This window comes from Arvicola amphibius, chromosome 7 (genome assembly GCF_903992535.2).
Source record: "Arvicola amphibius chromosome 7, mArvAmp1.2, whole genome shotgun sequence".
Taxonomy (NCBI): Eukaryota; Metazoa; Chordata; class Mammalia; order Rodentia; family Cricetidae; genus Arvicola; species Arvicola amphibius.
In genome coordinates, this window is record NC_052053.1 from 30,750,874 (window position 1) to 30,822,962 (window position 72,089).

A 72,089-nucleotide genomic window follows, 5' to 3' on the forward strand; every position below is an offset into this window, starting at 1 on the left:
GCTATATGCTGGACAGTAGAAAAATCAACTATGGCGGTTCAGAATCTAATAGGTTAGCGAAGGTTTTAAAGGTTGACCTGGGTCACAGAGGATATCCATTCACTTCAAAGGAAAAGGCAAAGTAGTTTATCACATTCTTTCACCATCAGACAGGAAGTCTACTGTCTGACAGGCCAGTCTGGGTTCTTAAGGCAGCACAGCCCACACTTGACCATCCTCTATCCAGTCATTAAGTGATTCAGAAGACCAACGACTGTATGCAATGCAGAGGAAGGAAAGGCCCCTCATCAGGTCTGCTCCTGAGAGTATGTTTCACTCCTTCGAATTAAAAGCAGCAATATGGGAACAAAGGCAACTGGCAAGTATATTTATTGAAATTATGCATCCAGTTATTTATCTGTGGTTGGCATGAGCATGCCTAGAGAGTAAGGCAAGCCAGTGAACCACAGTGTAGGTGTTCTGACTCCCATGTAACCCGCGGAGAATTCCCCTTCTTCTCACACACCTGTATGTCACTAAATGGGTGATACTTTATAATCAAGTAATGAGAGAAGAACCAGAGCTGAGTTTGGTTAAGTAAATTGGCTCAGGACACAAGAGAGAAGAGGGACAGGACTAAGGAGAGGTGGCTTTGGATTACAGCAATGAGGGAAATTCCTATCTTAGATCTGCCTTTGGAGGTGTACTTGATCAGTTTGGAAAGAAGAGTAGCCCAAGATGTGCGAGGACCTTTAAACAATGTGCGCCCCCAAGACTACAATCCACTTACCTATCCTTAGAGAAGGGAGGTAGGGGTCGCATGGCAATCCTGCCTTGGAAGCCTCTTGTGCATTATGATGTTTGTTTTTTTTTTTAAATTTATTTATTTATTCTGTATACAATATTCTGTCTGTGTGTATGCTTGCAGGCCAGAAGAGGGCACCAGACCCCATTACAGATGATTGTGAGCCACCATGTGGTTGCTGGGAATTGAACTCAGGACCTTTGGAAGAGCAGGCAAGGCTCTTAACCTCTGAGCCATCTCTCCAGCCCCGCATTATGATGTTTGTGTCATGAATCTAATTAATTAGTGAAGGTTTTAATGGTTTAATCATCTGGGTCATAATAGGACAACAGAGTGCATAGCACTGGTCACCTAAAACATCATAATTGCTTCAGCTAAACTAAACTGTCTCTCAATGTATGAGACTTCTTCACTGCCAACATTCTTTCCTGTAAGTTTCTTACTAAGGTAGTACTGGATCTATAGTACCACATAACATAATGCTGACATCCTTTCTTTCTCCAGGAAATAAATGTGTGTGTGTGTGTGTGTGTGTGTGTGTGTGTGTGTGTGTGTGTGTATGTGTACAAAATGCATGAATGTCTCCCTATGTATGCACTATGACAATAAGACCCCCCTATTGAATTTACTAAATTTGATGGTCAACTGGATTCTGCGAATAATGGGTCATGACAGAGAAACCTCAAAGACAGACTTAAACCACACATGTAAAAACAACTCTGAGGAATATTCCAGTGGATTTGTCTACTGGATTTGCCTAAATCTTCCCCTCTGGTAGCCCACAAGACTTTGCCTAAGCAGAGGCTAAGCTTGTTTGCCAAGCCAAGTCTGCAAGGCTGAGGGAGAGGCACAGTTCAAAGACAGACAGGAAAATGGCTAGGGTTTTGGGGGGAGGTAGAGTGAAGGGATAAAAGGCAATAGCTTAAAGCATCTCTCCCATGGACATAGTTTCATTCAACCAAGAGAAAAGGGAGGTTAAACAGATTAAGATGCAGTTCACAGGTTGGTTTCCAGCCCACTGTGAGGCCAGGTATTTGTGACACATAATTTCCCCTGAATTCTCTCTCTTGAGCTCCTCTGCTTGTGAAGGCACACAAGTGGAAAAGCCATCAATAGGCTGTTGTCAGGTCACTCAGCACGTAAGCAACTGTGGGTTATTCAAATCACTTCTCTTCTCTTCTGTCACATAGGACCAAGTCACCTGGTGCCAGGAAGACTGCTCGGTGATGCTCTGGGAAAGACATCCTTTCTCCACCCTGCAGAACAAGGGTCACATGGCGCTTGGGGTATTAATAATTATTATATCTACTCCAAGTATCTTTTTACACTGCTACACTGTAAAGGCTCAAGAGAGGAAGGAGCCTGTATTTCTGTTCTTCTGCAGACCTCCATAGCCATGTATGTCCCAGGTGCAGCCTGGGAAATTGCAGCAGCTTTTATTTGGTGTTTGTGAACCACCCTGCCAAGCCCTAGCTAATAAGAGATTCATAATTTAGGAAAATTAGAATGATCGTAGAATAAATCACAGATTATGATGATTATAATAAAGGACTTTTTCATACACTGCTGCTGCAAGACCTCTAGAAGATTCTATTTCATCTATCATTTGCTGAACATGACCTGTTTCAAGTACTAAGTTGAGTTCTGGGTATATAAATAAAGAAATCAAAGTATATGCTAGTCAAGGAACTCTAGTTGAGGTCAAAGAAAGTGCTAGAGAAAGAACAGGAGAGGCAGCAGATGTTTGGGACTCAGGCTTGGGGTGAGCATATGTGGTTTATCCTAGGGGGATCTATTCTAGTCACTACAGATAGGGAAAACTACAGACTAATGAAGCAATCTTACTTGTCTAGCTTGCTGAGCCAATGAGCAGCTTGCTGGTGCCTGTCCTACTGAACCAGTCTCCCCCTGCCCTGAAACTTCAGCCCACTTCCACATCCAAAGAGAAGGGAGGGAGGGGATTCATGACAATCCTGCCTTGGAAGTCCCTTGTTCATTCTGATCTTTGCGTTCTCTACCTAGGTGTGAGCAAGCACCCACTGTGACACTGTGAGCCACACTTACGGCCATGATTTCCCTTCCAAGATGGGCTGTATCCACCAACTTTGAGTTAAAATAAGTCTGTCCTTCTTCAGTTGTTTCTTGTCAGGTCTTTGGTCACTATAAAGAGAAAAATAGCCAAGAGGGTAAAGAAGCCAGGTCAAAGTCCTTGGAACTTTGAAAGCTCCATGTCCCGAATACCTACACAGTCCTCATTGTATGCTTTCCCACTCATTCCAATTTGGATTGAAATCATGAGATAAGCAAAATATACAGCTATGCGAACCCCTAATAGATAAAATATCTTCATTTGAGCAATGGTCTTGTTTGTGGACGTTCTGTTTTAAATTGTTACAATTTTGCATTTTCCCTGGTATGAGAATGCCTCTCACACTCTTTAAAATCACAGTACATAGCCACTGTCCCGTTGCCTAGCCCTTTCATATAAGGTCTAATTCCTCCACAATTACAGCCTATAAAGAAATCAAGGAACGCTTTTTGAAATGTAGACAACATGAGGAAATACAGCTCTGATGTCTGTGGTCATTCAGCCAGTGAACTGAATTTTGTTAATCGTTTAGAGGATATGCATCGCTTATAAAGCTTTTATAAGGTATTATAATTTGACAAAAATGCCCTGCAACTGAAGAAACGGTTCAATTGAGAAAAATACACTCCATCAGGATCAAATATCATAAAGGAAAAATGTACATCAAAATCTTCTGATGTGGAAATGCGGTTTCTGTTCCCTAATCCGGCTCTAGCTTTGTAATTAACAATTAGAAGTGCCTTAATAATAACAAACAAGTCCTTAAGACCTTAGCATGTTTGCTGAAAAATGATGCTTTGATTTAGAAATTGCTTCAGACAGTCCACCAAGATGTATGCCTTGAAAAACAGCCGCATGTCCAGACTCTAACCTTTAAAAGATGAGAGGAATTATCTGAACCTGTAGCGGCCCCAGCTGCTGTGTTCCAACGTATAAATATTCCTGTCTTTGACTGGCATTTAGCAGTATAAAAGAAGAATGATGTCCTCCATTACAGCAAGGAAAGGATCATCAATCCAGTTTACATGAAGATTTTCTAGGCTCTTGCGTCAATCACTTCATAAAATTATTGATTAAAAGAAGTCAAAAAGAATAGCATAAATAATGGAAACACATGGAAAACCTGCACACACTCTGTGCTTTTGGGCTTAGGATGCAGGTCTCAATTCAAATTTAACCTTCAAACACAAATGTCATCGAATGTATTATCATTTTACTGAGCATCCAAGGGCCATCAATTGCCTCTGTCGACTTAATACACATTTAGAAAGATAGACACCAATATAGGAAGTATAAAGCCCTAGATTCAGATGCTTGTGGTTTTATTTGAATTTTAGATTTATATGAACATTAAAATGAGAATGTACTATATAAACAGAGCTTAAACAATTAGCACCAAGTAAGTGACTATACAAAGCAGATATATCAGTGATAGGAATTATCCTCCCCAGAAGCCTTTTGGATACCCTTATATGTCAGCAGTTCTCTCTGTATACTGAGAGTAATTATGTCTTATTTCTAACACCATAAATAAGCTTTGCTTGTCTGCACCTCCCTATAAATCAAATCCTATAGACTGTATATGTGGTTCTATTGCTTAACTGTGTTAACACCAACAACAATTATCTGAATCCATTCACAATGGCTAAAATGTAAAATTAAGTATCTTTGAATCAATTTTGCTAAACAAGAGGCAAATGTCTACAATGAAGACTATAGCACAGTGATGAGAGCAGTCAAAGTGACTACAAAAATGGAAAGACAACCCGTGTTCATTGAGTAGAAAAACCAATAAAATATTTTAACACCTAAAGTGATCTCAAGATTCAATGCAACCCCTATCATACTGTTAAAAGCATTTGCCACAGAGTTAGAAAAACAAATCCTGAAACTCATTCATATTCACACACATACACACACACACACACACAGGCCAAGACATATTGAACAAAAGGACAAACTAAGAGGTAGTATACCAATTAACTTCAAAATATACACAAAGCTATGAACATCAGACTCCACAGTATTGGCTTAACAACAGAGACAGACACCAGAGAAACAGAATGGAGAATATTGAAGTCAACTCAAACACAGTGAATATGTTTTCAACAATAGCACTAAGGGTACACAGGGGAAGAAATAGTTCTTTCAATAAATAATTCTAGATTGCATATCTTCACTCATAAGAAAGAAGCTGCACCCTATCTCGTCAGCTACAAAAATCAACTAAAAATGGGATTGAGACTTAAATGTAAAAACAAGAAACCATAAAACTATTTAAAGAAATTGTAAGGAACGAACTTTGGACATTGGTAAGGGCAAGAAGGTTTTGATAAGACCTCAAGGGCACAGAAGACAAAAGCAGTAGAAGGTCAAATGGAATTTAATCAAGCTTTTAAACAGAGGTTCTTAATTTTAATAAACTGAAAACAACAAAAGCCTCATCCTTGGCAGTTTATTCCTTTTTTTAAGCCCAGCACCATAAAGAAAGCAGTGGAATTAATTTTTCCAACTGTCATTAGCTTCTGCCTTTCTCTGTCACATCTGTGGTGTATGCAGGACTAATTTTCTTTATCTTGTGACGTAATGCTCCTCTTTTATTCTGTTCACATCAACATCCAAGTGATACTGAAAACGTACATTTCTTCGCGGCTTTGCAAGGCAGAATGACTTTCATCCCAAGTCATGTCTGAATGTGTGAGTCCGCCCTCCTCCTCTTTCCACTGGCTCTGTAGGTCCTCATCTAGTCTTGCGTTAACAAGTGCTTTTGTCTATAATGACAGCCTTGTAAAAGACTAGTCACCTACTTTCCAGTGTTTTTCACTCGACCTTCTTCAAGTATATTTTTGCTGTTCCTCCTCCTTTGCTTACCAGGGAAAGTTCGAAGGAGTATAGCAATTTGTGTAAAACAATTCTGCTTATGTTTTGATTTAGGTGTCATTGATATACAGATCTGGGAGACGAGTATCATATTAGAACTATGTCACATCATTTATTTAAGTCACTTTTAATTTACCTTTGGTGATATTTTAATTTATCTATAGTATTCTTGAAGCTACTAGATTTAATGCAATTATATACAAGTTTTATTATATAAATTTAATTCTGTTTACCAAATTTAATTTAGACTTAATCCCAGCTCAAAATGCAACCACCATGACATTTTTTGAAGCTTAATTTCTGTTTGATTTTGATGAGTTGACTTGCACCGGGCAACATATTCAATGTCATATAAATTCTAATGCCTTGGCTATAGTATCCTGCTGGTGTTTGCCTTCACAACCATGCTATGCAGTGTCACTTAGTGAAAACTACAATTTCTAAGTCCAAAGTCTTGTAATTTTTCCTTTACTTTTTCCTTTCCGTATTTCCCACATTCTGTTAATTGAAAACATCACTGGAATATTCCTACTTTTCACGGTTCTCTATGGAATCATCACCATCCACCAGAATGGCCACAATATACTGTTACTGGCCTCTCTGCTCCCACATGGCCTCTCTCAACCACTGTGCAGCTATGCTTCAGCAGTGAGGTGGCAAAGCTAAATGAAACCGTGCCATTCATTTCTTCAGAGGGGTTGGCTTAGTGCATCCCCCTCAGCAGAAACTGAAGATGTCAGATGTCACAGAGGTCTTGCTTGATGGGCATCTTCATTACTTCTCTTACCCTCTTCTCTGGCTGTTTGGTCCTCTGCTCCAGTCCCTCTGCCTGATTCCTCTTCTGCACCTATCACAAATACTCAAGGCTGGGACATTTATAGAGAAAAGAGGTGAATTTGGCTTTTAGTTCTGGTTCATGAGCATAGTGCTGACATCAGCCCAGCTCTGATGAGGGCCTCTTTGGTCACATCACAAGATGAAGAGCTTGACATGAAATGGCTACATGCAAAAAAAAAAAAAAATGTGTGGGACGGGCCTCATTTTAACAGTTCACTCCCAGAACTAATTCAGTCCTTGAGGCCAACATTAATTCTTTCCCAGGAATGCTCAGGCCAGCGTTAATCCCTTCCCAGAAATGCTCAGGCTAGCATTAGTTTCTTCCTAGGAATACTCAGACCAGCATTAATTCCTTCCCAGAAATGCTCAGGCCAGCATTAATTCCTTCCCAGGAATGCTCAGGCCAGCATTAATTCCTTCCCAGGAATACTCAGGTCAGAACAATTCCTTCCCATGAATGTTCCACTCACCTGTCTTCCACTGGGATGTACCTCTTGCAGAGGACACCTGTAGTGACTTTCTCTGTTCCTCCAGCCAGCTCCCAAATAATGACATGGAGACTTACTAGTAATTATGAAAGCTCGGTCGATATCTTAGACTTATTTCTACTTATCTCTTACCACTGAAGTCAACCATTCCTATTAATTTATGTGCTGATCCAAGGCTCCTTTACCTCATCTATGAACTGTCTGCCCTGCTTTCCTGCTTTTTTCATCTCTCCTTGTGTCCCTACCCCTCTTCTAAGAGTTCTCTCTGCCCCCAAAGTCCTGCATAGCTATTGGCCTTTTAGCTTTTTATTAAACTAATCACAGTGACATATCTTCACACGGTGTAAAGGAATATTCCACAACAGACATCACCTCAACACTGCCACCCTGAGGACTAGAAAGCAACACAGGAACCGTGCTCAAACCCCAACACAACCTCACTGCAGTGCTCCTGATTCTTAGACAAGTACAAAACCCTTGGCCACAGGACACTTGTTTTATTTTTCTGCTGGAAGCATTACCCTATTCCTTTCTAACATTTTTTCCAGAGAGGTGTTCCCTGATATACTTAGGGGTTCAAGTTCTTTGTGTCAAGAACACTGCCCATCTCCTGCTTTGCTTGGTTTCTGCATTTGTCAGTGGCTAAGCAGAGTTCATAGCTGATTTGTTTCTTAGTGACCCCTCTCCATCAGACTTAAGCATCCCTGATGAGTATGTCGGTAACAACTCTTGCCTCTCTGCTCTGCTGTGCCTTAGTGTCCAATACAATGGTAGGAATACACACGAAGCATTCTAACTGTGCAAATATTTACTTAGCTGATAGGGTATATAGTTTTAAAGCATCCTTCTAATCCAAGTCTGAGCTCCAGCAGGATTTATCAAAGAAAATTTCTGAAAGTAAGCAAAGTTAGAGAAAATTTAGTGAACTAATTAAAATAGTTATTAAACATTAAATTTATATTAAGACTATAACTGTATAACCTAATATATTTGGAAGGAAAGAATAAGGTAGAGTTTCCAACTTGGAGCAAAGAAGCTGGTTACATTTGCCCCTCCTCTGTGCTTTATCCCTAAGTCTTGCCTCTTCTCCAAACACATGAAGAACTTGGAAAGGTGCATGGCTTGCAAGAGCTCCATGAATGCACACTAAATTGCCTCCACATTTTCCTTTATCTTTCTTCACTCTTCAATTTATCTTGTTAAAAGACTATACTTTTAGTCGAGCATGGTGGCAAGCACCTATAAATCCCAGAATTTTCAGAGGTTGAAGCAAGGAGGTTGTGAGTTGCAAGATTAACCTAGACTTCAGAGCAAAACTCTGTATTATGGGTCAGTGTGAATAAATTAAGTATTTTGTTTTTCAGAAGCGTTCTAAATATTACCTGTTAAGTTGAAAACAGGTAAATTATAAAGATCAGATCAGATCCCAAGTGTTCTGTGTGAAATTGGTCTTATTATTAACCAGGGAAGAAGTCCTATCTAGTATTTACTACACAGTACATAAACATACTCACTAGGAAATGAGGGTGGTCATGGCAGCAGTAAGTTTTTCTTCATTCCTCTTTCTCTTCTTTCTTTCTTTCTTTCTTTCTTTCTTTCTTTCTTTCCTTTTCTTTTCTTTCTTCCTTCCAGCCTGAGAGATAATATTTGTAGAAAGACAGAGTTTGTAGAAGTCAGAGAGACAGCTCACAGTTAGAGCACTTGTTGCTCTTGCAAGAAGACCTGGCTTTGATTCCCAGCATTTCCTTGGTTGCTCTCAACCACCCACAGCTTCAGTTCTGGGATTCCAAAGCCCTCTTCTGACTACCACAGATACATGCATGGCAAGCTCTCATAGCATAAAATAAAGAAATCTAACAACCTCTTGAAAAGACTTTGCAATCCAAACCCACACTGGTGTGTAGCAGCTGCTTGACCTGTGCAGAGAGCGTCACCCCACAGTCGTGGAGGATTCTGATGCCAGCAAAGGTTGAACTGTATTGCTTACTCTTGTTATCCTCCCCTTATTCTTAGGCTCTGATGAGAGCTATAAAAATGGGTTAGCACCACTTCTTTTTTGGAGACTTTAATTAGTTGAATATTTTGTTTCTTTCCATGTGTAAAGAATTTTTTATATAAATTAAGTCCTTGAGTCCATAGGGATAAATGAGTCTCATGAGAGCTAAGTGAGATTTGGGGAGGCAAATGGCAATGAATGTAAGAGCTGTGATTTCTTCTCACATGCCTGATGTGCAGTCAACGTCCTAGGAAGTGGCTGAATTAAACCATGTGAGGTGAGAAATTCTCATTCGCTCATTGACGACTGTAACATTTGGGTTGGACCTTAAAATAATAAAAATGAATGAATGAGCAAGTGAAACACAGCTCTCCATGGTGCCCTGATGCAGCCATTTTTTACCCTGTGATCTTGTTGCATTGGAGGAAATGGCATAATCATATATTTTTAAATTAGTGTCCTATTTTAAATTTTAAAAATGCGTTATCTTATTACCAGGTATATTTGGGGTTCACAAAACCTAAGGAAGAAGCCTTAATATGTTTACTGTATTTTAAATATGTTTATCTTGTCGTTTCTATAGGGTAAATTGCAAATTATCAGGGTGACAAATGAATATGATCAAGTGATGTGTGGAAAATCCCTCCTGCGAGGATTAATCATCTCAATTATGCATCAGAGACAGAGGGCTGAGTTCATCCCCTCCGCTTTTCTCTGGAACCTTATGCAAGAGAATATCCATGGGAGGGGCATTACCACAAAATGGAGTGGCTATGACGTCATCTGCTATGAGACAGGAATTTGAGGAAACTGTGTTGACTGAAATTACCGTGATTTCATGAAAACCTTTAGAGAATTAAAGACTTGCAAAAGAGCAACTTGAACCTATATTTGGGAACTGGGGGAACTTGTGCAGCAGATTTGCTTCTTGGATGAGTAAATTAAGCCATTGTAAGGCAAATCACAACCTACACAATTTATCTATATTGTAGGAAAATAGCCTCCTTTCCAGCCTAATTCATCAGGGGCATTTCCAAAACTGCTGTTTTGGAAAAAGTCATTACCATTGGCAATGTTATGGTTTCAGGACTTCGACTAGGTAGTATTTCATAAGACTAGGTGAATATATGGCAAAACTAAATTTCTGCTTTGTTTCTAAAAGATTGCCAAATCAACAGTGATGAACTTAAATAAGCAGGATATCAGAATTGGAGTAATTGTTAGGACAAGTTGAGACCCTTAGAATATATGATCTGTCATAGACCAGATTGTAGGATATTATACTGCTCAGTAAATTTAAGAAACCAAAGCTCTGAATAGAATAGATGTCTGTATGTATGGGGCTAGGAAATGGCTGCTGATCAAAAGGAACCCATGCCTGACAATGCTTGGGTGGCCAATAACCTGAGACTAAATAGACCAGGAACCAAGGGGGACAAAAGCAAATATCACTGTTCTACTAAAGTAGACCTAACAAGATCCTACTAGACTCATAGATCAGTGCCTTGCTCAGCCATCATCAGAGAAGCTTCCTCCTGCAGCAGATGGGAACAAATACAGAGACCCTCAACTGTGCAATGTGCAGGGAGTGAGAGACCTTGGCCTACTCAATTCTAAATGGGATGTCTCCTTCAAATCCCTCCCTGCAGCGCTCTGGGAACTTTGTAGAAGAGGCAGAAAGATTGTAATAGCCAGAGAGGTTGGAAGACACCAAGGAAACAAGGACTTCTAGACACAACGGGGCTAATACACATATGAAATCACAGAGGCTGTGGCAGCATACACAGGACCTACACAGGGCTAGTCAGATAGGCTACCAGGACTGAGCAGGAAAGTGGACATAAGCTCTTACTCCTCACCCAGAGGGTATCTTCAACTGACAACAGCTCCCCCCAAAAAATGTGTTTTCTTCGACAGAACCTTAGTTGTATGAGGAAGGCCATTTGTTCGTCCCCTGCTTAGCCCCGAAATAATCACACAGAAACTGTATTAATTAAATCACGGATTGGTCCATTAGTGATAGCTTCTTATTGGCTAACTCTTACATATGAATTTAACCCATTTCTGTTATTCTGTGTATCGCCAAGTGGCTGTGGCTTACCTGCTAAAGTCCTGGTGTCTGTCTTTGGCAGGGCTCCATGGCTTCTCCCTGTCTCCTCCTTTCTTCCTCCCAGCATTCAGCTTAGTTTTCCCCACCCAGCCAAGTTCTGCCTTGTTATTGATCCAAAGCAGTTGTTTTATTCATTAATGGTAATCACAGCATACAGAGGGAAATCCGACATCACTTAGTGGCAAGCCCCATGCTCAGAAGTATATGGCTAACACAAAACGAACTCAATGGTATTCTTGGAGGTTTTTTGCTTTATAATGCTTATCCTAGGCTTTTGTTTTTGTTTTGTTTTGTTTTGCTTTTCAATTTTACAGGCATTCTGCTTACACGTTATCATTTCTGATTTTGTGTTTTTATGAGGTCTCTGTGTGGGGGAGTGTGTGCATCTCTTCGTCTGTCCTGTGTTCTTGTGGTTTTTGTTTGTTTGTGTTTTGGTTTTTTCTGCTTTATTCTTTTGTGGTTGTTGCTACCCGTTTGTATTTTAATGAAAGAAAGAATGAATGACTGTGGATTTCAGTGGGTGGGCAGGTGGGAGAATCTGGGAGGAACTAGGGAGGGAAACCTGTGAACACATTGTTAGATAAAAGGGTAAGCAAACAAAACAAAACAAACCTCCTATCTCACCAATGGCCTTTGTCAATGGCACAGTCCCTGTTTGCACCCTTCCATTGATGGCAATCACCAATTTAAAAATTGAGGCAGCTGCTGAAGGGGTTCAGAAGAGTCCCCAGAATAATAATAAGCATGTTTTAAGGGTCCCCAGGAGGAGGCAGCAGGGACAGTAGTAGTTCAAGAGGTTGAACAATACAAGCACATGAAACCTAGGGGTGGCAGGCTCCCTCCAGACCTTCAGAGGTGAGCTGGGGCCTCACCATAATCAAAATAGAACATCAGGAAAGTGATTTTGCCTTCCTCCCAGAATCAATAAGGAAATTGTATTTTCAAACGGTCTGTGGTGTAGAGTACAGGTTAGAAGGAGGAAAGGGGACCCCAAAATCCCCTCAGATATGAATAAGCCACAAGGAAGAGTCAGGATTATGACCCCCAATATAGATGCAATATAGGGCATAAGAAGACAATAGGCTTGAGAAATAAGAATGAAGGTCAGCGTCCTCTGAGACCGTATCCCAGACTCACGGTCCTGTTGACCAGAGCCACTGGCTGATACGTGATGCTCGTGCAAGCCCAGCACCACTCTTCAGAGCTATTAACTGTAAGTAGGATTCGCTGGTTCCGGTCACACTCTCTCTTCCACACTACACACAGCTGACTTCACAGGAGGCGGGGAAGGAAGAACTAGCCGTATGTCCCAACACGTGCACTCTACCCCCTGGAGCTGGCACGTGAGGGACAGTGGGAGGGTTGAGACTGCCAGCAGGCCACAGGTGCAAAGGAAAGGCTCACCCACTCCCCGTGGGCCCTGGGTTTAAAAGCTTTAAACACCTGCCAAATCTGCCGCCTTAACTAGCCTCGTCTAGCTGAGCAGACATCTCTCTCTCCCATCTGCTGGAAGGATTGCTGCAATCAATAAATAAACAGACTCAATCAAAACTTCCCCATAAGCAAGCCTGGGAAATGCACCATGTCCTTAGAAAGAACGCATTTGCCTTTTTATTTGCTGTACCAATGATGGACGTAAAGCCAGGTGTAATTATCCTGCGCATAAATGATCATTTTAGAAGCAACACAAAGATGTTTTCAAATTACATAAATACCAGAGCTGTGTTTTGCACTTGATGTCCTAGACTTTTGGGGAATTAACGGGGCTGGCAAATTGCAACCTGTGATCTCAGGGCAATCAGTGTCTCATCTGTTGCTATTATTGACACGCAGCCACATCCGTTTGTCTGGGTATGGTCTGCATTTGTCCTCAGGCTGTGACCTGGCAGATAGTTACCGCAATGTAATTGAATCACAAAGCCTAAACTATGCATTGCCTCTCACTTCGGAGAAAAAGCACACCATCCGCTTACATTTTCATAAGACTCGTTTTCAGAGAGAAGTAGGCTTCTCCAGCAACTAAGAACCAGGTTCTTGACAACTATGTATGGTTACTGATCCTATAAAAACCACTGGATCCATAGTTCATTGGGAACTGATAAGAGACGGAAGTCGGATTGATGATTCTATTTAAACTGTAAAGCTGTATTTGATATGTAGTCAAATAAAACGAAGCAGATATAAGAACGAGATACCTGCATGCCTGTGTTAGCTGTAGCATTACTCATGACAGCTAGGATACAAAGTCAGCCTAGGGTTACTTATCTATAAACAAAGAGATAAAAAAAAATGTGACCCAAGTGCCCAGTGGGGTATTAGGGAGCTACAGAGAAAGAAATGCTGCTATTAAAACAAAATAGAGAAAAACTAGAGGATATTGTTAGAAGTCAAATCCATCAGAAACAAAAAGACTTGTGTCCCCACATCCACTCTCACCTGTGGGACCCAGAAGCCAGTAGGAAAGGAACATGGTGATGGGTGGGTGCTGGGATGCCACACAGGTGAGGTGGGGGTGTAAGGACGGTTACCGCAACTGGTAAATGCCACCACACACATATATAGAAATGCCTGAATGGACCCATTAGAGCCCATCATTAATGTGCTTTTTTAAAATAGGGCAATGCTCTTAAATTACGTTGTTTGGGGTTTTAAAATGTATTTCTTTACACTTTATTAAAATGCTATTAAATTCACCACTCTTTAAAATAGCATCACTAAAAATTGCTTTTGAGAAATTCAGAAAAGTTTTCTTTTGACATTTTATCAGTGTATATTAATTGTACAAATGCTTCCCTGTGAGCTTTTCATGATGCAAACATAATGTATTTTGATCGTATTCATCAACTTTCTGCTCTCTGGCTTGCTCCCCTTCCTACCGTTTCTCTCCATTTTCCCAAGTAGATCCCTCTCCGTTTGTATCCTTTAATATTTTCCGTGTATATGTTTATAAATATCATTACCAGATTTATGCAAATAGGCCTTTCCTTACCGTGTTTGACACGCATCTGTTGTCTCTCACGTTCTTCAATGGTTCACTAGTCCCTTGCTGTGCCTTGTCACTCCTGCCCCCTTCTGCTGATCCTCATCCTCTGTCCAAAATAAATAATCCTGCTGCGACTTTCATACTATTGAAAATATTCATTCTCAATATGTGAGAAAACCTGGGTTATTAGTTGTCTTTCTGAGTCCAGATTATCCTATTTAGCATGATACCACCCCAAATCATCCACTCTCTCCAATACCATCCATTTTTCCATAAAAGACATAATTGCTTTTTTTTTTAAGAGTGAATGAAACCCCATGGTGCAATGTGTACTACATTTGCTTTAGCCGTTCATCTGCCAGTGGTACCTGGGCTTGGTCCAGGGCATGGCTGTTGTGGTCAGTCCTGGAATTACAGGGGTCTCTACTGGTCTCCTATAATTCGTTGATATATTACACTCAGAAGCAGCGTTTCTTGCTCATGTGGTAGCTCTATATGCATGTCTTTAAAGGAACTGCTGCACTGATTTCCAGAGGGGGCTGGGCTAATTGACATCCCTACCAATAGTGTAAAAGCCCTTCTTAAAACTAAGAATTAAGCAATTCTTAATTCAGACTTTCCAGCTCCACCCAGCTGCCTTTAGTTTCTGTACCTTTACAGCCCTCTCATAGAAACGTTCAATAATAACAAGCCCAACTGCAATACAATATTTCAAGGGATTTTATAATATCTATTTAACATAAAAAAATTCAGCTGCAATCGGCCTCGCCTTAGGCAGATTGTAATTCTACTCCCATGCAGCTGCTCTTGTACAAAAACAACCATATTGGAGAGGCTCCCGTCTTAGAGAATGACCCTCAGTCGCCTGATGAGCGCTGGCCCTTTCCCCAGTGAACAACTTTAGCCTGGTTAAATTAAACCTGGACCACCTGTTGGGGCACAGGACGTTGATGCAAGTTTGATTTACCTTCTATTACCCCTCTGAATAGCTTGAAAAGAGTGTTAAAGACAGGACCTTTTGGGACTAGAAGAACCATTGTGACTTAGTGATTTAACAATGATCATAGAGTATTTTATAGATCCAGTGAGACGATGCAATATCCTAAAATCCCGCGGACGTTGAAAAGTCTGAAAAGATTAAAACAGAACACAAAAGGGCATACATGCAGCATATAGATGGTGAGAGTGGACATGGCCTCACGAACTTGATAACAATTTGCTGTTGCCACGTAAGCTGAACAAGTGTATGCCTCATGCCCCAGTGATGGACACAACGTCCAAGTGCACCGTGTGGCTCTAATCTGAAGCTGCTCTCGCACATCAACTGTCGGGATCACCTAGTCAGAGCGATCACAAAGGGAAGAACAAAAGAATATTTCACATATATTTTTTCTTCAAGAACAAATGGGAAAAAATATACCCAACCACAATGCAACAAGAATGGAAATCTAGTCTGTGGGTATAAGAGTAAGATTTGGAACGCAGTAAGGAATTATGCTGGTTCTAACAAAGTGGCAGCAATAGATACTTTCTAGAGTCCATGACCTAACCAGCCTAAGGAAGGTGGCTAGGTTAATGGTATGGAGTCCAGTTCAACAGCTGTTGGTTATCACCAATGGAATTGTCACTTATTGCACCATTACAGATACCTCGCCATGCTGCTCCTTGTCATTGCTCATAGGCGTTGCAGTTGGTTACGATGGTTTAAGTGTTCCTGTCCCTTGGCAGCTTGCATATTACCGTGCCCCACCACCATGAAGGCTAGACTGCAGGAAAGAGACATTGAGGTCACATCCGGCTCAAATCATAAGCCTTATGTTCTAAGTATGTGTGTGTCTTCAATAATAGGTCCTCACTCTCAAGCCTTGAATAGCAGCCAAGGGCTACATCAATAGTCTATATTGTTTTGAAAGTTACATGAACTACCCTGAGCAATCAACCAAAAGGAGATCTCTCAGGGATGCTATTGGGGTTTTGAATAGTCTATGGCTCTTCTGGGGAAGAAGAACCATCATCAACTAAAGTAGATTAGCTTCCTTTAAGATGTCTCTGTGTAGCCGGGTGGAGGTGGTGCACGCCTTTAATCCCAGCACTCGGGAGGCAGAAGCAGGCGGATCTCTGAGTTCGAGGCCAACCTGGTCTACAAGAGCTAGTTCCAGGACAGGCTCTAGAAACTACAGGGAAACCCTGTCTCGAAAAAACAAAACAAAACAAAAAGATGTCTCTGCGTGTGTGTGTGTCATGTGTGTGTACATGTACATATAAATTATAACTTCATGTAAGTATAAAACAATATGATCCCTTGAGCCATTATCAAACAACCTTGGCATTACTGTCCCTTGTCCCTCTCTGTCTGTATTGACCTCCCTCATTCCTCCCCAGTTGAAGTCCCCTCCCCATTTTTCCATTTGCTCTCCTATAACCAGTAAGTAAGGATAGAATAAAATGGAATAAATTCCACGAGAAAATACATAGTTTAACTGTGAGTTTCATGTATCAACCTAGCTTTGCAGTAACCCAGTTATTACTGTGAAAGGGTGTTCTTAGATGTGATTAATATTCAAGTCAGTGGTCAGAGTAAAGGAGACCTCTCCACACAATGTAGGTTATTGGTTAATGGTCTAGACGTTCCTTCATAGGCTAAAGATTTCCTCTGAGAGAAGAAATTCTGTTCCAGTGTGCCTTTTGAGTGGAGTTACTTGTGGAATCTCATTGGTCTCAGACTGCTCCACACAGCAAACTTCAGACAATCCAGGTCCTACACCGTACGGCAGTTCCTTAAAAAAAAAGTAGTATCTACATCTTTCTTCTATCTTTACTTCTCTCTCTATCATCTGTCATCTTCCTATCAATCTATCTATCATCTAGTTATCTATCCATCTAGCCACCCATTCCTCCATTTAGTATCTATTGTCTATTATCACTCTACCTATCATCTATATATCCAGCTATCTGCATGTCTATGCACAAATCTGCTAACTACCCGACTGCCTAACTAACTACTTTGCTGCCTATCTAGATGATTTTATTATAGGTCAAGTACAGCGCTGAGCACAGCTGAGATTTGTTACTAGGGAGAGCTGAATGAAACAGAGTAGAATTGAATTGCTATTCCAGTAACGTATGATCTGTAGGGTTATTTTTTTATATCAATGACTTTAGATCTTTGAGATCTCCATTGAATGGAGATTAAGAAAAATATTTTCTAAGACTAGATTATATAATGTATGTATGAACGCGGCTAATATACTAAAACTGAGTTACTCTTTCTATTGGATGCTCTGGGATTTTTATTTATTCTTCTCTTCTTTAAAACTGAGATACTAGCAGAGTGGTGGTGGTGCACACCTTTAATCCCAGCACTCTGGAAGGAGAGGCAGGTGAATCTCTGAGTTCAAGGCCAACCTGGTCTACAATGCAAATTTCAGGACAGTCAAGGCTATACAGAGAAACCCTGTCTTGAAGAACAAATCAATCACTCAACCAATCAATAATACTAAGGTACTATTTTTTCTGTAAGTAAAGAAAATTGAGAGCTGGGCCGTGGTGGCACATGCCTTTAATCTTAGCACTTGAGAGGCAGAGGCAAGTGGTTCTCTTGTGAGTTTGAGGCCAGCCTGGTCTATAAGAGCTAGTTCCAGAACAGGCTCCAAAGGTACAGAGAAACCCTGCCTTGAAAACTAAAATTGAAAAAAGCTCAAACAATCCTATATAACAATGGTAGGAAGAGGCATTTTCATATGTACTGTGGATGTGTGGATTCCTATAGGTCTTAATAAATCAGAAGACTAAAACCATATCAAAATCAAAAGCAACAGTGTAGAAAGGTACCTTAAAAGATATATACTATCCTAATTTTTGTAGTGCAGAAACCTAAAAATATCTTTATACATCTGTTAGTAGTAGAAATATGGGAATACACACATACCATGAAACATTGTGCAAATGTAAATAAACACAAATGAGTACAATTATTCTACAAGTACATGTTCAGATGCAGTTTTACTACATGTAAATGTGTACCAAAATATTCTTTTGCATATGATTGAATAAACAGCAAGACAATGTCAAAATAAAGATATGAAGCATAAAATGAATCAGGTGAGGGCATCACAAGGGAGTTGAGAATCTCGGGTTTTCATTTATATATGCTTTTTGTTGACTTTTACAATAACCTCGTGTTACCATGGTGAAGTGAGACAACCGCAATTAAGAAAATGAACTCCGAGTCCCATTGGGTCTGTGTGGCCTTCAAGTGTATGGCAGCTCTCTAATTATGTACATAGTCTTGCTTATAATAGTTTTCTTAATTATTGATCTTAAGTCTTCAAGCTGTATCAGATCTCTTCCACTTAGAGCTATCAGCTTTTTTCAAGCACTCAATCTTGAATATAAACATGTGTTTAGGTTTCGGTCAAGTCTCTGTTCTCTCTATACCTAGCAGCTAACATCAGAAAGAGCTCACACCACAAAAGCAGTTTGCATCTTTGTTCACTTTCCTTAGAATATCTATTTTATAGACATTGGTGTTCACCCAGAAAATATATATCAATCTGAAAAACAGAACAAAACACAGGAATAATAACTACGTTTTAATCCTGACATTATATGAAAGGTGTGTGTGTGTGTGTGTGTGTGTGTGTGTGTGTGTGTGTGTGTGTGTGTCTGTGTCTGTGTGTCTATCTGTCTGGAGGGGAAGGTACTCATCAAGTGCCAATGCAGAGGTCACAGAACAACCTACAAGAGCCAGCTGTCAGCTGTCTCTTTCTACTACATGGGTTCTAGGACTTGAATTCTAGGTTGTCAGGGTTGACAGCAAGAATCTTTATCTGCTGAACCATCAATTTTTCCAGCCCCCAATTCTTTTCTCTCTGAGTCAGTCCCATTACGCAGCAACATTTCTCAAAAATTTCCATGTCTAAGTAATGAAATAAATAATAAATCAGCCATGTATTTAGCATGCCCTCACTTGCTACCCTCACTCAGATGTGTGCCATAAATCATCAGAAAAGTTTCCCACATTCAACTTGCTATTTCCTTCCAAAGTCATGCTCTAAAAGTTTTGCATCTGCTATACATTTAAAAGGTAAGCATCAGAGCCCGGTGTGGTCATGTATGCCTTTAATCTCAGCACTTGGAAGGAATAGGTAGGCCCATCTTTGAGTTGGAGGCTAACCTGATCTACAGAGTGAGTTCCAGGACACAATCAGGGCTACAAAGAGAAACCCTGTCTTTAAAAACAAACAAACAGACAAAAAATAAACTTTTAAACAAATAAATAAGCTTCAAAACAGATAGATAGATAAATAAATAAATAAATAAATAAATAAATAAATAAGGGCATTAGGGGCCAGAGAGATGGCTCATCATTTAAGAGCATGGGTTTAATTCTCAACACCCACATGATGCCTTACAACCACCTATAATTTCAGTTCCAGGGGGTTCACTACCCTCTTTTGGCCTATATGGACACCAGTCCTGCAAGGGTGCACAGATAATACACATAGTCAAAACACCCAAATGCATAAAAAAGAAAACAAAATGGCAACATTGCAAACAGCCATTTTTCCATTGGCTAATCTACAATGTGCTTTGGAACTACAGCTTATACTGTAATTCATTGCATAAAACACTTCAAAAGTCTTTAAAACACTATGTGCTTCATATCTAAATTTAGTGACATAAAAAGATAATTGAATTTGGTTATTATTGTACATGTTTAGACATTCTGTTTTTGGTTGATGATATTTAATAGAATCAAGATAAAATTATCCTTAATTAGTAATGATTAAATATTTTTCTAGAAAAAGTATTTTTCCTTTTAAAGCAAAAACCACTAATGATTTTCACATAATTAAGAATAATTTTCACAGCCAGGCAGTGGTGGCACACGCCTTTAATTCCAGCACATGTGAGACAGAGGTAGATGAATCTCTGAGTTCGAGACCAACCCGATCTACAAAGTGAGTTCCAGGACAAACAGGGCTACACAGAGAAACCTTGTCTCAAAAAACAGAAAAGCAAACAAACAAACACAAAAGAATTATTTTCACAATATAATTTCTGTTAACAAATTTAAATTTTCCTTAAACTATTGCCATTCTTTGATGTTTAATTAATCTTTATGTCTTTTGAAAAGTTCATGATATGTCTCGATCCCAGACATGCTTACTCCCTCCTTCTAACTCACCCAGGCCTCCAACACCACCTCCTCTCAATTTCATTTCCCCTTTCTGTTTTGTAATAACCTGCTCAGCCCAGTTAGTAGTATTGTATATACAGAGGCTTGGGGTCATCTACTGGGCCATGGGGAAAAGCTATTAGTTACCCTCAAAAACAAAACGACTGACTGAGCAGCCAACAATGGCAAACAGTCTTCACCTACTAGTGGGGCCTAAGGAGCCCCTCTAGCCACCTGCTGGGATTTTAATTGACCAGATCTTCTGTTGGACTATCGTAGGTGACCACAGCAGCTATGAGTTCATAGCAACTAGACTGTCACTTGCCAACTTTAGCGCAGATTTTGTATGCTATGTATCAGTATTAGAAAAGGGTTGTTTTGGTATTAGTAGTACAAAATATTAAAAAGTATGTTAATTGTGCAATAAGTGTATGCACTATAATTTTCTTTATCTTTTAAATATTCCATATGTACGCATGTTAATATAGAATGTGAATTTCCTTTCTTATATATGAAAATCAACTCAAAAGTCTCAATACAAGACATAAAACACCTATAGGATATGTGTAAATCTCTGGGACCATAGGTTATAAAGAGCATTTTTAATTTTGGTGCCAAAAGCACAAGCAATAATGAATGACTATTATTTCTTCATCAAAGTAAACCAGTCTTGTTTCAAAAGAAACTATCATGAATGTGAAATAACGGACACATAGAAAGGAATACTTACAAATTATAGATCAACTAAATGACTGCTTCCTAGCATATATCAAGAAGTCTTAGTCTCAGTAGTAAAAGTTAAAAATTACCAATGTTTTCAAACAAACAAAATGCATACAATAGACAGGAATCACAAGAAACGATGTTCAAATGACCAGTCATTAGAGTAATGCAAATAGAAACTGGTTTGAACAGCCACATTTTAACTGATGTCTGTAAACAAAAACTTGAGGCTCCTTTCCTTTATCTTTTTTTTTTCTTTTTGGCCAATATAAGAAGAAATTGGACCCCTTCTACACAGCGATGGTAGAACTGTATAATACTGATGGTATTTTGGAAAATGACCTATGTCTTCAAGGCGTTAAACAGAGAACTAATGGTTCTACTCAAATGAATATAACTCAGGCTGGAGAGCTGGCTGAGTGCTAAGGAGCACTTGCTGCTCATCAGAGGACTTGCTTGGTTTCAAGCATCCACTCGGCAGCTAACAAATGTAACTCTAGGTCCAGGAGGATTTGTTGCCCTTTTCCGACTTCCTTAGGTACTTGGCATGCACATACATACATGCAGACAAAACATCATCCACACAAAAAATACATAAAAGCCAGGAAATGGTGGCTCATACCTTTAATCTTAGCACTCAGGAGGCAGAGGCAGGTATATCTCTATGAGTTCGAGGCCAGCCTGGTCTACAAAGTGAGTTCCAGTACAGCTAAGACTGTTTTACAGAGAAACCATGTCTCAAAAAACAAACAAACAAAAATACAAAACACACGTAAAAACAAAAAATAAATTAATCTTTTATAAAGTGCATAGTATAAAGTCAAAAGTAATAAAAGTTTCGGAGTCCCCACAAAATCTTTGTACACTAATATCATACAAGCATTATTTAAATACACCAACAAGTAGAAATAAATAAAGCTTATTAGTTTATAAAGGAATAAACAAAGAGTGGTGTATACCATGAAATATTATCAGCGATTCCTATGAAGTACCAATTTATGTTACCAAACAGACAAAACTTGGTTGCATTCTGCTGAGTATATAATTTGCAGGGATCTCTTGCAGGGAAGGGGCTCCCTCTTGTCCCTGAGCTTCCTGGTGTCTTGTGGAGACGCTGCCTGGCAAGTCTGTTGAAGGCTTTGTCCAGTGTCTTAATGAATATGGCGATTATACTGTGAAGATGCATCTTTTCCAAGGTACCTGATTGGTGTAATAAAGAGATAAGTGACCAGAAAGAGGTAGTGGGGCTTCCGTGGACAGAGAACATTCTGGATGGATAAAGGAGATGGGGACCAGATGCTGAATGAGTTGGACGCACAGACTGAGATAGAGATAAAAGCCACTTGGTGAGTATAGATTAATAAAAATTAGGGGTTAATTTCAGTTCTAAGAGCTAGTTGAAAACAAGCCTAAGCTAAAAGCCAAGCTTTCATAATTAATAATAAGTCTCCGTTTCATTATTTGGGAGCTGGCTGGCAGGCAGAGAGAGACTCATTTCACAACTCCTCAGTCACTTTTTCCCCTAGTCATGGATGTCACAGGGGCTACCCTAGTTTATTGTATACCCTATGTTTACTGCATGTTTGTTCTTCCCATGACATTAATCAGATGTGTTTCTTCCATTTACCCAGCTTTCCTGTGTGCAGGGGAAGGATGTGTCTGATTGTTCTAGCATCTGTTGCTAGGGTCTCTTCTCTAGGATGTTCTTAGGGCAGATGCAGTGTGTGTCTATTCTCGCATCTGTGGTTCTTCTCTAGGATGCTCTTAGAGCAGACGCACACCGCGTTTATCACACCATCGCTCTGTCTCAGTGATGTTCCGCTGACTTTAACATTCCTTCAGAATCTTTCCATTGAGTCCTGGTGTCCTGATGCTTTTGTCCTGTGGTGCCAATCAAGGTGCTCTCCTTCTTGTGCTCTGGGTTCTCCAGTGACACATTTGTCCCCTGAAAACATTTACCTAGATCATCTCTTCACGTTTCTGTCTAACCAGCTTTCATGTGTTAATTGTGCAGATGCTGTCCAGGACCCAGCAGGCCTTATTAATAAATGTTATAAATAATTAAATGCCCCATAGGACATTAAGACCTAAGTCAGAAATTGATTTTCTGAATTTACGGAGCTCAAATTGGCCTCGGAAGATCGCAGGTGTTTTTCAGGACTCTTGTGATCTGGAATATCTGTCCATCTCTTCCCAGGACAGTAAGCAATCTGCAAGTGTTTCGTGGAAAGCCACGGGGGGGCACCCATTCAGAGTGCCCGTGTGAGTTAACTGTCTGCGGCTGTGATAAAACGCCACGACCGAAGCGCCTTAGAGCAAACATGAGGTCATTTCGGCCAGGCTTCCAGATGGAGGCACAACAGCGATCAACAAGCATGGTGGCAGGAGGAGGAAGGTAGGACCTCAATTCCCAACTGCAAGCAGGAACCAGAGAGTCAACTGGTTTTTAAGTCCCAAACTTAAAACTTAAAACTGCTTTTAAGTCCCAAAGCCTCCTTCCAATGCTATACTTCCCCCTAACAAGGCCTAATCCTCCCTAAACAGTACCACAATCTGGAGCCCGAGCATTTAAATACCAAAGTCTGTGGGAGACCAGCACAGTGCCAAACACATTCAATGAACATTTATTATTTTCTAGTTGTGCAACATCCAGTCCCTTTTCTTATGGAACCAGAACCGGAGTTCCTCTGGAGGAATTGTCTCTCTCATTGTGTACAGCATCATCTTATTATCAAACTTCTGCTCCAGGGCCTGGCCAGCCCCACATAAGGCACGGAAACCTAATGGAAGCAGAGGAGACTCCATCTGAGTGTAGGAAATTGGGAACAGGGCAGGGTGGAAAATAGAGCTGACTCACCCACCAACAACCTTTGCAAAGAGAACTAGAACAATCCCTCTGTGCCCTGATATCACACCTTCTTTACATTGATTTTTCCTGTAACCAAGTGACTCCTGCAGCAACAGTGTTCATTTACACAACAGAAATATTATTCAATTTCCAGTTTTCCATTAAATTAGCTGATTACATCAAAGATAATCAATAAAGCAATGAGCTCTCTCTTTCTGAAAACAAATAATAAGGCTTCTAGCTAAGACTTATAGATATACAAAATAATATCCTGTTAGAATTTAAATACACTGTAATATATGTGTATATTTTATTTTCATGTACAGTAAATCTTATTGACTTTCTATAGATGATAGTCATGTAAAATTGTCTTAAGTGAAACTGAATTTAAGTAAAATATTAAGTCGAGAAACTGAACATCTGTGGGCCGATATGGGAAAAATCAGGCACATATTGTGAGAACATTGCTTAGGAAGCCCAGCTCCAGGGAGGAATCTGGGCTGGCGCCAGATCAGTGGTTGGCGCAGCCTCTGCTCCTCGCACTCCCACGCCAGATTCTCCTCTTTTCTTACTGCCTTTCCAAAAGAAGCTCAACTTTTTTCCCATTAAACTCATTCCCTTCTTCTTGGATTTCTCTCTGGTTGTCTGCTTTGGAGTTGTTAGCCTGTCTGTGCTTAAGGTCTAAGGCTATGAAAAAGTCACGGCACATTCTGCCCTGGAAGGCTCAGAGCAGGAGGGACTCCAAAGCCACCAGAAAGCAAGGCCCTCCATGACTGTCCCTTTTTAATGTGTGAATTAGTCAGAGAAAAGTCTGTTTGTGTGCACAAGACCATAGTGCCGTGCTGGATGACACCCACCAACGGGACACAGTCAGTTTGCCACCCTGTGGTATGAAACCCTCAGCTCACTTCAGTGAAAGCCCTGGGCTTGGAACCTAAGAAAGCTCTGGAAATGGAAGTGGTGGCAGACTCCATTGGGTCATGGAGAGCTCTTTGGAAGGTGGTATTTTTTTTGTTTGTTTGTTTTACACTGTTTTGTGTATTTGTTCTCCAACTGTTTCATACACACACGTGGTATGGTTCTGCCGTTCCTGCTCTCGTCACCTTCTCTCTCGCACTGAAGTCCTTCTTTCCCAAGAACCTGAGGTGATCCCCTCTGCAGATCTGTCATACATAACTTCTCTGCAGGCTGTCTACTCGCGCCGCTCTCCCATGTTTTCGTTGGCTCTTGGCCTCTTGCAGTCCTTCTGTTTTCCATTTGTGGTGATGAAATCAATAATTAGACTATGATGTGAATCCAAACAGCGTTGCCTTTTTTTATTAAGAGAATAAAATCGGCGCTTGGTTCTCATTCATATTCCGCAGCAGGCTCTAGCTGCCTTTCAGTAGTGAAATCTCATCAAGCATTTTCAGTATCGACAACGCTGCCAATCTTCTTTCCAGAGTCGAGCGTTTCGTGTGGGCTGCATTGGCACTGCACCTATCCTGATTTGGATTCTGCTTAATCACTTTGGCTTCCACAACACGGGGAGGCAAAGAAACCCAACAGCCAGCCTGCAATAAATTTGCCATGGGACCACATGCTGCTGCAGAAACAGCCATGTAAATTTGCTGACGAAAGACAAATTCGCAGCAGACAGATTGCAGCAGGCTGGCCCCAGACACTATTTGGGCCTTGGGAAGAGGGAAACTAGGAGGCACCAAAAAGAGGGTACCAAAGAGAGAGGTGTGTGTGTTTTCCACGTCCTGGCATCAACAGGGGAGCAAAGGGAGAAGCATGATGGGGCACTAGCTTTGGAATAGCAAATCATGAAGCTTGACTTGGAGACTGTGGTCAACTATGAAATTGCTGTGTGCTTTCAGGGAAGGCATGCCAGCCTTGGGATCAGCTCTTTGGGGTTATTATTACTTCTGATGCAAACTCAGAACAATTGTGAAGGTCAAATACAACATTTAGCAGATCCCTCAAGAAGTACGAGATGTCCGGATGAGTCATCGCGCTCGTGGCTTTAGTAAAATAAACAGCTTGCCCCGCCAGCCTGAGACTGCATTCAAGAACTGTAAGTGTGGACGTGCATTTGAGACACAGGGACATCTCAGACTTTTGTGCATCTCTCTTCAAAGATGCTGTCCTCATGACCATTATTGAAGACTTTCAAGGCAGAGGGGAGAAAGGTACTCTTGAGAAAGACTGAAGAGGAATCCACTGATTTTCACATGCAGACGGCTATTTTTGTATTTTTGTGTCTATAAAATGACCCCCAGCACCTTCTCTGCCTACTCTCGTTTCCCAGAGAGCGCTCCTAAGCTTCTAAAATTGGTGTGGTGTGGTGTGTGTGTGTGTGTGTGTGTGTGTGTGTGTGTGTGTGTGTGTGCGTGTGTGTGTGTGTAAACGGGTGTACTCACCTGTGTGAGTTAGCATGTGTGGAGACCAAAAATTGACTTGATGTATCTGTTGCTATTGCCCTTCACTGATTCTTTGTAAAGAGAATCTCTCACTAAACTATTTGCTCATCATTTTAGTTGGACAGGCTGGACAGACACTCCCAGGATTTACTAGTCCCTGCCCTGTACCAGCAGGAGGGATACAGGCTTGCAGCTGCAAACCTGGTTGTTTTGGGTTCTAGAGATAAAGGTATTTACATGTTCTTCAAACATTGATGATATCAGGAGGATGAAGATGGAATCAATAGAAATATTTGTAAAATAGAGGAATGGTTGATAATAAAACAGAAGAAATGAGTGACCTTGAAACAGGTTATATGCTGACCCCAATGTCCTTGCACACTTAATCCACTGGAAAGGTAGGGACAGAATTCAACAATGAAAGCAAAAACATAACAGAGTCATGTATGTAGAATAATTTGGCTAAAGAGGCTATGAAATGGGAGGTTTCTCTGTCCTGCCCTGTCATGCAGCTGCTTCCAAATAACCACCCAGAGACGTAATATTAATTACAAACTGTTTGGCCTATTGCTCAGACTTATTACTAACTAGCTCCTACTTTAAAATTAACCCATTTCTATTAATCTATGCAGTACCATGTAGCTTATGGCTTTACGTGTGGTCTAGTACAGCTTGCTCACTGGCATCTCCCAGACTTCTCCTTCCCTCCCTGTATTTTCATGTTGGCTTTCCCACCTAAAATTATTCTGCCTTGCTATAAGCCAAAGCAGCTTCTTTATTAACCAATGGGAATAAAATATTCACAGCATATAGAAGGGTTACCCACAGAGAGGTTAAAATTATTACAACACCCTAGCAATATTTTGTTACTTAAATGTTAAGTTGATGTTAAATTATTACTATGTGTTCTCTCTCTCTGTTTCTCCTAGTCTCTGTTACTCCATATGTTTCTTTCTCAGTTATTAGGTAATAATTATTGTTTAGGCAATAGTTATTTGCCATCATTAATGTAGTAAAAATTGTATTTATTATCCATTGATTTTTTTCACTGCAGTGACATTCCAGAACATCAACATTAACAAATAGACAAAGGTAGATTTCAACCACCTTGCCCTTCATTGCCCATTTATTCACCGTCTTTCACAATCGCGTCAAAGGTCAGCAATTCTACCTTTCTTACTCTACATTTTATACTCTAACACTTTAACAAAATTAGACTTGAAACATAAATCTAATCTGGTAATCATCATCTTAGAATTAGATCCCTGGTCCTCCTTTTATAGCTAATGCATTTAGTAATGATTTGGGGGGGGGGGGGGTCTCACTTCGTATTTGGAGATAGAGTTTCGGCGGAGAATGCAAGGCAGTGCAGGAAGGGCCTCTGTACTTCTGCTCAGCTAATCTCATTTCTGCCTGTGCTGCAGTAGCAAAGCCAGAGTTCTGACAAGGGTACAATGTGTGCACAAAGGATGGGGCTTGATCAGGCCAGCACTCAATCAGGGTGATGCCAGGCCCCAAGATTTGCCTTGTGCTGCCCCTTCATAGTTCCCCACAGCCTCCCCCACCATCCCTAGCTGACACTAGCCATCAATATGTTTTCCTTTTTATTTTCTTATTTGGCAGTGCTACACAATAGCATCAGATACCATGGTCCTTCTGAACCTTCTGATATTGTTTTGAAGGGAGAATTGATTATTTCTAGTGTAGGGCTATTATAAATAGAGCTGCCATGAACATCATCTGGAGATGTTTGTGTGGACACACATTTTATTACTCAAGTATAAACATCCAGCACACTTGCTTCCTGAAAAACTGTTTTTCCAGAGGTACAGAGGTAAATGTACGTGTGTTTTGTTTTGTTTGAAGAAATTTGGTTTTCAGTCCTGTCATTGCTCCTTTACATTTTCTTTATCTTTATACAATCACCAGGGAATTCACCATCCTTTTCTTTTTGTATTTTTAATTTGATGATTTCATAATTATACACTTATTTATAATATATATTAATTATGCCTTCTTTTATTTTTACTACATGGTTTTTGAAGAAATTGATGAAGCTTGGCATTTTCACCAGTGTTGTGGGATATTTTACCATTTTGGCTTTTGGGGGGACCCACCACCCAGCTCCCAAATAAATCACTCACAGAGGATTATACTTAGTTATGAATGCCTGGTCTTAGCTTGTTTCTTGCCAGCTTTTATTAACTTAAATAATCCCAACTTTCTTTTGCCTCTGGACTCTTATCTTTCTCAGTCTCTGTATACCTTTCTTTACCTCTTTCTCTGTGGCTTGCTATGAAGTTGGGTGGTTGGCCCCTGATGTCCTCCTCACCTTGCTCCTTGTTCACCTTCGCGAGTCTCCTTCTCTTTATCCTCTCGGCCTGCCAGCCCCACCTATCCTTGCTCCTGCCTCGCTATTGGCCATTCTGCTCTTTATTGGACCATCAGGTGTTTTAGACAGGTACAATAACACAGCTTCACAGGGTTAAACAAATGCAGCATAAACAAAAGTCACACACCTGAAAATAATATTCCTCAATCCACCTGTTTTGAAAGTTTCTCAGCCATTCTCATTTAAAATACTTTTTTTCTGTCTCTCCTTTCTCTGTTTTCTCCTTGGTTTCATTTATATGCTTTCACCTTCTTGCGTCCCCTCTTACATTACTTCTTTATATTCCATTCCTTTATTCTGCACTTCTCTATCCTGAATAATTTTTCCCTGGCCTGTCTCCTGTCTCGTCAGTTTCATCTGATCTGCTGCTGAACTTACCCAATATGTTCTCAGTTTGGGTTATTATGGATTTGTTTTTAATTTAGAATTTCAAGAGAGTTATTTCTTGAAGCTTTTATTGTTATCTTCTGAATCCTCCAGACCTGTTCTTTTCTCATTGGGCAAACAAACAAACACACAAGGAATGTAGTTGTTCTAAACCTCTGTGCCTGATGGCACTGGTGTCTGTACCTGAAGCCCTACTCTACTGTCTGCTGCTTCCATCTATTCCCATCCATGAGATCTTGGCTCTTGAGAATACAGATGTTTCATTATGTGTCAGGCGTTAGCTATAGTATTGTTTATAGAAATGCAGTGAGGATCAGGATGGGGTTCTCTCCCAAGAAGTACTTGAGTTCATTCCTGCCACTTGCAATCTGAGACCTCAGACATGTAAATTAAAAGAGTAGCGTGGCTTACAGTTTCTGTGAGACTTTGCTTACCTGTTTCTTCTCCTAGGCTATAACCCTTCCAGACTTCTAAACCCTTACAAAACAAGGTCCATAAGTATTTGTCCCTTAACATAAGCTGCTCCCTTAAGAATCTTTTCAATTCTTCACCTTCTTAAACTGCCAGATGGACTATTCAACCTATTATCTGTCATCAGAACCAGAAATAAAAATGACATTTGTTTAGAATCTTGTACTCTTCCACTTTTCATTCCACTTTCTTAGGGGTTTACTGTCTACATAAGGCTTCTAAGGCCTTTCTCTCCCTCCAGCAACTACGGTTCAAACTCTCTTTTTCCTTTATTCTACTGGAGAATAATTAAAGATGGTGTAGGAGGTCCTTCTGTCTATGTGTTGCTTTTATTAATGAATAAAGAAACTGTCTTGACCTGTTGATAGGGAAGAACCTTAGGTAGGCAGAGAAGACGGAACTAAATTCAAGGAGGAAGAAATCAGAGTCAGATAGCCTTCATGGAGCCGCCAGAGTCAGGCATGCTGAATCTTTGTTGATAAGCCACTGCCACATGGCGATATACAGATTAATAGAAATGGGTTAAATTAATATGTAAGAGTTAGCCAATAAGAAGTTAGAGCTAATGAGCCAAGTAGTGATTTAATTAATGTAGTTTCTGTGTGGTTATTTTGGTTCTGGACAGCCTGGACGAACAAGCGGGCCTCCTTCTTGCCTTCTCTTTCCAGCTTCTTGTTCCTTCATCTGGCCTTTCTTCTCATTCCTCTCCCATGAAGGAATGGGAAGGATGGGTCAGTATGATATGAGTCTAGGGGAAGGACCCTGTAGGCTGACACCTTCGTGCAGAGATGGCTGGAAGGATGTCCAGATACTAAAGTTACTAGGTTCTACTTTCAGATACAAGGGTGTATACCGTCCTGTCAACAGCAATGTTCCCAGCTTTATGGAGGTAGAGATGATATAAGATGCTGTATGATCTCATCTTAAAGCTGTCTTCTCTCTCAACATGATGCCAGTAACAACAGTAATAGTTTAATCTTTTTTTGTTTGTCTTGTCTTGTGTTTTGTAGCCCAGGCTAGCTCAGTGACCCTCCTGCTTCAGAATCCTGCCTATTGAGATTGCACACATGCAATTCAAACCCAAGTGTAGGTCATGTTTACTTTCTTATTCTTTTTTTTTTTCACTTTTGTGGGGTTTGTTTTCCTTTTTAAAAAGAACAAAGTCTTGCTATGAAGTTCAGGATATCTTTCAAGTCATTATGTAGCCCAATCTGGACTTGAATTTGTGGCAATTCCCCTGCCTCAGCCTCTTGAGTAATAGGATTGCAGATGTGTCACTAAACTCATCTCAAGTCTGTCACTTAAATATCATACTAGAGTAGGGCTTCAGATGTGGCTGAAGTGGTAGAGTATTTACGTCATATGTACAAGACTCTACATTCAAATCCCAGCTCAGGAAGTAATGCTCATAAAATAATAACACACTATAGAGCTACAGAACCATCAGCCCATCCCTGATATCATCTAAGCCAGGAAAAGGTTTCCCCAAGCTACTTGGAACAAAAGGCATGGGCAATGTGAGCCATCATGTGAACTTGGTCCCTGAACCAACAAGCCATTTATTAGACATAATCACAGATTAAGCTCCTTTATCTGAAATTGCTTCCATGAGCTTTCAGCTTGTGTTTTCTCTGAGAATATCTGCTCATTTGCAAGGGTTTCTGGGTCCCAGCAACTCTCCAGCAGAAGGCTTGGCAACTGTCCATACTGTGGTCATCAGCTCTTTCTGCAGCTGGGATTTCTTAAAGGAAGTATCACTTGCCTTTTATTGTGCCCAAAACAAAACAAGCAAAACTTCCCTGGGAATCGGATCTCCACTCTTTTCCCTCCTCTTCCTTCACATGATCAAGGAGGTGAAAGCTATCCATGTGCACCTGGACAGGAACAGCCCTCCCTTGGATCTGACACCATGCACCCCACCACCACCACCACCAAGATGGCAACAGATCCTGGGAGCCTGCCTGACTAAAGTGTTTAAAAAATCTTACGCATCTCAAGTTAAGAGTCAAGACAATGTCCCCTAAAATTTGGAACACTTGACTTTATATCTGTGAGTGTGTGTGTGTGTGTGTGTGTGTGTGTGTGTGTGTGTATGAGAGAGACAGAGACAGAGACAGAGGCAGAAAGACAGAGGGGGAGAGAGAGAGAGAGAGAGAGAGAGAGAGAGAGAGAGAGAGAGAGAGAGAGAGAGAGAGAGAGAGTGAGTGTGTTATTGAAGAATGAGGGGTCCAGATAATGAATTTGTCCAAAGACCATAAGGTCATGGGTTAAACAAACATGAACGAAAATGGAAGTATCCAGCTTTGTCTTAACTACAGCCAACAAAACAAAGAAAAACCAAACAACAGATGATATGGCTCAGTGGTGCAGAGCTTGTGCAGCATTCATGGGGCCCTGATTCCAATCCCCCACACCACAAAACACAAACCATCAATAGCAACACACAGAAAACCCAAACACAATTTTTCATAGCTTGTCAGAAACTCATGGCAAGACTCCAGAGGCAAAAAAAAATCCTGTACAAAAACATCAGTATCATCTTACAGTGCAGAAGTCTCATCTGGCTCATCCAACTGGAACAAAGTGCTAGAGGAAGTCACCCTGAACATTGGGAAAATGCTTTGGTATTATAAAAGTGGGCCATGAAAACACACTATCAACTGAAGTTCAACCTAACCATCCAAGACTTGCCATCTCCTAATGATCTTCAAATGAAATAGCCAAACAGACTTCACTGAGCCTCCAGAATTTTAAATGAGGACACAAGGATGTTGTGGGGTGTTGAAGCTGCATCACTGTGATTGGTGTAATAACAAGCTGAACGGCCAATAGGTAGTAGGGAGGTACAGGCGGGATTTCAAGAAAGAGAAATGAAGAGGAGGAGGAATCTAGGTGCAGCCAGACACCAGACATTCAGACCTGGAGAGGAAATAGGAAGTGCAAGATGGAAGAGAGATAACATCACGTGACAAAATGTACATTAATATAAATGGTTTAATTTAAGTTATAAGAGCTAGTTGAGCTAAAGCTAAGCCAAAGGCCAAGCATAACTAATAAGTCTTTATGTCATTATTTGAGAACTGACTGGCAGGACAGAAAAAAGACTTCTCAAGCAAGGCAGTCTTGGAGATGGGAACACCTGTAAGAGTTCTGTTTGGCCATATAACACCAAACAGAACTTCTTTCAGGAAGAAGAAGCCTGAAAGGTGGGCTGTGGACTTTTCATCTCTTAAAAATAAGAACCTTTCTTTGATATCTGATGTGATCATAGAAGATTTTCGCATTGACTCATCCCTACACACAGCTGCCTTCATTCGTCAGAACAGAGGAGGCTTCTGCTGACGCATGCAGGAAATGCTAGCAAGGATTCTGCCCATGCATCCATTTCTGATGAGCCCCCACTTTTCAAACCCCTCATTAGACAAAGGGGCATTTCTCACAGAAAAAAGCAAACAAAGGGTTATCTGTGAAATAGTCTCTTATGTGGCTCCATACTGGGACAAGTGCTAAGGACGGGGAAGCTCAAGAATTATTGGAAACCAGATTCATTTTTGCTTGCTTCCAACACAGTTGCAAATACTAAAACAGAGAGCAAATAGGACACTGAGGCTGTTACCAGAAAATTTTCTCAGGGACTTCTGACATCACAGATGCCACCTTCCCTACAGACCTTTACTCCAAAAGTAAAATTTATAGAATGCCTTGAAGCAGGCAATGGATGCTAAAGATCAGCAGGAATACAAGGAACAAAGTCAACACTTATTAAAGTTCTTTCCCAAATTCAGACATTGTCAACTCATCCACCTTTCCTTTTAATTAGTCCATCAGACATCAAGACTTTGTAAGCACTGGCTCAAAGGGGAACACTCAAGAGTAGGAACTGTTGACAGAGGTTTCTGTCCCACCCTGTCCCACAGCTCTTCGGTCCCAAAGAAACACACAGAGGTCTACATTAGTTATAAACTGGGTGGCCTAGTAGCCTAAGCTTTTTATTAATTAATTTTTACATTTTTAATTAGCCCATAATTCTTGTCTGTATAAGCTTTGTGGCTTGGTACCTTTTATTAATGAGGCATTCCCATCTTGCTTCCTTTTTGTCTGGATTCCTTTGTATTTGGGTGATGACTGCAGACTGACTCTTTCCTCTTCCCAGAATTCTCCTGTTCTTGTCACCCTGCCTCTACTTCCTGCCTGGTCACCCCACTTATACTTCCTGCCTGGCTACTGGCCAATCAGAGTTTTATTAAAACAATACGAAACCATTTATTAAAACAATACAAAACTGGGGCACAATAAAGTAGGCATTTTTGGTATTCTTGTCTCAAGGATATCCCTGTAGCCCCATCTGTCTGTCTGTCTCTCTGTGTGTATGTTTTTAAATTGTCAGCTTAGTTCTCATATCATGTAGTGACTAGAGCATGGAACAGAACTTGTGTAGTTTTACAGAATCGTCCACCAACTTAGTATCCCAATAGATCTCTTGCTGAACTTTCATTCCCAGCCTTCTAGCCTGCTCTTTAGCTGATATCTGTGGTTTCTTCTCAAAGCTTCGACAGCATCTCCAAGAAGTTCCTTCTGCATTACTTTGTGTTGTGGTACATGTTTGGCAACCTAAGCCTTTGCAAAGTCACCTGAGCACCTTCTTTTTCATTGTTTGGGGTTTTGTTTCTTTTTTTTTCCAAACAGGCTCCTGCTGTGGGACAATGGTCTTGCACTTTGTAAATATTTGTCACTTGTGTTTTAACGAAATGCTGATTGACCAGTAGCCAGGCAGGAAGTATGCTGGGGCATCAAGAACAGGAGAATTCTTAGAAGATGAGTCACTCTGCAGTTGTCACTCAGACACAGAAAAAGCAAGATGAGAATGACTCACTGATAAAAGGTACCAAGCAATGTGACTAACACAGACAATAATTATGGGTTAATATAGGTTGTAAGAGTTAATAAGAAGCCTGAGCTAATAGGCCAACCAGTTTATAATTAATGTAGAACTCTGTGTGCTTCTTTGGGATGGAATGACTACAGACTAAAATCTGAGTTGTACAATGAATCAGTCTAAGAGGCTAACTCAAGCAATCTGAAAAAAATATTCACAGCATGGTTCCCAAACCAATTGTGTACACCGACAGGATGGATGTATAGATAAGGGGCATTGTTCTAGCTATTTAGTTTTCTTAGACATACTATCTAGATTACATCTGCTGTCTTAATGTAATTCTGTTTTTAAGTGTTCACTGTATTTCACTGTATCTTTACAATAGTCCACTTTGTATGGTAAGTTAAGCATAAGTTGATACTTTCCTGGAGTGTCATTGGGAACTGTATACTTTGGGGTGTCAGTAAATAAGCTGAATGTGGGAAGATGGAGGTCTAAACTCAGATTAGAGAATTTGTCCCTTTTAGTTTCTTAGAAACATGCTGCTGCTTTATACTTTCCAGTCTTGTAGAATAACTGAGAGAGTCCGTGGGTTTTTAATGCTAGTTTTCAGGTATCATTTACTTTGAATTACATTTTCAGACTCTATTAAGCCCTTCTCTTTCTTCAGAGAGCATCACTCTTCTCGAACCCTGAACAAAAGCCTGCCTGCTTGGGGAATTTGACAAGAAGTAGCTATCACCCATCACCATCTACAGGGAGTGGCATTTACTTAGGACAAACTGGGGGCTCTGGGGGACTCTTCCAAAGCGGTACCTCAGCTAAGAGCCGCAACCCATCTCTGCTGCTGCTAATGGTTTCGCAACACATTTTGTGCTCACTGCTTCACAGAATTTATCCCAGATACCATGGGTTCCAATCAGATGATCAGGTGCTCACAAACCATCATATCTAAATACCTGCAGTGATCACACAGATGGATAGAGAGGAGTCAAGACCCAGAAGAAACAAAGAGTTTGAAAGCATTCGTGTGTGGGTTTTCCCCCTGGCATTTCTTACCTGCAAGGACTCGCTGCCTTCCTCTAGATTCTTGGCACTGCCAGCCACTAAATATGGTTTCCTCCAATGCCTCTAATTCCATATGCACTATCTTCTTTCCACAAAGGTAGGAAAATAGGTCCATGAAAGATGTGCTTTCAGATGTTTTAAGTTATTTTCTCTTTCTCCCTCCCTTCACAGTTATAGAGCCCATTCTAGTAGCTTGGCTGGGAGCAGAATGCACAGCTGAGCTTGACTTTTAAGGTGGCAACTCAAAAAGCAGAGATAGTAGCTTTTCCTGGATTCCTGTCCATCCTCGCCCTAGGATCCAGAAATGGTTTCCCAGCCTCCACTCTCATTAACATGTGCCCTTTTGTTTCCGAATACCAGTGGGAATTATTTTTAGTGCAGGAAAGAGTTTGAGCTCCATATGCACGTGTGCTCACCTAGGACACACATCTACAGCTCGCTCTTTAATATTTCTGTAAAGTCAGCCCAGTCAGAAGGGAGATCATCAAGGAAATAAGTAACAGATACCAGTGAGGATATGGAAAAAGAGGGGGATCTTACTCACCGTCAGTGAGGGCATAAACTCATGCAGCTACCGCAGAAATGATTGTAACTTTTTTTCAAAAGACTAGACCTACCATATGACCTAACTATATCACTTTTGGATGCATGCCCAAAAGATGCTATATCCAAACATAAAGATTCTCGCTGCTCGTCCATGTTTATTATTGGTGTATCTGCAATAGCAAGGTCCTGGAATCAAACTGGGTGTCCATTGGCTGATTGAAAGATGATGCAAATGTCGTGTGTATACACAGTAGACTTGCATTCCATCCTAAAGAAAAATGAAATATTGAAAGGTGTAAGAATGCAGATGGAACTGGAAAATACATTAAATGGGGCCAACCAGGCCAACAAAAGATGATGCCATATGTTCTTTCATATGTTTCTTATTTTAACACATGTGTGTTTATGGGAGAGTGAGTTTGTATAGATCATAAAACTGGAAAGAGGCCCAGGATAGAGAAAAGGGTTTTATTTTGGCTGGGGAAGTTAGATGGGGAGAAAAGTAGAACATATGAGACAAATTGAAAGAGGAATACTGGGGGTTTGGAGGCTACAAGCGTGTCAAGAGGACAGGCAGATGTGTTAGAGCAACCAAAATTAAATATATATGAAAAGTCTCCTAAGGAAATCTGTTACTTTATATTCAGATTTGTGATAAATTAAATAATTAAATAAATGAGGTTCCATCCAAAGAAATAATCCTTTTCTAGGAGATACCATATCACAACTATCTCAAGGAGCCATGCCTTTGAGGAAAAAGTAAATTGTATTAGGTGTCAGTGGTTAGGTCATGTAGTTATAGGCAGCTATAGGGACTGCAATAAGCACACTCTGAGCAGATTTTGCTTCTTTTTATCTTTCTTCCCAAGTATAATTAAAAAAAAAACATGCTATCTTTTGGTAAAAAGCATAATGATTTGTGATCTTTGTTACGGTGATTATAGAGCTTTCTAAGTGCCCACATGTCTGCCTGACCCCATCATTCTTCACAGCACTTTATTTCAGCCATTAAACAATGACTCTAGAGTTCCAGCCTGTTTTTGCCTGGTTTCAGCAGATCTGCACTATCTTCCGAGAACCAGTCTTCATCTGTTCATCAGGTTCCGAGAATCCTGATGGGGTACGCAGCTGTGTGACCGCATGAGGTGAGGACACTCAAGCTCCCCTCGTCAGCCTTGTCATAACCAGAGATTCCCCATCAGAGGTTTTCCACCGGGTGCATTCTTAGCAGCACCACACCATAGGGAGTGTGAGGATTCAATATGCAACATCATATTCTCTAAATTGAGTCGTGTCAACAAAATTTCCAGCATTGTAAAATTGTGGAGCATAAAAACTAAACAAGAAAATAGTGGCCCACTTTACCTATTCTCTCTCAATGTGGAAAACTCAATTTGTGGCAAGATCTCTTTTATGATGGTAGGGGGTTGGTAGTAGAAGGCGGGCATGAGCATAAAAGCCACATTTGCTGTAGCTATTCAGAAAACATCTTTGTTTATCATTGTCATGTTGCCAAGGCAACAGCAGCTACTTATAGCATCACGTTGAGCAGGCTATAGCAGGCTGGATCGCACTGTTGCTTAAATGCTGCAATGATTCTTGCCTCTTCTCTGGCTTGTTTATTCCTCATGGGAAAGGTGAAAGATCATTGGTAGCTAATGGCTGAAATAAAAGACAGAAATGAGATTGTAGCTTATATTTAGCTACATTTTCATAGTCTATTCCTTCCATTTATTCCAATTTAATAGAGCTTTGAGATTAACACTTTCACTCTTTATACATCTATACCCCAACCTCTTCTTCTGTATTCTCTTTTCCCCAAATTCCTTGACCAAAGGTTTCTAGATATAGTAGGATGTGACTATATATTGTATATATAATGTATTCATGATACATAGATATTAGATAGAAAGACAGATAGATAAATTTGCTTGTGTGTGTTTGTGTGTGCCACATACACACTTGGTTCCTGTGAAGACCAGAAGTTGGCACTAGATACCCTGGAACTGAAGTTATGCATGGTTCTGAGCTATCATGTGGGTACTGAAAACTAAATCCAGGTCCTCTGCAAGAGCAGTAAATACTCTCTGTTTTACTTTTTGTTTTTGTTTGTTTTGTTTTTGTTTGTTTGTTTGCTCTTTGAAACAGGGTTTCTCTGTGTAACAGCCCTGGCTGTCCTGGAACTAGCTCTTGTAGACCAGGCTGGCCTCAAACTCACAGAAATCCGCCAGCCACTGCCTCCCAAGTGCTGGGATTAAGAGCACGTGTCACCACCACCTGGCTGCAGTAAGTATTCTTAACTGCTGACTCATCTCTTCAGCCCCTCAAAAATATTTTTTAAAGACATGTCTGTTCAGAAATTACAGTTTTTTGGCACTTTTCTCTAAATGATATAACTAATAGTATAGCATTTATACTATCTAGAAACACAGTCTGGGGACAATTTCAAGTGTGTAGGAGGCTGGAGATTATGGGTAAACTCTGCACCATTTTTATAAAAGGGCCTTGAGTATATATGGGTCTAGAGTCTGCAGTAAGGGGGCCTTGAACTCATAAACTGAAGATAGTGAGAGAGACGAGTATACACACAACTATCCCTGGTCAGCATATTCTTAAGCTTCTCAGAATATTCTACTTCCTCCCCGGGAAACACAGAGAGGACTTTGGTGAGCTGTCAGGAGGGAATGCTGACATGTAGAACTCTCCAACAGGGTGTGCCAGGGCATGGGGACTGAAGAAGCAGCCATGGGGAAGTCCCGTCGAGCTCAAGTACAGGTTTCTACACAGATTCCATCAATTTGCTTCCCATAGCCAGCCTTTAGCACTTTTAGATTGCTTTGAAATGTCTGACACATTTTCATCAAGGAAAATGCTTATATCCCTACTTGGCTCTCGGAGGGGAAGCTAGCTTATGTACTAGAGGAACTCTCTCTAGCACGTTTGCAAACAAGCTGACACACTAAATAATCACATCCCACTCCAGAGGCTTGGAAAGGAAGCAGAGTGTGCTATCTTCTGCCCAAGAACACACACGCACGCACGCACACACATACACACACACACACACACACACGCACACACACCTCATAGCTTGCCATGTGTTCAGCTTCTCTGTATAAGCACCTGGTAGAGGACCCACAAAAAGAAACTGTTCACAAAACTTCAGATGCAGAAGAGGAATAGGTGTTGAGATCTTTGAATGCCAGAATGACTATCATCACTGATGGTATATATTTTTCCATAAGTAAGAGGGTGCATTGCAAATTCCTCACACAGAAAATGATGGGCAATCAAGATGATGGATATACTCATTACCCAGCCCTAATTGAGCCACATATGTTTATGTGTGTATCAAAACATAACGCTGAACTTCATAAATGTATGTAATTAGGATTTACCAATCAAAATAACACTTTTGATTAAAAAGGCCAGGTTTTCCAGTACTCTAAAAGCTAGTTCAGCTTATTGATAAAGAAAGATGCATTTTTGAGATTATAATTACATTTCTCCCCTCCCTTTTCCTTCCTCAAACTCTCCCATCTAACTCTCCCTGCTCTCCTTCAAATCCATGCCCTCTCTTCTGCATTGTTACTGCATGTATATCTGTATATACATAGGTAGTCCTAATATAACCTGTTCAGTTTGTATATTGAGACTTGCATGTATGTTTCTAGGGATGTCCATTTGGCACTGATGACTGACTTTTGTGCTATTCCCTGGGGAAGACCACCTCTCTTGCTCCTAGCCTTCCTCAGTTGCCTGAGGTTCTTTGTGTAGGGCTGAGGCCTTGCTGGGTTTTCACCGTCCATTTTGGCGTGTCTATGGATGGTGTTTTCTCTCAGATCACATTTGGGCAGTCATGAGGGTGAGACTTTATGGATGGAACATGTCTGGTGTTACTAGAAGACACAATCTCACAGCAAATTCTCAAATCTTCTGAATCTAATAATCTTCAAACTCCATCTTCTGCAACACTTCCTGGGTTTCGGTGCAGGAGGGTCTTGGTAGATGTATCCTTTGGGGCTGAGCTCTAGAACTCTGTGTTTTGATTGGTGGGGTCTTCTGTAGTGGTCTCTGTCTGTTGCAAAGTTTTATTGATGAGGAGGTAAGCCCCACATTTCTGTGGGGACAAGGACAAATATTTGTAGATTGTTGTTAGGATTAGGCTTGCTTAGTAAATCAATGGTTGCAGATTTCACTATCTCTGAGTCTTTAGCTAGGTTTCCAATACCAGGCATTTTTAATTCTTGTTGAGAGTCATAAGTTTAATTAGAAAGCTGCTAGTTACCTCCAAAGTATGTGTGCCACTACTCTTAGGGTTATTGGGCCAAGTTGGTCATTGATGTCATTCTTAGGCACCCCAGCTGGGTAAGACTGTGGATTGCCTCCCTTATTTAAATGACCAAATGGAAAATATATGTTACTTTGATATCTGTGTGCTTCTTGAGAAATGGGGAAAAGTGATGGACAGCCCTAGGTGAAAAGTAAAGTTGATATAATAGTCCTTTAGCAGACAAAATGTTACTTCTGGAAGTCACATTATGTTTAATAAAGAATCACACAGCAGGCAGTAATGTCTTTAGGCAGATGGCCAATGCAGTGTCGGGAACAGCAGCTGTTGATGTAAGGTGCCTCTCCCTCCCATCCCCTATACTGGGGTAGAGTCTGCCCAAAGTATACAGCCAATACTCTCCTTATTGCTTTCTCTTGCTGGCCTGGGCATTCTGGGGACACCAATTGCTCTCCTCCTGTCCACGTACCCCTCACTAGAGAACTTGGTCTTTCTCCCTCCATATGTTCATACAAAGAAACACTCATGGGTGCCCACAGCAAGAAAGATGTGGCTGACCACATGCAATTATGCCAAAACTTTGATGTTACTTCCAGTGCTATCTGTCATTTCAGCCAAGCAGTCTACAATATATCTTTCACATTGTAGCTGAATAGACAGACTTCAACCCAGAGTCCACACATTTCTTTCATTGCTCTAATAAAGTCATTGATAGCTATTTTCTATTTCTTTATTCACCCTCTAACTCAAGAACATACGTTTTATTTATTTGTTGAATTCCTCTCCAATTTCCTTCAATCTATTATTATTCCTTATTCCTTTGTGGGGATTTTTGCCGTGATATTGACTATGAAAGTCACTTTCTCTTCTCCTTTTTTTCTGTTTTAAGGGTTAATATAAGAAGGGATTTAGGAATTCTTATTCTTAAATAACACATTATGATCATTACTCCTGTTGTTTGATTTTGATAGTCAATGTATCACTAAATCTGTCCGGTGCAAGATTCTTCAACCTGATTTCTATGTCCTTTTGAAGCATCCTGCCATTCTTTGGCCATTATGCTAATTATATTTCTATTGCTAGAATGAAATGCCTAGCACAGTTAACTTAGAAAAGGTTCACTTGAGCTCACTGTTTTGGGGGTTGTAGTCTATGATTGGATGGATCAGTGTCTCTGAGCCTTGGGTAAGGACAGCACAGCCTGGAAAGAGTGGGTGCTGGAGAAAACCACTCACTTTATAAGACATAATACAAACAGTACAGAGGAGGACACATGCGCAGTGGCCCACAGACCCACTCATAAGTCTTGTTTCCCTAAAGTTTCCACCACCTTCTTAAAGAACTGACTAGGGTACTGTGATGGTTCGAATGAGAAAAATTTCTCATAGTCTCAGACAATACTTCACTCTTGGTTGGTGGCACTGCATGGGTGAGTTTAGAAGAAAAGGCCTTGCGGAAGTCAATATGTCATGGGGACAAGCTTTGAAAGTCCAAGACTCACAAGACATCTAGTTCACTATTGTGTACTTAGGGTTCAAGCTGTGAGTTTTGAGCTTACTATGTCAACTGCATGCAGCTATTCCCCACCATGATGGGCTCTCTACCTCCCGGGACCAGAAAGCCAATAAGCCCTTCCTTTTGTAGTCGCATTGGTTGTTGGATTTTTTTTTTCATAGCAATAGAAAAGCAAGTAACATAGGTGCTATGCCTTTAACACACTGACATTTACAGCACCGCTGCCCAAACAAGAGCAGACACGTCCTCACGTGCTATGATAGCAGAATGGTCCTGGCTCATCTCGTTCTGTCCTGATCAACTTTTAGAACCAGGGATCCTCTGCAAATCCCCAGTTCTGGCTCCTTTAGTTGAGACTCTGACATTAGATCAAGATCATTTGGGTTCTAGATATGCTCTGTGCTCTACAGCCAGATTTACTTACACATGCACACACATTGTGCACATATATAGATCGCTGTACACAGAGATATGTTCATGTGTTTGGGAATAATAAATTTATTTCCTTCAGTTGTATTCAAGTTTGAGCTAATTAATGTTTTTTCTCCATTTCTTTTTCATCTTTTCTTCCTCTGTCTGTGCTCTTTTTATCTTTGTCTAGAGACAGAAAACATGTTCCCCTCTCCTTTGGTGCAGGAAAACTGGGGTATTGGGAGTGTTGCTGAAGAGTAGAAGTGTCCTGTGCGGAGATACAGACCCACCAGCTTTCCTCGGGTTTCTGTGTCCCCTCCCCCATCACCGATACGGGATATTGTTACTGGCAGCTGTCCTTCACAGCATCCAAATTCTGGTAGTTACTTCTGGAAACAAGGAATAAGTGTCCCTGACAATTAAAGTTAGACTTAAGAATAAAAGTAGGCCACGATTTAAAGAAATTATGCTAGATACTTAAATGTGTTTTAGGCTACTTAAATATTTATAGATCACAACAGTACTTCAGAAGAAAAATATCTGAGATTTATGATTTGATATAAAATGCTTGCTGCCTCAACTTCCTAGTTATAAAACTAATTAAGGAGAGCATGTATTCCTTTCTTCTCCATGTGTCCTGACTAATGGGATGATCAGAAAACACAGACGTCTATAACAAATGCAGAACACACAATTCAGCCTTCCCAATAAAGATGCTGGGTTTATATGACTGTCTCCCTGTGTTCATCTAAGTTAATTTTCTGGCTTTGTGGCTTCAGAAAAGTCAGGAACGCTTAGAGTTTTATCATCTGCAGGATCTTTCAAAATTATACAGGCCTGGTTTTTACATTCTGTGCCCACTTCTGAAGGAATTCTTTTGTGGCTATTTTAAAGGGGAAATACTATTTAGACTTTTCCATCACTTTGAATGAAATGGTCTAGCTGCCTATGAAAACCTTATAAGTCAAGTAACTCCCAAATATTCCAACCAAACTCTCCCTTAGTGCGATGCCTGACTTTGTACTATGTGCCAGAAAACAAGCCTGCACATTTGATGGATCTGACTGGTGTGGAGAGGACAGATGTAAGACATCTGTAGACAGAGGAAGGGAGGCCACTCAGGAGACCATTCTGCCAGCAGTCTAACCAGCAGGGAATTGTGGCACTGGCTGGCATTTCCGGCGGGTCATTTTTCTTGGGTTTAGATAAACTCTATTAAACTTTTAGAAAACGCTGTGGATCGTTAATGAGAAAAATAGAACTTGGTGATGACATCAAGATTGAATTTATTTTCATCCTGAAAGAAATGGAAGAATAAAATTGCATTTTCTATTGAAATGAAAATGGCTATGAGAATAGGTTTGAAGTGGGGGGTGGGAAGGAGAGGGTTGTGTTGGGCATGATAACTCTGAGATGAGAACGGGGCTTCCAAATGGAGTGTGTAAGTCTCCAAAGCAAATGACTTCCATGGGACTCAGTGGGGGAATCAAAGCTGGAGACATCAACAGCTCATAAACAGAGCTTCATATAATCAGAATAGGACCCACAGGTATATTGTTATATATCATTTATTAAAGGCTTATTGTGTGCCAACAACTGTTCTGAGCGCCTGCTCTCATTGCCTCATTTAGCTCCCACCATGGTCCAACCCAACCTGTGAAATACCATCATTATCATTACTGGCAGGTGTGGGAACCGTGAGCAAAAAGGCATCATTTAGTCTTCCCCAAGTTGCACGGAGAGTACATTCCAAAGCAGATTTTTGAACCCCAGAAGTCTGGCCCACAGCCGTGTTACCAACTATTCCGCTGCTCTCATGGATGTATTAAGCCCCGGCTCAAAAGAAATGTATGATTTGGTTGAACAAATAAATGTAGCAGCCATGAAACACACGGTTAGTTAAGTAGTAACATGTCATGGTATTGATTGCGTGACAACAGAGCTTAGAATATGTATGAATTTCCAGGATAATAGGACGATAATAGGACATAACAATAATTAGCTGCCTCGTTGTGATTAAATTACACACTGACGATCTGAAAGAATCTACCAGAGTGTGTAGATTTCCAATTCATAGTCATAGATTAGCTTAGTCATGGGCATTATCAAGTTCATAATGGCTAATCATTCGGATATTGTTCACACCTTGCCCTCCCGCCTGACACTTTCCTAAAACCTCAGTATCATTTAAGTATTTAAGTTTTTCTTAATCAACCTTCATGAGCCTCAGTAAAGAGTGTACTAGATAGCTCAGTTCATTAACCCCTTGTCTCCCAAATAGAGACTGCAATCTACGTTCAGTTAATTCTACATAATGAGCAAGATCTTAGAAACCTCGTGGAAATTGCAAGCCACTCGACAGATATTTATTGAATACCAGATTGAGAATGCTACGGGGCTTTGCCCTGTGGAAATCTGAAAGTGTTTGCCTTGATTTTGTAAGCTTTATGCCAATCATGCTTATCGACGTCCCTCCTTTGAGTTCAAAGCCAAGTTCCCTGAATTCCCAGAGAGGATATACTCCTGCTTTTCCTAAGTCAGGTGATCAGTTAGCTACACAGAACTGCCTTTGCTGATCTTAGACCTAGAAACTGAAGCTGTAAGAAAGACATTCTTGCAAATTATTATCCAGTGCAAGGGTTGTTCGCCCCAAAGAGCACGGATAATGGTGCTAATGAGCAACTGTCCTGCAATGCAGCACTGATCCCAGCCATGGGCTAAGAACTGAAAATGCAAACAATTTTTCCTTCTTCAAATGGAGTAGAAAAAGTAAAGGATTAATAGTATTTCATGACATTTGCCAATGATATGAAATTGATAATTCTGTGAGCAAATAGTTTTATTGGAGCATATCCATCACATGACTTTTTTTGCTTGTCTAAAATTCCTTGATTATTTAGGCTATAGATTGCAGGTCCTGCAATAAAAATCTCTCTAATGTAGGGTTTATATTTTCTTTTCTAAAAAAAAAACTAGACCTCATTCATAACATATTTTGGAATATAGAGCTGCCATTTGTTCTATGCTTTTGTCTTGAAAATTATATTCCTTTCCACATTTCAAAGCTTAATCAAGTAAAGAAAAATATGTCATTGAAGCAAAACAACAAATGTCATTTTAAAACACTAAGTTTAATAACGGTGCGTGGAGAGAGCCAAACTGTAGTTCCATATTTCTAAACGGCCAACCTCATTTCCTTTAAGGGACTGCATTCCTCGACATTCACATGTTAACAGACAGCTCTGTACATGTGTGACAGTGTTGGAAATTCTCTGTTGAAAAAGTCAGGGAATGGCTTGTCCACTGATATTATTATTTCTAAGAAAAGTTGGAGCTAACAAAAGCGAGCTTTTATGGCTTATACTACTCACAGTATTTAAAGCTCAACTCTCAGTTGTCATCCCTACAACAACCTTGCTCAGCTGGAAAACTTAAAATGTTGGTCCTCGGGTTGAAGGTTAGGAAGCAGAAGGCTGGGTTTCATTGCTGCTTAATGAAAAAGAAGTTCTGTGCTCAGAGTCAAGATCCCAGTCTTCTTCACCTCAACTCCCCAGAACCACATCTAAAAATGGGAGTAAGAACGTTGACCAACTCTTTTCCCAGAGATGTACAGATCAGGGAGGATATCTATAATCATACTCAGTAAGCTCTAAAAGTCACCTTGATGAACTAGGGGAAAGACCAGTGAAATACTTCAATCAGTCAATGCTTGAGTAGCCGGCAGAGTTCAAGTCCACAATGGGATGAACTTAGACATTCTTGACCACATCTTTCCCATTTGCTGAGGTCAGTGCTGGTTAAAATGAAAGCCATTTGCTGTAGAAAGTCATGATTTGAATGTCCAATACTTTAAGATTATTATAAATTTTCCACCAGAAGACTTGTAATAGGAAGCAACATGACTCTAACATTTTTTCTTTTGCAAGCAGTAAAACTATATACCTGGTGTAGCAAAATCCCAGCAATTTAAGATTATACCACAGCTGTCGAATCATGAGTGCCAATATGCCAGCACTCCAGATGTCAGTCAATCTGTCTGCTTTTTAAAATAAACTGCAAATTTACTCTACTGAATAATATAATTGATAAAAACAGGCATATCTATGGGTTTCCATGAACTGTTTGTGTGGTGGTGGTGTTCCTCATTACATGCCTGAATGCACTCATTAAGCACAGAGAAAATGATAAGCCTCAAAATGCATGGCGACCATGTCATTGAAACAGCAGGAAGCAAGCGTCCACCACCCCAGTACCTTCCGCTCCTCCTTGGAAAGAGAGTGTTCCCAGCTATGTGTCTGCATTTCATATGCGAGAGGTACCTGCATCTTTGCTCATCAGTAAGAAATGAGACCTGCATACCCTTGACTTCAAAGATAGCCTGACATGACAATTCTTGAATGGAAGAGTTCTGTTTTTCAAATTATTGACACTGTTTGCCTGTGTTGTTTAAAAGCCAAAACTCATTTCCCAGCTCATTTTCCCTCAGGCTATGTATACCCTTGCCTTAACTAGCCCCATGTTCCTGGGGAACTAACTTCTGAGCCTTTTTCATCCTTTCCTTGGTGTCTGATGGCAAAGCCTGCACTTGCCCAGTCTGACAAAGTCTACACAAGCTTCGTGCAGCTTCATCTCTGCTGGAGACTGCTTCTGAGCCCAGTGCAACTGATAGTAAAAGTTCAAACAACAATTCCATTTTGTTTTCCAGAGTTCTCAGAATTTAAACAAAGACACATCTCCTAATTCATTAGCCAAATAAGAGCCCTGGAATAATCTGGACTCTGGGGATAAAGTGAGAACAGAATAGACATGGTTTCTAGTCCTGTGGTGCTCACACTGGTAGAGCGGGGAGGGACAAACAACAAACAGAGCTTCTGCACAGTGAGCATGTTAACAATGCATGGTCTAATATGATTCTAGGAAATCTGAAGGAGAAAATAGGAGGTAGTGAGAGAGAGGCATGGAGTCAGAAATAGCATCTTACAGAGTGCACTCTGGTTTCCATCATTAACCCTCTCTAACGATGATTCTGGTTCTTCTCTTCTTCCACCAACAAAGAAGGGTTTTATTTCCTTAGATCTTACAAATCGAGCATGGCCATATGATTTATGTTAGCCGATGAACTAGGAGAAGGGAGGCGTCGCTAGCAAGGTGAGGGATTAGGAATCAGGGTGCAGCTCTCAGAGGACTTTCTCGTTGTCTTGCAAAGCTTTGAGTCCAGTGATTTCTGGTCCAGCAGGCAAGGGGCTTGGAAATCTCCACTCTTGTCTATACAAGATAAAGATGAAAAAAAAATACATAAAAACTAATCACTATGAAAATCAGTATCTTCTTAGATTGCTCAGGGAATTACCATGGTGAGGTAAACAACTCCTTCCAAATTTGGAGGGATGGAAAGTGATACAAGGTATTGCTACGTGCTGGAGCAGAAATCAGTCTGTAGAGTCGAGATGGCTCTTCCACAGACAAGGTTGTGTTCTCCCAGGACAGCAGCAGGCTGCTTGTCTGACAACAATCGCCCTGACTTCCGGGAAGTTCCTGGGCTCTCCGGATGTCTCTTGGTTCGTCCCTACTCTGGTCCACTCAAAACAACCTTCTTTTTGATTATCTCAGATCAGGTTTTGGTGTGGGCACCTCAGCTGCAGCTGCAAAATCCATTTCTCCAAGTAAGGTAACAATCTCAAGAAGAAAACACCGAATTTACACGATGTGTTGAAAACAAGGGGGCTGTTCTAAATAACCAGATGGCATATGTACCTGTAGGGGAAGCTGTCTTAGGAGCTTGCCTCCCCCCAAGAAGTCACCTGGTAATTCAGGGCATCATTGGAAGACGGTAAAGCTTTGTTTTAAGGCGTTACTGTGGCTACTGGAAGCAGATACCTGAGAGGGGACACATGCATAGGGTAAGGAACCAGTAGGAAGCAATTGTATTTGTTCAGGGGAAAAATAACACTTTAACTGGAAATGAGGAAAAAGAGGTCATAACTTGGTTAAAGCAAAAAAAATTATGTTGGTTATCTTTAGTGTCTAGCCATCAGATAACTGCTGCTTCAGTAATATATGCTCTAATTTTAATAACCATGTTGACTAAGTAATTATGTTTCTGTGTTTATTCCTACTTCAAAAAGAAAGTTAAAAGTTACTCAGTCATTATTGTTTCGCTGAGATGTGTTCTGTGTCAACAATTAGCTAAAAGCTACAGGACAAAGGGCCAAAATGGAAGTCACATGGCCCATGTGGCCTGTATATTTCAGCAAGCAGCTAAGGTCAAAGCCACACTGACAGTCATGAAATTGGGTCTCCTTTCTCACATACAGAGATCAAGGAGCTTTTGATAATATTTTAATCGAAAACATAGAAGACAGATTTGGCTAATGCTAAGCTCAAACAAATTGTTTTTAATGAGGTAGGGTATTACCAGCTACTCAGCAGAAAAATTCCCTCCTCTGACCTCCTTTTCCCAGGAAAATACCATGGAAAAGGAAAGTCCTGGGATTCTGATGCCCTCAGATGTAAGCATGTCTGCATCTAAAGATGCTCAAAAAATTCTGGTTGTGCTAAAGTCAGAAGCTGTTGATGTAACACAAAATGACTACCTTTTATGTGTTTTATATCTATTTTTTCTCAATTATATATAGTATGGAAATTCTTTCAAAGATATTTTGTTGTGCCGTTTTCACTTTTTTTTTAACCTGCCATTTTTAAAACTTTATTTATGCCTTGTAGACACTTTGGCTACAGCTAAGAACAGCTGGAAAGGCTTCCTGGACTTAAGTAAGCCCTAGAACTTAGAATACTTGTGATAGAAGCTGCCTTCCTAAGACACAGAAAGTGGATTCCAGTAACGACAGGCACAAATCCAGCTTCCAGACGGCAGGGTTTCCACTGAGCAAATGCTGTCAGTAGAAACTCGCCTCTTGTTTCTGACAGCTAACTACTGTGCTGTAAAAAGGCCCTGGAGGAGAATCAGCTATAGCTGCTTTCCCAAACTGGTAGAGTCTCTAATTGCATTCCAAATACCTACCTTACCACCCATAGGTAAGAGTATCTCTCAGTCCTCAACAAAGATGCTTCTTTCTGCAACACATGGAGATTATTACAAAAGTCTACTACAGGTCCAAACCAGAGAACTATGACTATGGGGAGCCCAACCCTCAACAGAGACATCTATGTCACGACTCCAACACCGAGGTCCAATAATGGAAGACAGGGTGGAAAGATGGTAGGCTCATCAGCTGTGAGACAGTGTCTCCTGTACATAACAGGGAAGCTGCACCTATGAAATCTTCAAAGTACGGTCACTTTAAACAAGACTGGCCAACAACAGCAGTTAATGTGTCAATGTGGACGGGAGAAATCCACAAGGCCCTACACCAGGATGACGAGTTCCATGTCACTAGTAACTGCTGAGAAAGAGAAATAAGCCTCCAGTGATGAGCCCTATGGTGGTTTGAAGAGCAATGGCCTCCACAGGCTCATAGATTTGAATGCTTGGTCATTAGTGAGTAGCACTACTTGACAGGGGTTAGGAGGTGTGAACTTGCTCGAGTAGGTGTGGCCTTGTTGGAAAAAGTGTGTCACTGGGGATGAACTCTTGGTTTCAAATGCTCAAGATAGGCCTAGTCTCTCTCTCTCTCTCTCTCTCTCTCTCTCTCTCTCTCTCTCTCTCTCTCTCTCTCTCTCTCTCTCTCTCTCTCTCCCTGCTTCCTGCTGAACTGGATATAGAACTCTAAGCTACTTCTCCAGCACCATGTCTGCCTGCATGCTACCATGCTTCCTGCCATGACAATAATGTACTAAACCTCTGAATATGTAAGCTAGCCCCAATGAAATGTTTTCCTTTGTAAGAGTTGCCATGTTCATGGTGTCTCTTCACAGCAATAGAGCTTTGACTAAATTAAGCTTCCTGATAGTTTATCCAGTCCCAAGGGGTGAGCCTTAAACACATATACATATAAGCAACACCCAATAAATTCAACCAATGTAACAAATATGTGTGTGTGTGTGTGTGTGTGTGTGTGTGTGTACAGCAAGAAAGAAGAGTTGATAAATTTGAGAAGGAATGAAGGATGAAGGGGACACAAGAGGAAAATATGGAAAATATGGAAAATATGTAAATTCACTACTCACATGAAGTCTCAAAAAATGGCCAATGACTGCCTAGAAAGCCCAGGAGGCCTCAACTCTAGACAAAGAACTACCAGAAGCTAAGAAATGCTAACAACAGCAGAAATTGCCTTCCCCTGGGAAAAGCACATCAATTAATTATCAATACTAAATGACCAGCCCTAAAAACATATGTACGAATAACATTATACAGGCTGAAAAGACTGTATTTATGTACTTAGAAACTTATCTCTTTGTGTGTGTGTGTATATATATAGTTAATATACATACTAACTTGAAAGAGAAAGGAGGGGTTTGAAGGCTGAAGGAGGAAAGATAAAATGATATAACTACATTATAATTTCATTTTAAAAAATAATCCTAATAGAAGAAATTTAAAATACCTGCAGGAAATCAGAGCAGAAACCTACTCATTTGCATCAAGATAAATCTCAGAAATGCTGAGAGAAGTAATAATGATAATACCTATTTCATCATTAGTTCTGAAGAGTGTTGAAACCACCAGTTCTAAACAATAATTGAAATAAAAAATTATATAAATGGGAAATCAAACCTTCTCTTTCAGAGTCTCAGCTAGAGTTGCTATTGTTGTTATAAAACTTCATGACTGATAAGCAAGGGAGCAGACTGTATTTATGGATTTAGGAATAACACATTAAAAGAAAAACGACCATGAGTTAGAGAGAGAACCAATGGGGGCGCATATGAGAGGGTTTGGAGGGAGGAAAGAGAAGGGAGAAATTATGTAACTATAATCGCAAATTTTTTCTTAAATATTAAACAACACATAAAAACAAACAAAAAAAAACCCACCATGACCAAAAGTAACTTGGCGGGGAAAGGGTTTGATTCACCTTGTAGCTTGTAGTCTCTCATCCAGGGAAGTCGGGGCAGGAACCTTGAAGCAGAAACTGATGCCAGGGCCTTGGAGGAACACTGCTTACTGGCTTGCTCCTCGTGACTCACTCAGCTTGCTGTTGTACAAAGCCTGGCACCACTGCATGTAGTAAGGGGAGGCGGGGGCGACAATGCCCACGGTGAGCGAGGTAGTGGCCCTCTCACATCAGTCAATCAAAATGTGCCACAGGGTCCCACAGGCCAATCTAGTGGATTGTTTTCTCAGTTAAGGTCCCCCTTCCAAACGGATTCCAGTTTGTGTTCAGTTGATAGAAGACTGCCCAGCACACAAGATTCCTGCAACAGTTCTGACTTCTTCCCCCCTCCCCCCACCCCGCATGTGAAGAAATGGCAGCTGCAGTTAAAGGCGGAGACTAAGAGAGCGCAGGCTCCTGGGTGGGTAGCATCCGCACTTGACCTTCATTCACAATGTTTCCTTGTGTTCCACTGCTTTCTCAGGAAATTACCAAGGGAGCGTTTTCTCAGGCTGGACTGGCATTTGAGAAACCCGTGTTTTCGTCTCTCAATGTTAATCCCCATTGTCACACATGGGCTTTGGGTTTTGATGGAGGCATTTGTTATCAGTTTCTTCTTGCTTGACTGTTTCTTCTTGTCTGAGATAGAGACACGCCCCAGCCCCCAGCTCCACCACCTCCCCCCCCCATCCCCAACCAAGTCTGCAACTCCCAATAGAGCCCAGATTGGCCATGGACTTGGGCTTCTCTAGGCCCGGCCACCATACCAGGCTGGTTATCCATTTTTCTGTGCTCTCTCCTTTTTGCTGTTTCAGAAACGGCTCTGGTTACCACCCAACCTGAACTAAAATTTTAACTCTCAAGTCCTGAAAATTACAGGGCTCCGATTTTAGCTTGTCCCCTGACTGACGGATTGATGGCAAAGGAAGTTAAAAATCTGGGTACTTAAACATCAAAATCATATTTACTTAATAAGTATTTATACACTATGCTTTTCAGACAGTATGAAGATCCAGAATCTGTTGAAGAAAAATCTTTTGAAATAACTCATTTTCTACCACTGCCTTAATAACCCTTGTCATCTGCAATTCCCCAAGGTCAACGTGGGCTGGGCCCACGGAGGGATGAGTCTGCGCTCCATCCACTCACCCTCCACAGAATTTTGGTAAAAGGCTGAACAGCACAGTGTCCTACGCGGAGCTTAGTTTGCCCGTTTCCTGCTAAACTTTCTCAGATGCAAGTGTCTTGGGCTATATCATTCCAGCAAAGACGTAAAAAGGGCACCAGATTCCTAAGTTGTTATTATATCTATTCTCTGACTAAAAGAGAAATTGCCAAGTTAGTTCCAAAGCATTCTCCATTAGTAAAAGGGGAGCCTGGCTTCTGACCTGTACTCTCCTGAGGACCCCGCCTCTCCAGCGGGCTGCTCCTGCTGGTGATGCGTTGCCTAGAGACGAAGTGGTCACGTATGTGGTATTTGTACAAGAGGCAGAGGGCTCTTAATGCAATGGCGGGCTATCATTTTCCACTTGCTAGGGAAATGGGCTCCCTTTTCACAACGCCCCTTTTCAACCATACACAAGATTGTGAAATGTCTGGACATCTCAGAGAAAGGCTCTATCACGTCTCTCTCTCTCTTCTCTAGCAATTACACAGTCTCAGAAGAAACTTGCAGCTGGATCGGCATCTCAGCTCACCCTGTTTCCTCCTGGGCTCGCGAATGAAGTGTCCCGGTCCCTGTAAGCTGGTAAGGTTCGGCTCTGCCCGGGCTACCCTCTAAGCTCACACACCAGGCTGTGTCCTCAAGGCACCTGGTGATTTCTTTATCCTAGAAGCATAAGTCCTTCCCATTAGAGATGAATGCAAGCAAGACAGGCGCAACACCTTTAAGAAAAGGCAAATCAGCCAGATCCTACGCAACTGACAAGCCAGCTTCCACGTCGGTGAATACCTCATCAAGATTAAGTCAGCTGCAGATGAAAAGCCTTCAGAAAAAAAAATACTAAATAAAACCATGAAACATGGGCAGAGATTTCTCCTCTCACCATTCCCAAACAGAGTAACCCGTATTTACAGAAGACCTGCATTATAAGGCTCGAGATATGGCTCTGCCATAGATTCACTTGTACTTCCAGGAAACAAGAGTCTCCTCAGACACCAAAGAGAGACTGTAACTGTCTGACAGCCCTAGGGTTTCCCTGTGGCTCTTTATCTACTACTTGGTTATTTATTCGAGGACAACTGCTGTTTATTTATGCAAATTCTCTTCCTTTATAATATTTAGTGGTTGCATGGGTTACCACAAATCTCGTAGCAGAGTAAGGAAGAAGCAAACCTACACAGCTACCTCTCTTAATTTACAAATATTTGTACATTAGATCAATCTCTCTCAGCAGTAGCAATGAAGTATATTCTTGATGTGTAAATGATAAAAATGAGACACGGTAAAGGAATACACTAACCCCTCAGGGCATGTGAACTGAAACCCTGTTCTAGCAAACATCATAAGGTGTCTGTTCTTTTGATAAGAAACATGTATATTACGTATTTAATGTTGGTTGGGGCAAGTTGTATTATCAACAAAGATATGGCATGGCCTTCCTGGGAGTTGAGGAGACTGACAACAATTTTGTTTCATTCCCAAGCTTTTCATTTAACTTTACTAAGTTAGACTTCCAGAATATTCTGTATGGGTTGCTCCATGACAGTCCCCTAGGCAGCTCCACACTTAATAGAGACAGAGCCAATGGCTGTATCACAAGCGACGACAAGATGCTCTGTCACAGCAAAACAAAACTGTGGCACTTTCAACATTCTCCAGTCACAGTTCTTGGTTCAGTTTCCCGGATCCAAACACGGCGTGTTGACAATTCCTCAAACCTTGTTCAAGCAGCAGACAGTCATATCGAACAGCAAATATTTTGTTTTCTGTGTTTGATGTTCTAGTTAAATGAAGTGTGACATATTATCTGGGTGACAGGAAGTCTGTGAAGTACAAGGTGATTTCTTTTTTATGGCAGGGTGAATGAAATGGTATTCATGGGTTTTTTTTTTTTTCTTAATGTGGAACCAGTCCTTACTTGCTTACTCAGTGTGGGGAGCTTGTTTGTTTTAAACATACCTTGGATTATCCATGGAAAGCATTGGCCTTTGGTGCAGTGTCAGAATGGGATCTATACAGAGGGGTGATATTAAAAAGAGCCCCATTGTCATTCTTTGGGGAAATGACACCAAGCATTTGCATTGGCCCGTATTTACAGTATTTCTCGTATAATATAGAGGCCCTTCCCTGTTGTGGAATATTATTTTAACTGGGCAAAGATGTGTTACATTTGTTTATGCTGCAGAAAATTACTTTGACAGTGTAAAGATGTGTTACTTTTGTTTATGCTGAATTTGTTTAATGATGTAAGCACATGTGTTTAATTACATAAGATATGCTGCATCTGTTTCATCTTGCCTGTCTAAGGCACCTGATCTGTCTAATAAAAAGCTGAACAGCCGAAAGATAGGCAGGAGAAAAGATAGGCAGGGCTGGCAAGCAGAGAGAATAAGCAGAAGGTGAAATCTATGCTCGAAAGAGAAGAAAGAATGAGAGAAGAAGGAAAGAATGAGGAACACGCCTGGGGCAAGAAGCCAGGCAGATGCCAGCCAGCAGGACGTAGAAAAGCAGCGAATGTGAGATGTACAGAAGAAAGGTAATGCACCTGAGGCAAAAGGTAGACAAAAGAAATAGGTTAATTGAAATTAAAAGTGCTAGCCAGAAATGAGCCGAACATTCAAAACTAGTAATAAGTCACTGTGTCTTGATTTGCTAGCTGATAGATGGCCCAAAAGAAAACGCCTGGCCCAAAAGAAAACGCCCTCTCCGGTGGGCGTTTACCTTGGAATGACCAATGAAATACAGCCAGAGGCTTGAAACGGACATCATGTCTCTGACGTCACCTTGTCCTCTGCTATTACTGCAAGAAAGTTTAAAATCAGTCTCTCCTGTTGGCCCCAGGAGGAGGCTTCGATGCAAGAAGAAAACAGACTTAAGTTCACAGATTTGTGAGTGAGCTGTGAGTCCCAGAGACTTGGGGCTCCGGCAAACACCCAGGTGACATTTCAGACATTTAGAGGAATGTAGCTACAGTCACAAGAGATGCCTAGCCTGTCCCCGCTGGCTCAAAAATGCGTACAAATGTGACCTTGTAATACCCGTGACACAGTGGAACTGCGGCTAGATGGGTTATCCCTGCACAGAGGGCTTTGTTCTTCCCAGGGCCTGTGTTACATATCCTGGGCCACACTCAAAGCTCTCCCAGTAAAATAAGAAACATTATTCAGTAGTAGTCGTAATGCCAGCACCACAAGGAGAGATACAGAAAAAAAAATAAGAAGTTTACAGTTTTGCTGATAAAGACATTCTCATACCCACGGAAGAGACCATCTGATCAGTATGTCTGGATCAGGGACTTGTATCTGAATTATTGGGGAGTTACCTCAACATTGGTATAAAACTGGTGTTATCCAGGAGCCACTACATATAAAACCTAAGAGTTAGAAATGCCATCCTCCTGGCTGGGAGCCAGTGGTAAGGAGGAAAGAAATTAGAAGCTGCCTTTGTGCAGATGTGCATCGGAGTATGGAGGTGAGATGTTGGTGGGGAAGGGAGGTGTCAGGACAGACTAGGGGAGACAGGGTTTGAATGTGATAGGAATATAGGGTGCAGTGTGAAAGGAACAGAGATGGGGATTGCACCGAAAAGGTATTATAAGGTCTAGCATGGAGGTTAGCGTTCGTGTGCAAAAGTAGAAGACAGTTACTGATTCATGCATTTGTTCTCTCATTCAACAATCCTTCAGCGTTTATTATGAGTCAAACTCTAGCCAGGATTCCTTATAAGCACAATAATCGTAGCAATACTATGAGATACACTTTGATGTCATTGCTTCATAACACAAACCAACAAAGTGACATTGTACCTAACAAAGTGGCATTGCTTTAACTGTCAAGAATAATTTCCTGTTGCAAACAAGACCAACTTTTCTGTCTACTCCTTTGAACTCAGATAACATTAGCAGCAGTATTGTTACTTTGCTTACAAGTCTTTGGTAGCATTACAAGGGCTAGGTACCATTTTGCATGTTAGCTATGATTGGAGGTTTGCTCTATTTGGTTGAATAAGTTTGGGGCTTGATCATTTGCTTTTTTGTTTGTAGACTGAACCCAGGGGAAATGCTGTACCACTGAGCTACGCCTCCAATCACAGAGAAGCCAACTTGATTATAATAAAGGGGATCCCTGTTCCTGAGAAAGATGATGTGTTTCATTCTCTTGGCAAAAGTGTAAATGGAAAGTGGTTTTCATTCAGTGAAAAGACCCTGGAATTTGTCTGGATGTGAAGCAGGCGTACAGATAGTAGCTGTGCACTGTGTTTCTAAAGCTTCACACTGAATTTGATGAAATCCTTTCCAGGCTCAGTTTTCATCATTAAAAAAAACAAAATACTATATAATATGAATGTTTTTGTAGATGCTATCTCTTTTTGCTAAAGTGTATATATATATGTATTATATCTATAGCTTGTATATATATGCATAATATACAGCATATATATATATATAGTTTTTCTGCATATAGGTTCTGCAAATCATTTCCAATCTCCTGTATCCCACTCCAAAAATCTCTACACAAGTTACACTGTGTGAGGAAGCCCACTAATCTGGATTGCTTCATCCATATCTCTTTTTTTACAGAAAACTTCTAGCTGTTTTAAATCCATCTTGGTGATTTCTGTCAGTAACTATCCAATAAACAGAGAACTCTGAGCTTATATAAGCAAATATAACTTCTAATTTTATCCTACTAGAATAATGATCTATGAAAGTCCATCAAATTTTAAGTAGAACTTTACTTGTATTAAGCAAATATCTCCCTAATATTTTCAGGAAAAATTAATAGGATTTCTCTAGTAATGTATTTTCTGTATTGCTTACTTTAAGAAAATTTTTTATTACACTTATTAGTTAGTTAATTAATTTGTGTGTTGGTGCAGATTGCACAGGCACCATGCCATGGCTTGAATGTGGAGGTCGGAGGACAATTTTCAGGAACTGGCTTTTTCTTTCTCTCCTGTGGGACCCTGGGATTGAAGTCAGGTCTCCAGACTCCGTGGTGAGTGACTTTACTCACTGAGAAGCTGTCTTCTTGGCCTCCCATTTTCTGGGTTTTAGACTCATCCAACAAATGCTAAAGAGGACATGACTAAAAAGTGCAAGTTTGACCTCACAATAATAAGAGCGCTGCTCTGGACAGATGGCAGGCCCAGCAGTAAGAGCACTTGCTGCTCTTGCAGAGGACCTGGGTTCAGTTCCCAAAATTCCCATGGCAACCAACACTCATCTGTCATCAGTTCTCAGATGGGTCTAACACCTTTTCTAGCCTTTGTGGGCACAGCATGCATGTGGGTGCACTTACAGACATGCAGGCAAATCACACACACACACACACACACACAATTTTAAATGGAAACATAAATATTACTGAGAACTAATCAAGGAATTATTCTTCTCAACTAACAATATTTTGGAATCTATGATCAGTACAGTATGGTGACTATAATTCCTACAAATGTATTTACACATTGTATAGGGAAAACTAGGAGACAGAAGGTTCCTCCTCGGTGAAGGAAACAATAAACATTTAAAAGGGGGATGTTAACTAACACAGTTTGACCATTATGCATTGCCTACTCATACTGGATCATCACACAGGTCTGCAAATATGTAAAGCTATCACGTGTCAACTTAGATCAAAGAGTGGGGGGGGAATGCAATACATCAGACTTCAACAAGCTTCTTAGCGAAGACTGAGCTTGTCTTGAATCTGTAGTTGGTTTGCCTGCTCTGGAGGAGGCTGTGAATATGAACCAAGGCTGTTTGTGTTAATTACTCTGCTCCCCCACCCCTCCCTTCTTTGCCCTGTGTGCTTACAGGTCCGTTCATTGTTCTTCCTCTCCTCTGTCTCTTGTCCCAGACCTGTGTGTGTTGGCTTCTGGCAGGATTTGGTCTAAAAGAGCAACTGGCCACAGATGTGAGGACAGGGAATGGTGGAGACATCAGAGGAGCAGGGTATTTCCCTCTCTCCCTTTCTAAGTTAGTGATTCTTATAGAAGTTGTTGTGAATTCTATCAAACAGATGTACCAGATGGCCTGGGTGTGGGTTCTGGCAAACTACATTCCCCATTCCCGTTAGTCCTTATCAAACTGCTTCCTGCTTTTACACATTCCTTGGTTTCCCTTGTTTCTTACTTGGCTTGTACTGGTTAACTCTTCTCATTGCTGTGACCAAAAGCTTGGCAGAAAGCACCCTGAGAGAGGGAAGATTTGTTTTGGTCTGAGGTCCAGGCACTGTAGCTGGAAAGGTGGGATGTCTGGACGGAGTTCTACTCATGCTCGTAGCTGGAGGCTATTCGCTCACGTTTCATTGGTCAGAAAGTAGAGAGAGAGAAAGCAGTATTCAACTGGCTTTCCTCTTCTATTTTTATTAACTCCAAAAACCCATTGCGTGATACCACCCACATTCAGAGCATTAGGCAATCCTCTCTGGAAATGTTTTCATACACATGCAAAAAAGTGCCTCTCTGTGACCTGAGCCTTGCTTAGCCCTGTTAACAGTCAAAACTGTGCAGAATTGTGATCTCATTGTTAACACATTGGGCATAGTTTGTGTGCTTTTAAACATTACCATAAAAAATCTAGAATTTATAATATATTTTATACACTAATGGTCATGGCCACATGTGCATTCCATGGTAACAACATCTGGAAATAAAATGAACAATAATTCCATCGATGCTTTGCAAACTATCAAAATATTGGCTTTGGGGGAGACTTTACACAGATTATATGACTAATAAGATCCAGATTCACTGGTAAAACAATATCTACAATGAGTGGATGTAAAATACCAGTTTACATCTCCATAAAAAAAAGAACAAGTTTAAAAAGAGCAGGCTGATGTGTGTTTGCACAATTATGAATATTCAATAACTTCAAATTCCTAAGGACCAGAACAAGACTACAGCTAGAGTACCCCTGCTCGCTAGAGGTGTAGGATAAATGTAAGTCACTATGAGAAGCTGTCTGTCCTAGGTTCACTCCAGTAACTAACAACAGCAGAGTCCACTGTCTCAAACAGCCTCGATACTAGGACAAGTGAACAGAAACAGCGACAACACACGAGTCAACAAAAACACACTACGACCCCCAGAAAGAGGTTGTGGTTACCGGAGCTCTTGGCCATGACCTCAGCCTTTTCTATTGTAACAGAAAACATAGCATTAACAAAGCTTTCTCATAATTAGCTGAGACTCCATTAGGTGAAAACTCACGAAAGCAAGCAAAAACTCTTCTATTGTTCTCACTTCATCTCACAAACACCGATGCCTGCCGCACCAAGGATGCTCAGTGAATATGGGTTGGGTGGATAAATAAATACGTAATGCTGATGTTTTCATTTTAATGTCTCAGGGGCTTAGTGACAATGTAAGTTGCTGATTTATTAGGCACATCACTTAAGTCAGTCTACATGAATGAAATGTGATGGAGGAGAGTTATCTGTCTATGTTTCTTTCATTGGTTAATTAATAAAGAAAACTGCCTTGGCCCTTTAAGAGAACAGAAAATTAGGTAGGTGGAGTAGACAGAACAGAATTGTGGGAACAAGGAAGTAGAGTGGGGGAGACGCTTCAGGCAGTCGCCTTAGTGAGTCTCCATGCTTCTCCTCTCCGAGATGGACGCAGGTTAAGATCTCTCCTGGTAAGCCACACCTCGTGGTGCTACCCAGATTACTAAATATGGGTTAAAGCAAGATATGAGAATCAACCAATAAGAAGCTATAGATAACGGGCCAGGCAGTGTTTTAAAAGAATACAGTTTCCGTGTAATTATTTCGGGTGTAAAGCTAGCCGGCGGCTGGGTGGCAGGAACAGCCCGCCGCTTCCCACTACAGAAATGCCCACCCAGTCTTAGAGGCTATGAAGAAGGTTAAATCACCTCCATGGAGTCTCTCAAATTCTGGATGACTTCCCTTCCCTAGCCAGTTGAACAAGCAGGAGCAGCAAGACCCTCTACCAGGTTAGGAGTTCCTTTGCTTGCTGGATCTCAGGGCAGGTTTCCTGTCAAAATCATTACTCCTTTTCCTCCTTGTGTGAAGAACTTGTAAACAGCAATGTTATAAAAGAAAGGTCTAACGGTTTCCACAGACAGGCATTTCTTTTGGCTATGTATGGTAGAGTCAGCCAGGCATCCCTGTAGATTGACTAAGCAAACTTGCCTGGAGAAGGTCAACAGATGGAAGAGGAAACGGACCCACTCTCTGGCAGTTTTGTTCTTTTCCAGGAATGAACCCGGAAGCAACCCTTAACCAAGAGCTCCCAAGCAACATCCCCGAACAATTAATCTAATTGCCGTCTCATAAAAAAAAGGGGAAGAAAGACCAGCCCCACGACTTTGAAGCAAATGATACATTACCAAAACCAATAAAACGTAAGAGTTCTTGAAACCTGGCCAGATTCTAAACATTTGCCCTTTTTCTCCTCTGTAACAACGGCCCAACTTCTACCCTAATATTTAGTAGAACCCTACAATCAAGATTGCGCTGATGTTCCTTATTAGTTGTTTGATTAGACACCGGTGTAGCAGAAGCAAAAATCCATCTACAAACAGCATTGATGCAACAAAGGTTGTAGCCAGAATTTTAAAGCATCCGAATGTGTTTTTGTCTGAGACTTTGCAAGCTGTCTGTCTATCATCCGCTACTCCGCTGAAGCCTCCGGATGGAAGGGAGCGCAATCGAGCAAATCATTTGCGGCTCTGCCAGTAGCACAAACACAAAGTGTTCTTCTTCTCCCTCCTTCACTCCTTGCCTGAAAGAGACAGCAACCAGCAGGATCTACCCAGCTGTGCGCCCAGGGAGGCGGCCTCTTTCTCTAATCAAACGCCAAAGACACAGGCCCTCACTTCTAGAACATCAAACATGAAGAGGCTGCTTTCCTGCAGAAAATAAATAAGCAGATATCAAAGATTTATAGAAATTTTGATTAAGAAACTCTCTCAATCTTCCCATGCGGCACCGCTGACATGTGCCACAGCTAGAGATAAGCAATGGGGTTTTCTTTTTTTTGCCTGTAGGTCTTCTGTTATTAATTTAGACACGGCAATCATAAACGGCCAAAATAATGATCATTTTATGAAGTTGGCCTTTCAATCAAAAACATCATTCATTCATGTAAGAACATCAAAATGTTTGTGTCCAGCACTCCATTTGAGAGCACAATTTAAGTTCCCTGGGGAAATTGAAAAATAAGTAATTCTTAATCAAAAAGTGCTTGCTTTGGTGAAATATCATGGCAAAAATCTTTCCTTGCTCAAGGTCATTCTAGTCCATTTTATCACAATAGAACAGTTGCCTGGGAACGAAGACAAATTGTAAAATAATTGTCCTTATTTCTTCACATATTCATTTAGGTCTAAAGAGCTGACGAATTAATGAACGGAAAACACATCTCAAGGCAAAGTTTTAACAATATTAGGCCCACATGGCCGTACTTCCAATCTAAGACACCTAGCTACAAACATACTAAAACATCAAATCTGTAAAGAAGACTCTGTGAAAGAGAAAAAGCTGCTCAGCAACAGACAGTCTCTGGAACTGACATCACGTGACTGGACTGGCCTTCTGCCCGAGCTTCCACTTTGATAGTGTGCTCATTTGCCCAAGAGGATTTCTTCTCTCTCTCCTTTGTTTCTTCTTCACTCTAAGTCTGGGACCCACCTGAGACACCAAGTAGATCTGAAAATAAATTAGTCTGTGTTTGTGGAAGGTACAAGACCTCGAGAAAGATGTACCTCAGACTGAAATTTTGAACACTTCACCTATGATCATATAGCATGCATCCACTAAAACACACACACATACACACACACATACACCAAATCCATCCATTTCCCTGATACAGTTTATTGACTTACTGTCAAGTAGAAGACAGAAACCATAACCCTTTGTCCTAATACCTACTAAGGTTAAATCAAAGTCCAGACATAAAACCCCCAAATTCTCAGGACACAGGACATGGTTTCAGTTTGATATGTAGCAGAGACTAAAATTTTTAAGTCACCCGATTCATAGACAATTGATTTAAAAAAAAAAAAATAAGAAAAAAACACCACTAAAGTAAATTAGCTCTCCAATATTTTAAGGACAAGTTTCAATTATTATTTTTATAGTTAGTATATTACTGAATAGTTAGAAGTCTTAATATAAATTCTAGTTTTATTACCATGAGCGAAAGTAAGTTTGACTATTCATGGATGAAACCACTTTTTCATTTGTGAAGGAACACTCATAGCAGGACATACTTAAAGGGTTACTATGAACACCAAACAAGCTTTTAGATGTGAAATATGACAACAACGTAACCATAGAAACAAATATGAACTGTGGGTATTTTGGTTTTGATTGGTTTTGATTTTTTTAAGATAGGGTTTCTCTGTGTAACCCTGGTTGCCCCGAATTTATTTGTAGACCAGGCTGGCCTCGAACTCAGAAATCCTCCTACCTCTGCCTCCCAAACACTGGGATTTAAGGTATATGACACCACTGCCTGGTTATTACTATTTTTTAAGAGTTGTGTGTAAGAGCTGAAAATGTCCTCTCTGCTGTCTAGATTTCATAATATTGACAGGTACTATGTGGCAGGTCACTGAAGTAGAAAAGTCAGGAACTACCCAGTGGTGCACATTGCTACACTAAAGACCTACCAGGCAATATGTGCCCAAGGATGCAATAGTGGCGTGGAAGTTATGGAGTAACCAACTATTTTGTTCAGACTCGAGACTTATGCCACAGCAAGAAATGCATGATTGGTCCTGTAAACCTATCCAAAACGCAATGGATCGAAAGATCACAGACCATAAAGGGGAATCCACTGTTACCTTGATAAAATGGGAAAAAAAAATGTCAAACTGCCTTCTGAAAATTGCTGCTGCTCTCAGCTTTGGTGAATACTGAAACTCTTCATAGGTCAATGTACTGGAAATAAGTGTCTGTGAATATTCTACCTAAATGTGTCACCATTGTCATCCTTTTCAAGGCTCAGAAAACATCTGGAAGAAGAGACAGAGGAATGTAAGAGATGGATGATAAGGAAGGACACCATGAAACATGTCCCCTGGGCACAGCATGGTATCGCACTTAGAAACTCACAGCAGTTGTGGTTGTCTGCTGAAGACACACACAAGATTGAACCTGTCAACATTCCATCATAGTCAGGGGAGGAGCTCGAGACCGCACCCCTAGCTGAGGTGTCCAGAGACTTAATCGTTTCTGGGTAGAGAAGAGTCATATTTACGTAGTGATGTAGACAGTTGTAAGTTGCATGTGCTCCAACAAATAACTGTGCAAACAACACTAACAAAATTCAGTAGATTAAAAAAAAATAAATAAAGCTAAGAAAGTAAGAAAGGGACATGCTGGGAATAAAAAGGGACTCAAAGCAAGGGAGAGAAGAGGAGACAAGAGAGAGCAATGTGAGCATTTATTTTCAAAATATCTTCATATACATATATGAAATTCTCAAAGAATAAATTTTAATGTTTCTAAAAGAATATAGTTAATATTTACTGTGATGTAGATGGAGATGGCCCTTTCATTTCTCAGCCACTTAGACTCAAATAACCACACAGAAACTAAACAATTACAACACTGTTTTGCCTATTAGCTAAGGCTTCTTATTAACTAACTCTTACATCTTAAATTAACCCATTTCTATTAATCTGTGTATCACCACAAGACTGTGGCCTACTGGTAAAGGTTCTGGGTGTCTTTCTCCCTCAGCAACCACATGGTGTCTCCTTGACTCTGCCTACCCTCTCTACATATATCTCTATTTGGATTTCCCTCCTGGCTTTGCTCTGCAAAGTCATTGGCCTAAATAGCTTTATGCATTAACCAATGGTAATAAAATATATTCCCAGCATACAGAGGGGAATCCCATATCACTGAGAAATCTATACTATAGAATTAATTGTTAAAGATTAAAAGTAGGATTTTTTTTTTCAAGACCGGGTTTCACTGTAGCTTTGGAGCCTGTCCTGGAACTTGCTCTATAGACCGGCTGGCCTTAAACTCACAGAGATCCACCTGCTTCTACTTCCTAAGTGCTGGGATTAAAGGCATATGCCACTACTACCCAGATAAAATTAGGAATAGTTTAAAGCAGGTTATATATGCTTCATGTCTATAAGCTACATAATTTTTATAATACTTGATGAGTTTGTTGTTTCAATCAACTACTGTTTATTTATTTATTCACAGCTGCACTTTATCCTTCAGTTTTGATAGGATTTTTACAACACCAATCATGGTCACTCAATGTGCACTGTGAGAAGTCACATCATTCTTCAAGGTTCTTCTTCCCCTGCTAGACTTATTGTTGTAGAAGGCCACTTTTTCATTCCCAGCAGACCAGACCATGAAATAATCACTCAGAAACTATATTATTTAAATCACTGCTTGGCCTATTAGCTCTAGCTTCTTATTAGCTAACTCTTACATCCTAAACAAACCCATGAACATTAATCTGTATATTGCCACGTGGCTGTGGCTTACCAGCAAGGTTCTCTCCCATCTGTCTCTGGCGATGGCTACTTGACTGCTCATGACTCTGCCTTCTTTCTCCCAGCACTCAGTTTAATTTTCCCGCCTAGCTCTACTCTGCCCTGTCACAGGCCAAAGAAGTTTCTTTATTAACCAATGTCATTAAAACATATTCACAGCATACATCACCTCCTACATCAACTTATTACTTCTAATATTAAAATAAACTAATAATAATAATAATAATAAATAATAATAATAAAGGAACTTCTTTGTCATATTCATGAACAATCTTTTCTAGGAATGTATTTGTATATTTAAATGAATATCTTCATGTTGTTAAAAATAAAGCCAAGACTTTGAGGTAAATATGGAAACTTTCACTAGCAAATGCTTGACAACTTAGTGTAATGATTTGAGTTTCAGTTATATTACTTATAGACCGCATTGGTGAATTCCATTGCTGAGAAGTTCCCCTGCTCTATATACTGATATCATTGTCACTATGCACAAGGGTTGCTACCATGTACCTTTATCAAGACACAGTAGGCAAGCTACAAGCTCACTCAACAATATTTTAGGTGTCACTTTTTGATTTCATAGTCCTCAGTAGGGACTATGTCAAATGTTACTACATAATGTTGAGTTTATTAACTAATTAATATCTAACTGTAAGTTCAATAACAACTCACATACATAGAAATGCTCCCTTATGAAGAACTTCAAAAATCCTAGATGTTCCTTTCATATCATCAGATGCTTTTAAATTTTGTGTTTATTTTAGATGAATGCTTTTGATCTATAGATTTCTAAAATACATCCAGATGAGTGAGTGGTAGGTTCAGACATGATGATGATTTGTTCACTGGTTGTCTCAGTGACTTGTCAGGATGGTAAAAGACTCTGACAAAAGCAACTTAAGGAAGGGATAGCTTATTTTGGCTCAGTTTAAGGTTACAGCCATCTTAGCAGGAAAGACACAGCAGCAGGAGCCCAGACAGCTGACCACACTGTGTCCTCAGTCAAGAAGCAAAGACTGACACTTGCTGGTTGATGCTCAACTACCTTGCCCCTTTGGATGCAGCCCAGGACCCAAGCCCAGAAAATGGTGCTGCGCACTTCAATCTAAACAAGATGATTTTCAAAAGCATGCCAGGAAGCTAAATAGTCATGTTGGGAGCTGTTTTCCAGAAGATTCCAGAGCAAGTTGACAAAAGTACTAACTACAAGGCTGATTCATAGAAAGTGACCAGCACTTATTTGTTAAGTAATTAGTATGTGAGGTCTGAAGTTATGATTGAAATTTTTCAAAACTGCCCACTCTTGGTTTTATGATTAATATCGAAATGACAGCATGTTAGCTCTAAAGTTAAGGACAAGGAAGCAGTTTCTGTTGTCTGTGGATACAAGTCAGAACCTGAGTATTTTGTGACTTAGTAATAGGACATGGTGTCACATCTAACAAAATATAATCATTCAATGAAAATAAAGGGGCCACAGTAGGAGCCCAAAGCTTATTGACCAGACTGCAACAGAAAATATTCCAGAAAGCAAGAAATCAATCTTTAAGCAATGTCTATAGTACATCAATGAAACAAGAAAGTGCCAAGACACTTATAAGATGGCCTGAGGAATAAGTAAGAATTTCTATGTTAGTATGGGTCTAATCCAAGACCAAGACATTTTTCTGAACCTCATCTCTATCTGGATTTGTTTCCTAGCAATTAATTCAGGCTTTGGAGCTAAGCTTAAATATCACGCCCTTAGAGGAGGCTTTTCCTCAATCTCCAAACGGTATTAGAACTTAAGTATATGTTCTTGGATATTTTATTGTTCCAAATCCTCACTATGACGAAATTTGCTAATGAAGATTAACCATTTATGTATCATCTACCTAAAAATTAGCTCCTCTATTGGACTGAGCACTTCAGGAGGCGGGAACATTGTGTTCTTTTTCCCTGATTAGTAGAAAATGACCAATAAGGAATAATCTGTATACGGAGACTGAATCTCAAGATTGACAGTTCTTAGGACCTACAATGTTAGACCTAAAAAAATACATTGCATTGCAAGTGATTCTGCCACGGACCGGCTCAGGGGAGCCACTCAGATTGGTACACGTAGCTCCCATCCAGCATAATGACATATGTCATGTCACACAGATGATACTGGAGTTGGTGTGGCATGATTAGTCTCTATTCTGATATAGTAATTATCTTAAAGGCCTTAATTGGTGACTAGCTGATTGCTTCTTGGATATTTTCTATGATGGTCAATAAGTGAATTGGGAGACATGGAAGTCCATCATTCAGAACCTGTTGAGGATACTTTCTGCCTAATGCCTCCTATAACTTGTATCCAATCTGTAAAAGTCCTGATCTCAGGGTGCGGGGGAAATCAAGCATGGATTTCTTTACCTACAGAAGAGTATCCAAACATGGTAAGCTAGCCAAAATATGCCTTAAGTAGTCTGTTATTCCCTAGACTTAAACCACTGGTAGTCCTAGCTTTTCCTCATATAATACTATCTTGTGTCTTCTTATACTTGTCATTGCTTTATTTAGATCATCCCAGTCCACATCAGGTTCTTACAACATTCTAAATGTGGTGTGACCCAGGCAAGGTGAAAGCTTTATCTTTCTTAGTTTAGACCCTGTAATTTTATCAGAATCTCTTAACTTTGCATTGTAAGCACTATTTTATACACCCTATTAGTTTTATTGGGTTGGGCACACGTTTAGCAAACTGTGATACATTCTTGATATTTCTAAGCAATGAATTTTTCCTCATATTTCACCCTTGTTGTCTTGATATATGTCTGTGGCTGGTACATGTATGTGACGTGTCTTAAGTAAAGCTCTGTCATAGCTAGCACAATAAGAAATTTGTGAGTGGGTCTTGGTTATTTTTCGGTTCCTTTCTTTCTGGTTATTTTCATTTGCTTTAAGAAAATAAGAATAAACTTGGTCTATTACAGATACAGGACCACTTCTCTAACATTGTAAACATTATCTGAGGAGACAAACAGACATCTCTCCACCCTCAGACAGGGCACCGATGAGGGATCAAAGAGACCTCCTTGAGTCTAGCTTGGGGAACCAATGAGTTTAATTGGGTTCACTAACAAGAGCATGGGTAAATGATTGCCCACAGAAACATGAGCAGCTTTTGAGAAGCTATACCACTGAAGAAAATGTCTCCTCCACCCCAGAAACCATGAACCACTCATACATCCTCAGGGAGGGGGCTCATGAGATCCCATCCTTATCCTGTGATGGAACATCATTCAATCAAAAGTTATGCAGATCTCCTAAAGGTGATCACAGCAACTGAAAGTCAAGGAAACAATAGCTTTGCTGGGTCCTAGTACAGCACTTCACAACTCCAAACGACTGAGTTCTGAACAACCGCTTTGATCTGCAAAAGTGGAGGGGTTTTTTATTTTTATTTTTTGACATAATATCCAGGCTTTTGAAAACCAAGTTTGTATTATTTTTTTATATCGCTGTACCTGACACAGAGATAACTCATGAGAAGACAGACTTGCCTTGGATCCTGGCTTTAGAAGGACTTCAGGCTACCAAGCAGGGAAGGCAGAATGAGCTCACAGAGCGGGAAGGTATTGTATGGCAAGGACTTCTCACATGTTGGCCGATGGGATGTAGAAAGAGCTAGACAGGCCCCAGAGGCAGGGATAATGATCAAAGGTCCACCCCGAGGGATCCATTGCAACCAGGCCCACCTTCTAAATTCTCCATAGCCTTCAAGACACCGCACACAAGCTGGGAACCGAGCATTCAAAACAAAAGTCTGTGAGTGATATTTCCGATTCATACCATATCAAGTTCAGGAAAGATGCAGTCCGTGAAGCCCCTGCCTCCTGGCTCCTGCCATATAGCCATGTTAGGTCACTGACTTTCAACCCCACCAGGGATCAACTACACTAGTGTTTCCTGCCAAGCCCTCAGATATCTGAGCACAAAGAGCAGCCTACCACATCCATGGCGCACATCTCTGCAAGTGATGCAGTGTGAACTGTGCTGGGGAAATGGATCCCCCCTCTCTCTCTAAGCTAGAAAATGGCCGTTTCTTCAGTAAGAACTACTCTGTATGTTCTTTTACTTAGTTCCCATGACTTAACTGATATTCTGTGTTTGTTCCTGTTGGTAAAGGCATGAACACTATGATGTATAATTTTGATTGTCAACCTGATTAGATTAACAAATGCCTAGGAAATCAGTGAAGCACCTCTCTGGCTGTGGCTGTGAGAGTTCTTCCAGAAACAGACCATGAGCTCCCTGGCCATTACCTTGATAGTGTTATATAACGGTGTTCTATTGCTGTGAAGACATATCATGACCAAAAAGCAAGTTGGGGAGGAAGGCTTTATTTGGCATATATTTTCATATCACTGTTCATCATCAGAGGACGTCAGGCCAGGAACCAAAATGGGGCAGGAACCTGGAGGCAGGAACCGATGCAGAGGCCATGGAGGGGAGCTGCTTACTGGCTTGCTCCACATGACTTGTTCAGCCTTCTTTATTATAGAACCCAGGACCACCAGCCCAGGAATGGGACCACCTACAATGGACTGGGCCCTCCCACATTGATCAATAATTGAGAAAATGCCCTACATACATTTGGGTTGGGCTTGCCTACAGCCCAACCTTATGGGAGCATTTTCTCAATTGAGACTCCCTTCTCTCTGATGAATCTACCCTGTGTCAAGTTGACATAAAACTAGCCAGTATAATGGCATTGTTAGGAGGGCTAAATGTTAGGTGGGGTCTAGCTGAGGGAAGCTCTCAGCAAGGGCTTAATCTCATCTGACTCCTTCTGGAGTTGCCTACTTTTCTCTATTTCCTGACCCCGCTCCCCCACAATGTGAGCTGAGCTTGGTGGTCATACTCCCCTGACACATGGGAACAACACCACTGAAATCATCCACTAAAATGAATCTTTCTTCCTTGTGGATCCTTGTGGGGTCACTTAGTCACAGAAATGCAAAAGCAGAATATATCAGGAGGAGTAGACTTTTGTGTCTTTATTTATCTCTTGAATTATTTGTTCAACTACTAATAGTAGAGTAATACATACTCATACTTTGAAAAGTCAAGCAACCTATATAAAACCAGCATGACAAGTGGAAGTCACCATTTTTATCTTAGGTGTCAAACCCAGGACGAATCGCTAACTGAGGGGCCTATTTAACATACCAAAACAGAACTGGCTGCCAGGTTCCCCCAGCATCTTCCAGTACCTACCTGTTACAGGGGATGGTTAGTAGGCCTTGCCCCTTACCCTAAACTTCTCCAGCCCAGAGCCTCGACTGTCCTTCCCCAGATACCTTTCCCTATATAACACAGCCAGTCGGGTACCCAACCCTGTTGTCTACCCTTCACCCTCATGGACTCCCGACTCTCTCCCTTCTCCACCCTTTCACACAGTGCAGCTCAGGGTCATGTTCAGTCTGAACTCTCCCAGACATCTTGGCCTCTGGCTATGCTCTCCCTCATATTTACAATAAAAATCTTCTCCATCGTATGGGAATAGTTATATCTTCCTCCTTTATTTCATTTTTCAATCTCTGTTTTTTCTACTCCTACACTTCTTAATAGACAAGATGCAGCATACCTGTGTCCCCCTACCATGGCTCCTTCATACATTCTAATGCTTTTAAGTAATACAGGAAGAAGACAGGATTCTGTTACCAGGGTGCTATTTTTCTCTAACGTTTCATTTCGTTTCTTATCTTTTTGTCTCTTGATGCCCCTCGAAATACCACCTCCCATATGTTTATATGCATCTGATTGCTTTTCAGATTTCTTTTACCTTGACTGTAGTTCACCAACATGTTTTCTTGCTCAGGGGATGCTTCCATGTTGGAGAACCCTGCTGCCTTCAGTCCAGGGTCATATCTTACTAACATGAAACTGCAACCTGTTTTCGAGTTTTATTTATCAGTAAAGTTTCCTCTGAATTTCCCTTTGCTGTGTTTTCTTATTGGTCTGTCACACTGGAGAGTTCATAGGCAGGGTTTTTTCCTCTGGTAAGAATTTTAAAGACTGTGGTTTAAAGAGAACTGAAAATTGTGGGTCACAAAGGCTCTGTGATGGGTGGGTGATGGTGGAGCCTTGTCCTTTCACCTGAGGAGCCCTCAAGACATCTTTTGTAAGCTTTGTGTTTGGGACCTGGTTTTTGACCCAAGGGTGGGAGCCATCCATTCCCTAGCTAAATCAGCCTCCATCAGCCTTCTGGGAGTCAAAAAGGGAACTAGGGCCAGTCAGAGGACCCCAGGGACAGAACACAGACTGTCTTTACAATTCAAGGTCGCTCTCCACTCTTGGTTTATTTTTGTTTGGTCTCGGTTTGTCTTTTGATGTGCTTTGTTTTTCAGTACTGGGAATTAAGCCCAGGGACTCACATATACGTTGCTATCTGAACATTCTATCCCTGAGCTACACAGCCCCAAGCTCCTGATTTCATCATCTACATTCGTCCTTTAGATTTCTCCCTATCAGCAATACAAGAAAGGAATTTCTCCTCTGCCGGGTGAGTCACAGAATTCTTCCTGAGACAGAGGCTTGAGATAGTGGTCCAGGCAACTACTCGCACCTTAAATGGAGTTTTTCCTAGCCCACTGATCCTAGCCTCGCCTTGTAAGCACAACAGAGAGCTGATAGGCCAACTTCCTAGGACTTGGAGGCTTCTGTAAGAATTGGAAGACCTTCTCCTTCTTTTCTCTCTCCTCTTCTCCCTCCTCCTCTTCTTTTCTTCTTTTTGAGACCAGGTATCATTATATAGTCCTCCTTGCTGGTCTGGAACTCACCATGTAGATCAGGCTAGCCCAAAACTTACAAATATCAGCCTGCCTCTGCCTCACAATGATTAACCTATATTTATATCTCACCAATGAAATTTGTACACACATAAATAATCAAATACCATCAATATGTTTATTTTTAAAATGAAAATTTTAAAATAGTGTTATTTATCACAAAAATAGGACACACACTAAAAGATTAGTGCTGTTTAGCAAAGTAATGATATTTCATATTTTGTCTTGCTACTAAATGAGGGGAGATAGGTTAAGAAAATGTTAGTAACACTGATATTGTCATACCATGGAAAATCAGGAGGTGGTATTTGACAATAAAAATTAGCATTT

General features: G+C 40.7%; 2 long non-coding RNA genes across 2 annotated transcripts; both read right to left on the minus strand.

Moving 5' to 3' along the window:
• Positions 1-1,337: 1,337 nt before the first annotated feature.
• On the minus strand, positions 1,338-11,068 carry LOC119818520. The gene is made up of 3 exons (XR_005286145.1): positions 8,593-11,068; positions 2,849-2,944; positions 1,338-2,040 (listed from the first exon to the last, which is right to left on the minus strand). It is a non-coding gene; the product is annotated as an uncharacterized LOC119818520 (long non-coding RNA).
• A 33,112-nt stretch (positions 11,069-44,180) lies between these two features.
• Positions 44,181-49,916, minus strand: LOC119818521. The gene is made up of 2 exons (XR_005286146.1): positions 49,303-49,916; positions 44,181-47,546 (listed from the first exon to the last, which is right to left on the minus strand). It is a non-coding gene; the product is annotated as an uncharacterized LOC119818521 (long non-coding RNA).
• Between the last annotated feature and the right edge of the window lie 22,173 nt (positions 49,917-72,089).